The sequence below is a fragment of the Budorcas taxicolor genome, chromosome 10 (genome assembly GCF_023091745.1).
Source record: "Budorcas taxicolor isolate Tak-1 chromosome 10, Takin1.1, whole genome shotgun sequence".
NCBI classification, from domain to species: Eukaryota; Metazoa; Chordata; class Mammalia; order Artiodactyla; family Bovidae; genus Budorcas; species Budorcas taxicolor.
Window position 1 is genome coordinate 4,639,366 of NC_068919.1, and position 72,089 is coordinate 4,711,454.

At 41.5% G+C, this 72,089-nt stretch overlaps 1 protein-coding gene across 1 annotated transcript; it reads right to left on the reverse strand.

Moving 5' to 3' along the window:
* Positions 1-11,355: 11,355 nt before the first annotated feature.
* On the reverse strand, positions 11,356-51,408 carry LOC128054076 (TIR domain-containing adapter molecule 2-like). Its single transcript, XM_052646641.1, has 4 exons — positions 50,961-51,408; positions 46,090-46,335; positions 42,525-42,656; positions 11,356-12,216 (listed from the first exon to the last, which is right to left on the reverse strand). Exons 1-4 carry the CDS (start codon positions 51,153-51,155, stop codon positions 11,581-11,583), a joined length of 1,209 nt encoding a protein of 402 aa, XP_052502601.1. The 5' UTR covers positions 51,156-51,408; the 3' UTR covers positions 11,356-11,580.
* Positions 51,409-72,089: the final 20,681 nt, after the last annotated feature.

Sequence of the window (72,089 nt, forward strand, 5' to 3'; positions counted from 1 at the left end):
CCGCCCCTCCTGACCTTGAACGTGGAGTAGCTCCTCTCAGCCCTCCTGCGCCCGCACAGCCACTGCTCCTTGGACATGGGGTTGCTCCTCCCGGCTGCCGCCTGTCCTCGGGCATGGGGTAGCTCCTCCCGGCTGCTGCCCCTGACCTTGGACGTGGGGTAGCTCCTCTCGGCCGCCACCCCTGACCTTGGGCGAGGGGTGCTCCCCTTGGCCATGCCGCACCGTTCGTCGCCGCTGGCGCACTTAGGGCTTCATATATAATATATAGCAGTGTTAATTATATTTATATTATACATTAGGGCTTCCCTGATAGCTCAGACAGTGAAGAATCCACCTGCAATGCAGGAGACCTGAGTTGACCCCTGGATTGGGCAGATCTCCTGGAGAAGGGCAAGGCAACCCACTCCAGTATTCTTGCCTAGAGAATCCCATGGGCAGAGGAGCCTGGTGGGCTACAGCCATGGGGTCTCAAAGAGTCAGACATGACTGAGTGACTGTCACACTAACCATGTCACAGAACACTAACCAATGCCAGAACTTCCCCAATGGTTCAAATGGCACAATCAGGCCTCAAACTGCCCTCACTTTCATCTCCTTGGTGGAAGCGAGAAATGAAAAAGCTACTGCAGTGCACACTGAGACTGACCAATGAAAGAATGGCTGGGAAGCTTCCTGTTCTCTAGCTTAACATAAGACACAGTGAAACAAAGTAATGGAGTTCCCAGGGTCATTAACTGCTGGTTCTAATGTCACCTCCCCTTTAGAGCACAGCCTCTGAGTTCTCTCCCTTGGCTCCACTCTAGTGATTCGATGTCTGACAGCCATCAAGGCAGGGCTGGAGGAGGCAAGGAGATGAGGCCCACGAAGATGGAGTTCCTCTTTACACATGTCTTTTTTTAAGCTGAAAGCAATACATCTGTTCTTGTTTAAGTGGCAGATGGATTGTTCCTTACAAAGAAAAGTGAACCCATCTGGTCTGGAAGGGAAAAAACAGAGCAACAGTCAAGATCTGGATCTATGCACTTATTGAATAGCATAGCCATCAGCCATGAATAGTGGGCTAAGTCAGGATGAAAGTGCTTTCCTCCTCTCTGAAGCACTTTATCTGTATTTAACCCATTTATTAACTTTTACAACAAATATAAGATACAGTCTTTTAATTTCATGGCTGCAGTCACCATCTGCAGTGATTTTGGAGCTCAAAAAAATAAAAGTCTCTCACTGTTTCCCCATCTATTTGCCATGAAGTGATGGGACCAGATCTTACTTTTCTGAATGTTGAGCTTTAAGCAAACTTTTTCACTCTCCTCTTTCACTTTCATCAAGAGGCTCTTTAGTTCTTTACTTTCTGCCATAAAGTGAAAAAGTGAAAGTGAAGTCACTTAGTCGTGTTCAACTCTTTGCGACCCAGTGGACATCATGCTCCTCTGTCCATGGGATTTTCTAGGCAAGAGTACTGGAGTGGGTTGCCATTTTCTGCCATAAGGGTGGTGTCATCTTCATATCTGAGGTTATTGATATTTTTCCCGGAAATCTTGATTCCAGCTTGGGCTTCTTTCAGCCCAGCATTTCTCATGATGTACTCTGCATAGAAGTTAAATAAGCAGGGTGACAATATACAGCCTTGATGTACTCCTTTTCCTATTTGGAACCAGTCTGTTGTTCCATGTCCAGTTCTAACTGCTGCTTCCTGACCTGCATATAGGTTTCTCAAGAGGCAGGTCAGGTGGTCTGGTATTCCCATCTCTCTCAGAATTGTCCACAGTTTATTGTGATCCCCACAGTCAAAGGCTTTGGCATAGTCAATAAAGCAGAAATAGATGTTTTTCTGGAACTCTCTTGCTATTTCCATGATGTTGGCAATTTGATCTCTGGTTCCTCTGCCTTTTCTAAAACCAGCTTGAACATCTAGAAGTTCACAGTTCACATATTGCTGAAGCCTGGCTTGGAGAATTTTGAGCATTACTTTACTAGCTTGTGAGAAGAGTGCAATTGTGCGGTACTTTGAGCATTCTTTGGCATTGCCTTTCTTTGGGATTGGAATGAAAACTGACCTTTTCCAGTCCTGTGGCCACTGCTTAGTTTTTCAAATTTGCTGACGTATAGAGTGTAGCATTTTCACAGCATCATCTTTCAGGATTTGAAAGAGCTCAACTGGAATTCCATCACCTCTACTAGCTTTGTTCGTAGTGATGCTTCCTAAGGCCCACTTGACTTCACATTCCAGGATGTCTGGCTCTAGGTGAGTGATCACACCATCATGATTAACTGGGTCGAGAAGATCTTTTTTGTACAGTTTTTCTGTGTATTCTTGCCACCTCTTCTTAATATCTTCTACTTCTGTCAGTATCCAAAATCACTGCAGATGGTGATTGCAGTCATGAAATTAAAAGATGCTTACTCCTTGGAAGGAAAGTTATGACCAATCTAGACAGCATATTAAAAAGCAGAGACATTACTTTGTCAACAAAGGTCCGTCTAGTCAAGGCTATGGTTTTTCCAGTAGTCATGTAGGGATGTGAGAGTTGAACTATAAAGAAAGCTGAGTGCAGAAGAATTGATGCTTTTGAACTGTGATGTTGGAGAAGACTCTTGAGAGTCCCTTAGACTGCAAGGAGATCCAACCAGTCCATCCTAAAGGAGATCAGTCCTGGGTGTTCACTGAAAGACTGATGCTGAAGCTGAAACTCCAATACTTTGGCTACCTGATTCAAAGAGCTGACTCATTGGAAAAGACCCTGATGCTGGGAGAGACTGAGGGCAGGAGGAGAAGAGGACGACAGAGGATGAGATGGTTAGATAGCATCAATGGACATGAATTTGAGCAAACTCTGGGAGATAGTTAAGCAGAGAGGAGCCTGCTATAGTTCATGGTGTCACAGAGTCAGACACAACTTAGTAACTGAACACCACCAATTTGTCTCTATAGGCCACTATCTCATCAAAATGTACGGCATTCTATTTCATGGTATTAATAATTTTCTTGGGTCCAGAAGATCCGCTGGAGAAGGGATAGGCTACCCACTCCAGGATTCATGGATTTCCCTGGTGGCTCAGATGGTGAAGAATCTGCCTGGGATATGGGAGGCCTGGGTTTCATCCCTGGATTGGGAAGATCTCCTGGAGAATGGAACAGCTACCCATTCCAATATTCTGGCAGGGGGAATTCCATGGACTGTATAGTCCATAGGATCGCAAAGAGTATGACACGACTTCGCGATTTTCACTTTTACAGTATGATCTAAGCATTGCTTATTTAACTTATATGCAGAGTACATCATGAGAAATGCTAGACTGGAAGAAACACAAGCTGGAATCAAGATTGCCGGGAGAAATATCAATAACCTCAGATATGCAGATGACACCACCCTTATGGCAGAAAGTGAAGAGGAACTAAAAAGCCTCTTGATGAAAGTGAAAGAGGAGAGTGAAGTTAAAGCTCAACACTCAGAAAACGAAGATCATGGCATCTGGTCCCATCACTTCATGGGAAATAGATGGGGAAACAGTGGACAGTGTCAGACTTTATTTTTTTGGGCTCCAAAATCACTGCAGATGGTGACTGCAGCCATGAAATTAAAAGACGCTTACTCCTTGGAAGAAAAGGGATTTCTTTGGAAGGAATGATGCTAAAGCTGAAACTCCAGTACTTTGGCCACCTCATGTGAAGAGCTGACTCATTGGAAAATACTCTGATGCTGGGAGGGATTGGGGGCAGGAGGAGAAGGGGACGACAGAGGATGAGATGGCTGGATGGCATCACTGACTCGATGGATGTGGGTCTGGGTGAACTCCAGGAGTTGGTGATGGACAGGGAGGCCTGGCATACTGCGATTCATGGGGTTGCAAAGAGTCGGACACGACTGAGCGACTAAAGTTTACTGAACTGAACTGAAGCATTGCAAAAATAATTTGTTAGAACTAGGCCTTTATGAAACTCATATGTGAATGTCCTATATTTGTCTCCTTTAGTCAGTGTTTCATACATTGCTGAACAACCTTTTTGTTCTAAATACACAGACACACACACACACACATAACTACGTGTGTCAGAAAGCTTTGCGACAGTAATTTTCCTAAAACAAATGTGATTCCCACTTATAGGGTCCCTCTCTTTTCTCTTTTTGGAAATTTATTTTTTTATTGGCCACATAGCAAGGTTTGCAGGATCTTACTTCACTGACCAGAAATCAAAGCTGTGCCCCTTGCAGTGGAAGCACAGAGTCCTAAGCACTGGAGTGCCAGGGAAGTCCCTCTCATTTTCTTCTTCCCTCTAAATCAAAGCAGCGTTTCATTTAACATAGATAACATCTAGCACAAGCAAAGAAAGCAAATAAAATCAAAGCAAAACAAAAGTCTAAAGCAAACCTCAGGACAAAATTTCCGTCCCAAAGACTGGAAACATGAGCTAGACAGCAGCATAGTGGAGTTAGGACATGGATTCCCTGACTCCCAGTCAGGAGTTACTCATACCAGGCAAAGAAGACTAAAAATAGGGCCAGTTCACCATGTCACTTCTTATTTTTACTTAGAAACTGTCATGATTTTCTCTTTGTACTAAAGACCTCTCCAAAGATTCTCCACCTTGAGAAAACAGACAGATCCATTAAGAAGTCACATTATGGAGCCTAAAAATGACCAAGACTTGGAGCCAGACAGCGTGATAGTCTGAAAACTCCGTTAACTACCAGCCCTTGATCTTGGCTAATGACTTACGTCTCCAGCTTCAGTTTCCCAGAACTCTTATTGGACACAATAAGACCATTTAGAAACAGGGGACCACTGGAGATAATGAAGGAAGTGTCTGACACAGTAGGTGATAAAAAATGAAACCTACTAGTACCAGCATATGATTGATTCCACTGATTTCTCTTTTTTCATTCCTCAAATCTTTGCATGTGGAAGAAAATTCTAGCATTTAACATGACTGTAAGTATATGCTAACTTAAAAAATGACTATCAACTAATTCAAACACACACAAGACCATGGAAAATAAAATAACCATCATCCATGTGTATCCCCATTAAATTTAGTGTCATCTCATACTTCGTAACTATATAAATGGCATCAGACTGTCCATATTATTCTACAGTTTACTGTACCCTCCTCAACATTAGGGTTTGGGGAGGTGCCTATGTTGATATTCGTAGCTCTGTTATTTTAAATGTGCTATAGTATTCAACTGTATGAACCTCCCATCACATATTGCTGTGCTCTACTGAGGGACGTTTAGATTATTTCCAATATGTATACATTTTTTACTATTCAAAGAATATTACAACAGACATCTTTCTCACATGTGCATCTTTGGGTACCTGTGGGAACTTCTCTGGGGTACAAATATAGAAGAGGGATTGCTCGGTTCACACGATATGCACACTTACAACAACAGTATTGACTGCCAAATAGTATTCCAAGTCATCACAGAATTTTGTTATTGCCACTTATGGGGTTTTGTTTGTTCATTCTTTATTGAGCTTTATTTTATATAGCATAACATTTATCCATTTAAGGTGTACAATTCAGGTTTTTAGTATAGTTGCAAAATTGTACAACCATCACCCCAACATAACTCTAGATTCATGTGACAGTGTTTTTATTTATAAATATACTTAAAACAACTGTTAAGTTGGTAATGTGTCTCAGTCAACATAACTGGAAATCCCCTGGGAGAAGCTCGTTTGTAGAGATTTCCTTGTTTGAAACCTGTTTTTTGGAGGAGGTAACTGGAAGGCTGGAAGGAATATTTTCAATTAGATTACGAAACTGCTTAAAGGCAGGTTCTTGTTATTTGTTTAAAAAAAAAAAAGCATTCCTATTTATTCACCTCAGAGTAAAATGACTCAGAACTGACTCTTTTTGGAGAGACAGGAGGCATGATCTACCAAATAAAGGAGCTCTTTTCCTCCATAACTATTCTCACTCCTGCCAGAAAGGGAGGGAGGTGTGAACTAGGGCAGAAGATGGAGTAAACCATGAGGAAGCTGGGACACTGGCAAAGAGGAGGGGGACCGGTGTCTTTTATTTTTCTCCACAGGTTAACTTAGCTTTTCATCAAGTCATTTTTACACTCTTATTAATTAATGGCACTTCCAAGTATTGTTTACTCCAACTCATACTTAATGTGTTAATTGACAATGTGGGTTGCCAAGTACGACTTGGAATACAAATTTACATAAGAATACCGTTTTCATCTAGCCACTAAATGTTCTAAATCTGACACATTTCTTTTTCCTTGGAGTCTCCTGAGAAACATCAGTTCCATGGACAAAAACACTGGTTCTCCTGTATTCACTCCTTTTGGTCACTGCTTTAAAGATGTCGATATTCATTTTTACGGCTTTGCTTCTTCAGGTGCTTGGCAGCTCGCTGAACTTTCCTCCTCCCCTTCAGACCTTCCCACGAGTACAGAGGGCACAGTCGTGTTCAGTGACAGCCCATCAGAAGACAGACCAGGAGCCTAAGACTGTGATGAGGGGGAAAGGCCCAGACTCAAGGCTGACACCTAGGGCAGACATGCTAAAGCTCACCTCACTAGCCACACAGGCCTGGGGTTTAGAAAGGAGTGCACGGGATGAGAGGACCCAGGGAAGTTGTCTCTGTAACAAGCTCCCTCCATCCTTACACCAGGAGGCCTGAGGCCCTGGCAGGAGGTTTGGGCCCACACCAAGGCTCCACTAAGGCTTTAGGGATCTGCAGAAGCGAAGGACCCAGGACTGAAGTGGAAAACAGCCCTGACCTGCACTGGAAGATTAAGTCCAGCAAGCAACCCTGAACTCAGGGCAAAAATCCAGTCAGGACAGGAAGCTGAATAGCAGATGAGCACTCCTCTCAGGGGAAACAGTCTAAGCAGCTTCAAGCAGCCTGTATTCCCAGACTAGGCAAAATGATCCCACCAATCCTGAGCTCTAGAAGACAGCTGAGTTAAAGGGGTTACCCTGCCCCAATGCAAATATATGCAACACTTACGTACCTGTTCTGAGCCTGAGGAGCAACAAAACACAACTGAAGGCCTCCCCTCCAGGGCCATTCCCCTCAACTGGCTCCACAGTCTATGGTCCAACCTCCTTGTTCGTCATGGGCCCTGCCCCCAGCCTCCTCCACACCCACACCTGTAATCTACACACCGGCTGATTAGGGCAGGCTTCTCAAAGCTCAGAGCCTGGAAGGGAACAGAACTGTACACGGAAATAAAGCCCAGCATCTTGCTTCCTCTTTATTTAAAATCTATTCCTTACAAGTTGCAAGAGTTCTAAGAACAAGGTTGTGGGTAATTATATTTGCCCTCTGCCCCTTCCCATGTTACAGAGTAAATGTGTATAGGCCACAATAGTTCTAGTAGGACAGAAGTGGTATGGTAAGTCATATACTCCTCACTATTTGAGTACCTCACATGTATTTAATTTAACCCCCAAAATAACCCTACCAGGGAGGCATTACTGTCTTCATTTTTGGATGAGAACACCAAGACCCAGGAAGATCACAGTTTGTAGAGGACATAGGTCTGATTCAACCCCAAAGTTCACTGCAGCACTATTTACAATAACCAAGACATGGAAGCAACCTAGATGTCCACTGACAGATGAACAGATAAAGTTGTGGTACATTTATACAATGGAATATTAGCCATTAAAAAGAATGACAAGATACCATTTGTAGGAACACGAACGGGCCTAGATATTATCATACTAAATGAAGTAAGCCAGACAAAGATAAGTATCATATAATATTGCTTATCTGTGGAATCTAAGGGCTTCCCTGGTGGCTCAGCTGGTAAAGAATCTACCTGCAATGCGGGAGACCTGGGTTTGGTCCCTGGGTTGGGAAGATTCCCCTGGAGAAGGCAACGGCTACCCACTCCAATATTCTGGCCTGGAAAAATAAACACAAGTGAACTCATTTCCAAAACAAAGACTCACTAGACACAGAAAACAAACATGGTCTATTTTCAAATAGGAAAGTGGAATGGGAGAAGAGAACTAGGAGGTTGGGATAAACATATACACAGTATACATAAATCAGATAATCCACAGGGACCAATTATATATAGCACAGGGAACCATCTCAGTGTCTGTAAAAGGTATCTGTAAAGATGACAGTGTAAATACTCAAATATCGTAGAACTGAGAATAAAGACACACAGTAAACATTGATGGTTCAGTGGCTAAGAATCCACTTAGCAATGCAGGGGACACCGGTTCAATCCCTAGTCCAGGAAGATCCTGCATGCTGCAGGGCAGCTGAGCCCATGTACAGCTGCCGAGCCTGTCCTCTGGAGCCCACATGCAGCAAGTGCTGAGCCCACACAGAGCAGTCGCTGAAGCCCGTGTGTGCACTGCCCGTGCTCTGTAAGAAAGCCCTGCACTGAGAAGCCCCTACAGTGACTAGGCAGTAGCCCCTGCTCTCTGCAACTACAGAAAGCCTGTGTAGGACAATGAAGACCCAGCACAGCCAAAAATTATTTAAAAGATACACAGTAAACAAGCGAAACCCCAGGCAGTCTGACTCCACAGCAGAGTGGTGGCGGGAGAAGGTGATGGGCAGGGTCCACCTGGATGCAGGTGGAGAAAATTTTAAAATAATAGTAAAACCAATTAGAAGTCAGACAACTTTTTATTATTGCCATGTATAAACTATTTTCAACAATGCAATGAAGAAATATTTTTCCTCACTTGGGTGAAACCATTCCCACCATCTGATTCAGCTGGATGCTCCAATGTCTGTACCTGATAGGCAGCAACTCTTAAGGAAAACTCAGCTGGAACACTGAGGATGGCAGAGCAAAATGATGGAAAGACTCTGGTTTTTAAAAAAATTATTGCAGTAAAATGCATATATAACTTACCATTTTAAGCATACAATTCAGTGGCATTAAATACACTCGCAATGTTCAGCAACCATCACCACGATCCATTTCCAGAACTTCATCATTCCAAAGATAAAACTTTATACCCACAAAACCTGATTCCTGTTTTTTCCCCCTCCCCAGACCCTAGTCACCTCTATTTTTCTCTATGAATTTGCTACTCTAGGCACCTCATATAAGTGGAACCATACTTGTCCTTTTGTGTCTTTCTTCCTATAGCTCCGTGTTTTCAAGATTCCATATTATAGCATGCATCAGAATTTTATTCTTTTTAAGGTGGCATAATACTCCACTGTGTCTAACACTGGGTTTTTAATGACATCTTTGAGGCACATACCTTAGGGGACCTCTTGCTAAGTCAGACAGTAAGTTTACCCTATAGTGCCGGCCATATGGCATTGGCTTTTCTCTTACAGGTGAAAGAATCCTGACACACGAGACACAACTCGGGTTCTTCTGTGAAGCTCCAGGGTGAGCGATGAGGCCCACAGACACTCAAAATGGATATTCTCCTGCACGTGGCAAAATTTTACCGAATTTCCCTGTGTGTAAGTCTGAATCTACGTGTGTACATGTGTGTACACACTCACATGACAAAGGCCACGGCTTTACCTTTTTATCCTGTTCTTTTCATAACCCCTTACTACAATTGTTAATTGCAACATAACCAGTTAGTCAGTACTTAACATTTTTCTTCATCATAAAAAATTTATTTAACTCCAAATCAAGTGACGACATTGTCCTTGGTGATCTGTGGAGAAGTACAGATTGAGGCCTTTTTTTCAAAACACTTTTCTACAATCTTCACTGACACAGGAAATAATCAAGTTTAGTCAAGGTAAAGAATAAAAACATTTATTTAAAAAACACCATCCAGCGTCAATTGCTCCAACTTTGGCAGGCAGGCAGACAAGGGTGAGTGGTTAATGTTTTATTTGTATATGAAACTGGAGATGCAGGAAGCAGTATGGCAACAACAACAAAAAAATGCTTATCATTAGAACTGAAAAAGAAAAGTGAGTAGTCAGCTACTATGACAGAAGGGAACTTTTAAGTCACCACAATGAGAAGAATCTTATCTTTAATAAGTACTAGTAGCGGGGGAGGTCTGACTTACTTGCAAGATTATGAAACATGTTGGTTCATGACTGTGAAGAGGCGGACTGCAGAAGGCTGTGAGCAAACCCCAGTGTTAGCAAGGGGATATGGAGAAGTGGGGATAAAGAGAAAGAAAAATAGGGCAGAATGTTTCTGCAGCAAAGGTCTCTAGAAAAAAATTTTTTTTAATTAAAAAAATCTAACTAAGCATGCATTGTAATATTTTTCTGTGACTGTAAGAGCGTAATGAGTAGCATTAGAAGTCAATTACGCTGTAAACATATACAATATCCTTTCGTTGTGAGCATATACATGAAGCCTCCTGCATCTATTAAATCATAAATCACATTATAAAATTCTATCATTTGTTTGCTTGTTCCCTTTCCTGGTTCCTTGTTGTTCACATTCCGGGAGAGGACAGTGCCCTGTGCAGATTTATCAATCCAATCCTTTCTTTTCACAGATGAAGGAGGGTAGTAGCTTGCCCATGGTCACATTCCTCCTCAGTGAAAAAGACTGGAAAGAACCAGGTGCTCTGATACCCTCTCGGGCGCTTTTCTCACTACAGCATGACGGGACCCACTCTCTCCCATTCCTGGTCTGCACTTGATAGTTCTCCACCAATCTCTGCTGGGGCAGAAGGGCTGTGAAAAGAAAGGGACTGGTCTGCTTGGAGCCTCTGATTCGCTATCATTGTGGGACAAGAAACCATAAAATGCATTTCCCACTTCAAGTCTGAAAGTAATCTACCACACACACACACACACACTCAGGCTACTGAGAAATATTTCCTTGATAAAGTACTGTGCAAGACAGGAATTTTTAACTGCTTGCAAAGGAGAGGTTACTGATTTTAAAGGAGAACATCTGGCCAAGGATACATACACCTTTCAGAAGCTCTTCAAACAAAGTTCTGGTCATAGCCGATGACCAACGTAGAGAGCTGCTGGCTCCAGAGGTAATGTCCACACCAGGCACAGAGTCCTAACCACAGTACCAACAAATGTGGTGGGAACTGCCTGCAAATATGTGCACTGCAGCAGAAAGGGAAGGACATTTGACTGGATTCTTTTAAGGAGCCCCACCACTGCCGCATCTATTTTGGGTTTCACACTTATCAGCACTCCACATTCTCAACGTTCTAGCCTGGCTGTCCTCGTGTCTGGGTGGCAACACCGGGAGTGCTTCATTACAACATTCGTGAGAGGTACCTCGAAAGGCAGGCTGGTCAGATGTCTCGAGGTCGTTTTTTCCTGTGTGTCCTTTGAGAAGAAAATCAAAGGGTAATTAACTCCATTTTTTAAATGTCTGTAAGTTTTCGTTCAAGTTCAATATAAGAAGATGAATTTAAAATATCCTTTGTAGTAATCATGAACCAGGAAAACTGAGAGGAAACAGAGCTCTTGAAACTCTGAAGATTCCCAGTTTATGGAAACATCAACAAATACCACAGTTCTACAGACGGTCCTGCAGAAATTTATCTTTCTTGGGCTCCACAGGTTTCTGTAAGCGGAAGGTTCTCCTTCATTGAAACTTCTAGGAACTTGTTTTCGCAAGTGAAGATAAATCCTTTGTTTTACAAAACAAGAGTCTGTCGTGTGTTGTGTGTGCTGTCTCAGGCAACAGATTGCCTTTGTACCATATTTCTGGTCTCCTTCCATATAGCTTGCTGTATCCTGTACACAGACTCCTGAAAAATCCTTTCCACCTGGGTAGGAAAGCCACGACTTTCTTCCTCCAGGGCGTTGATGGTCCGTAGAGCAAAGGGAGTTCTCTCTCGGGGCAGGGGCTTGTTCAGGGGCCGCATAGGGATGACGGAGTTGTACTTGTGCTGCCTGTTAACGGAGTTCATGAGGGACGAATAGAACTGGAACTTACACCAGGTGTCCCTTAAGAAGTTTTCAGTCAACAGTAAGATAGTCCAGGCAGACCCGTTGACAGCATCATCCAAGTTCTGTAAATGCTGTCTGCCACATGGCATCTCGGCAAAGATGATTCCAGGCTTGATGCCAAAGTCGTTTTCCAGCAGGCTCTGGACTCGGAGGGCTTCAGCTGTGTCTTCTTCAGCGTGCAGTATCACAAATTTGAGGAACACCTCTTCTTCTGTGTCCTCTTCAGGGCTCTCCTCCACTCCCTCCTGCCCCCCTGCTGGCATCTCTGCAGTACTGCTGCACACAGCATCACCATGCGGGGAGATGTCTTCAGATTGCCTGGAATCTGACGTCTGATGGCTTTGACTAGTATCCACACTCTGGCTTTTACCCCAGGGCACAGAAAGATGGCAGGGATCCGTTTTAGACTTTCCGATACCCATTATAAAGATCCGAGTCAGAAGAGGAAAGCTTTATTTCTCTCTCAGCATTTCATTTCGTTCTAAAAGGAGAAATAACAAAGCAGAAGTACACTGTAAACTCAATCAAAACATTAAAAGTGGAAAATTTCATTCAACCTGAAAAACCTCAGAAAGATTCTAATATAAAGTTCTTGAAGAAAGAAGTGCCAAACAGATCATTGGGAAATGAAATCATTTGTCTTTTTTGAGCTTCACAAGGGCTACTACAGGTAGTCAAGGCTAAGTTGAAGAGGGCCCAGTTTAATACAACAGGAGACATTTGGAAATTTTAAATGGTACTATATTCACTCTATAAACTTCCATATTAAAATAAATTACTTTGATATTTAGTGAAAAGGTACCCTATCAACTCTAACCATATGGAGTATAAATCCAACTTCTTTATTCTAACAAATTATTGTGTAGACTAGAAAGAGCAAAACCTAAAGAAACAGAATATTCCAATATTAAATTCAAAATTTATTTTTGTATCAAACACAAATACGAAACAATACAAATATCGTAAAGATGGCCAGTTATGGGAAGAGAAAATAAGAGAATTTTCTTTCTAATGTACTTAAGGAGGGAAAGGTTTGCCACTGTCTCTGAATAGTGAAGGAACTGCTGGCTGCCACCTGTCATCGATTCTGTCTGTACACCAGGTCTGGATCCACAGTACACCACGCCAGCCACCAAGTGGCAGTCTAAGGCATGACAGCCCTCCAATGCTACATACATACGTCCCAAATAATAAACCTAAATGAATTCACTCTCTTCCTTGGTTAGGAGTTATTGCTTTGTTATTATATCATGAAAAAATTTTACTATGCAAAATTGCAGAAAGACGCTTCCCCTGCATTAAAAATAAGTTAAACTATTCAACCTATTTAAAGTGTCAGTTAAAATAATCTTTACTTACTCATTAAAATAGGTTTTTAAACAGACTTAACTTCATTATCTTATACACTAGTTGGTGCAGGTGAGGGCATGTGAAATAAGATGGCAGATTTTCCTAAGAAGTGTCAAAAACCTCTAGGGAAAATGGTGTGTCAACTTAGATTGCAAAATATTTGAAATAAATAAAAAATAAACAGGTGGTACTAATGGTAAAGAACTTGCCTGCCAATGCAGGAGACATGAGTTCAATCCCTGGGTCGGGAAGATCCTCTGGAGAAGAGAATGGCAACCCACTCACTCCAGTATTCTTGCGTGAAAAATCCCATGGACAGAGGAGCCTGGTGGGCTACAGTCCGTGGGGTCACAAAGAGTCAGACATGACTAAAGCGACTTAGCACACACGCAAACAACAAAAGGAAAAAATTACACTATGGATAAGAATTACAATTTTATGTCTCATTTTTCTTAAAGCTGGTTGGCAGAAAAGAGCAAAACACTCCAGAAATCTATGATGTGCTCTTCCACCCTCCAAGCACTGCTACCCACATCCACCTGAAGCAGACCAGCAAGAAGCAAATCAGTGACAATGTCTGAAAACTTCTTCTAATTTGGGGAGGGAGAAGGAAATGGCAACCCACTCCAGGACCCTTGCCTGGAAAATTCCATGGACGGAGGAGCCTGGTAGGCTACAGTCGATGGGGTTGCAAAGAGTTGGACACGGCTGAGCAACTTCACTTAAAGTAAGGAGGCAGCCAAGGGGCAAAGATGCAGGAAGTTTTTCTGTGCTGGAGATCTGCCTTTCCCATCACCACGTGATCCAGAGACGGGGAAGAGGTCCAGATTCATCACAGGGGTTCTCCAGGCTGGAAGGTGTCGGGGAGAGCCTGACCATGCTCACCCTGAGCTAATTAACTCCATCAACAAAAAGAACAGAAGGCAAGCAGGGAATGTGGAAAGGAACAGGGAAGGAAAGAAGGCTGGCGGAGAGAACCCTGCAAAGCCTTGTCAGCATCTTCCTCCCCATCACAGCCAGCCAGCACCAGGGTTCAGACATTTAGGTTTCTGCTTCTTCCCCTCAGCTTAGTGGGAGGACGGTGGAGGTGGCCGCTGGGGAAAGGCACATAGGATCGCTTACAGGAATAAAAATGTGTGTTTATACAGCTTTAATTAATTTTTTGGGAAAGGCACATTTTGAAAATATTTATATTGAAAAGTCTCACTGCCATCCTTATCTTCCCCATTCATCCTGTTATCCCCATGGCCTCCTACTAGTGACTACTTTTATTAGTGTCTCCTATATTCTTCCAATATTTCCTTATACATATATCTATATATATTTCTTTCCTTATTTAAAAAAGTATCATTGTATATACATACACACTGCCAGAGTAATAGATAGACAGGCAACTGCTTTTTCCCTTAATAATATAACTTCAGAGCCTTCCATATTACATACAGAGAAACTCCACATAATCTCCCAACATGTGAACGTATCCTAATTGTCCCGTTCTCGACTATGTGATTTGTTTCCAGTCTACAATTATGAAAATGCTGCAGTGAATAACTTTGTATAAGTGCCAGTTCATCTACATGCAAGGTCATCTGTAGAATAATGAGCCCCAATGGGATTTTTATATCAAGACAAATATATTTGTCACAGTGATAGATTTGGCCAAACTGCTCTCTGTAAGACTGAACAGTTTCTTGTTTTGTTTTGCTTTTAACTTGACAGAATGACAGGCCCACCTCCATTCCATGCCCCAGTAAAGATCTAAGACCAAAACGACCGATTACTATTGACCACAGCCCAATGGAGCTAATCACCAGGGCAGCAGAAACGTGGAAAGATACAACTTCAACTGAAGTTCTGTAGGGAAGAGCAACAGGGCCAGGATCAGGAGAGTCAGGCAAAAGCAGGTGCCAATGGAATCCCCCACATTTAACAGGAGTAAGACGAAAAGAACTGAATGGCATCTATGCATACTTGGCAAGTATGCAAAAATATTGCAGGAAGTAAGAAAGAATATAGAGAAGAATCATAGTAGGCAACAGACAAATACAAATTTCCATTCTCATGAAGATTACACGCTTTGGAATCAGGCTGCACGAACATAAATCCCAGCCCTACTATAAAAAAACAATTGCAAGACTTTGTACAAGTTACTGTCTGTGTATCTCTGTGCTTTGATCTCATTGTGCATTAAATGGTGATTAATTACAATACCTACCTTTAAGGTTTTCAGGAAGATCAAATGGCTTAGAAGAGTGCTCCATAAATTTTTAGCCGTTAATTTTGTTATTAAATACATAACAAAGAAGCTGAAGAACACTTTACAGTTTTACTTTAGTAACAGAACGCAGAACTAAGCTGTGTGCATACAGAGGGGTGAGTGGCTGCGGAAGAGGATGTCAGCAGAACTTCCCTTTGACTATTTCATTATTCTCAGGAAAAGAGGAAGCAAAACTCCTTCCTTAGGACTGCCCCAAACCTCAGCCTGCAGCATAAACAAAACTTAAATGATAGAGGATGGAACCTGCTGGGGTGAGGCTATGGTGTCCACAAGGTTATTATTTTTCTTTATGCTTGTGCATGCTAAATCGCTTTAGCCGTACCCGACTCTTTGCAGCCCGCCAGGCTCCTGTGTCCATGGGATTCTCCAGGCAAGAATACTGGAGTGGATTGCCATTCCATCCTCCAGGGGATCTTTCAGACCAAGGGACTGAACTGGGCTGTTGACTAGTTCCTATGTGCCCTCGTGCCCCCAGCAGAAGCCTTCTGTGGTTGGAGGAGGGTCAGGGCAACACCTAGGGGGTCCTATCCCACCACAGCCTCTCTTCCTGCAGAAACTTCCGAGGACGTTCCTTGGGGCGGTTACAGCCAGCCCTCTCTGCCCTGGCCCTAACTCAAAACTGAAACATCAGTGTGAATTTCTCATTCATACAAAGTTTACTTTCCTCACGTAAGCCTTGACACAGTTAATTGTATGTGTTAGCTGGGCAAACCTACAGTGCCTAGTTGTTTGGTCAAACATCAGTCCAGATGTCGCCCTGCAGGTATTTTTAGATGAGACTGCATTTAAAGCAGTAAACTTTAACTGTAAAAACACTGAGTCACTGTGCTGTCTAGCTGAATCTAAGACTGTAAATCAACTGTATCTTAAATTTAAAAAGTAAATGAATAAGGCAGTAGACTCTGAGTAAGGCAGATTACTCAGTGTGGGTGAGACTTAGCCAATAAATGAAGGCCTTAAGAACAATACTGAGGTTTCCCCAAGGAATTCTGCCTTGGGAAGGCAACAGAGAAATTCCACCTGAATTTCCAGCCTTCAGACGCAAGACTGCCAACTCCATCTGAGTTTCCAGCCCTGCCAGTCACAGGAGCCAATTTCTTAAAGTGAACCTCCCACCCTTCCTCCCTCTCTCCCTGTGAAACCGACTGGTCCTGTTTCACTGAAAAACCCAACTATAACCCTCCATAAAACTTTGTTGCCCTCAGAATAAAGAGTTACTGTTTGCTATTTAAAAACATTTTGACAACTTCGAAAGAGAGACTCCCAAACAACAGGAAGTGAAACAATGACCAGTAATAATTTGATAATTAAATACATATTCATCCACAATTTTCAACCTGTCCTTGTGTTTACCACTGAAAATGCTTATGTTTAAATCACTGCCTCTGAAATTTAATACATTTAACGAACATTTAGGCATCTAGTACTTGGCTCCTTCAGCCCTAGAGAAACTTTGAGTTGTTTTTCCTATCTGAATAGCACCATCTTGTGGCAAATACGTACAAAATTAGTTTCTTCGCTTAATTAACAGGCTTTGTCATTATTAATAAATGTAAATGTTGTTGAAAACCTACTCTGCACCAAGCCCTGATGTGTTTTAGGGATGTGGAGCCAGTATGCGAAGACAGGACTCACTGCACCGGTGCTCCCGTCAGGTAACAGCGGCTACCAGAGCACTCAGGATGGACACTGCAGCAGGGAGCACTCGCATCAGGAAGGCTGAGAAGGGACAGTTTCAGGCAGTGGGAGCAGCATTTGCAAAGACACTTGAGGCACCAGAGGGCACAGCGTGTTAGGATCGCTTTGCACTTGGTGTTTGGAAGCCTCAAGTCCATATGCAGGGATGGGAGGGGGACAGGATAGTGTTAGACATCAGGACAGACAGCAGGATTAGAGAGAGTAAGAAACCTAGAATATTCGGCTCAGGATTTTGAACTTGTTCCTGTGGGCAGAGAGCCCCTGGCAGGTGTTAAGTAGGGGAGTGACATGATCTGATTTGTTTTAGACAGGTTAAGATAGTTGGAGTAAGGAGATGAAGCCTGAGGGCTGTGAGGCTGTGGACAGGAAGAGTAATCAGGTGAGAGGCTGCTGCAATAACCTGGGTGAGAAAGCAGAGCCCTCAACCAAGTGACAGCGGAGGCAAAAATGTGCAGGAGAGAGGAAAGCTTAGCTTAGAGGGACAGGAGAAGTCGAACAGCTACAAATGGAGACGACATCATTAAGAGGAGGGAAACTTGGGATGCCTGGAAATAGAGGGAACCGGCTGGCATAAAGAAAGAGGATGAAGAAGTGTGTGGGGACTTCTTAGGGCTGAGCTGTCTCTTGGTCACTGGGCAGCCCTGTCTCTCTCCTACTCCCCCTTTCCCTGTGAGGATGGGAGCCACCAAATTCTTCAGGGCGCTAGGTCTCAGGGTAATGTCTGTGATGAACACTGCAGATGACATGGTGACTTATAGGACTCTGGGATTTAGCATCTTGGGAGAAAGTGAGCACACTTGGTTTTCAGGAGGCATGGCTGCATTATATCAGAAGAGAGCGCGCTGCTCTTCTGGTCCTTGTCTGGAGGTTTAGGAGTGGAAAGAAGGGAAGGTGTGGATGTTAAGTAGCCAAAGGGGCATTCTGTAGCAGGTACAGCAGATGGGCTCAACCAAATTTATGCCAACTTCCTTTTAGTGAACTTTCCTGTACTACAAGTACTAAAAGCTGTATTTCCCAGACTTCCTTAAAGCTAGGGTACTGGGTGTAACTTATGTTCTGTCAACATGTCTGAGTTAAATATGAAGGGAGGCAGAGCATGAAGCAGTATTTTGCAGAGCTGCTGTGATTCAGGAGCTGGCAGCATGCTGAGCTGCAGGAGGGTTCACGGTTTTGGCAAAAGTCCCTGCTCCACTAGACCAGTTCTGCTGGTGATGTTCTGAGGTGTTCCCAGAAACTCTACCTGGAGCCTAGCTCTTCAACTCGCCCAATGATAGTGTACATTTTGTAATATCCGCCACTATATACCTTTCTGCTTAAACCAGCTTGAATAGATTCTGTTTTCTGCAACTAAACTGTAATTGATACAGCATCCAAATCCAGGCCAGGGAACTACAGCAAGTCAGCAGCAAAACACAGCACTGCCATCTGTTTTTGTGTGTTTCACTGGAAGACAGCCACACCATTCATTCATGTACTGTCTACAGCAAATTTCACGCTAAAGAGGCAGAGGTGAGCAATTCCAGTGGGAGCCGGATGGCCCAGATGGCCCAGGATATTTATTGCCAGGACATGACAGAACAGACCTGTGCCGGTTAAGATGAGGAACATGCAGACTTTTACATCAGACCCACACCCTGAAAATACTTTAAAGTCCCCACTAGGGTGATCAATATGTTCAGGAATAGGATGGGTAGAATTTGAATCCACCTGATCTTTACTGCAATAACATTTACTGAAGGTCAGGTCAGTTCAGTTCAGTTGTTCAGTCGTGTCCAACTCTTTAAGACCCCATGAACTGCACCACACTAGGCCTCCCCATCCATCACCAACTCCCGGAGCTTACTCAAACTCATGTCCATTGAGTTGCTGATGCCATCCAATCATCTCATCCTCTGTTATGCCCTTCTCCTTCTGCCTTCAATCTTTTCTAGCATCAGGGTCTTTTCCAATGAGTCAGCTCTTCGCATCAGGTGGCCAAACTACTGGAGTTTCAACTTCAGCATCAGTCCTTCCAATGAATATTCAGGACTGATTTCCTTTAGGATGGACTGGTTGGATCTCCTTGTAGTCCAAGGGATTCTCAAGAGTTTTCTCCAACACCACAGTTCAAAAGTGTCATTTCTTTGGCGCTCAGCTTTCAACTCTCACATCCATACATGACTACTGGGAAAACCATAGCTTAAAACTGTGTGGCTGCTGAGTGGAGAATGAATCAGCCTGACCAGGAGTGGCCATGGAAGGCCAGTTAGGAAGGAGCAGTGTGGTGGGCTCGGGGAGAGATGCTGATCTAGAATGAAAATGCAATAAGGGGGGCAGCGGAACATTTTGAGATGTGTTTTGCAGGTTGACTTGGTGACAGCTTAGAAGTCAAAGTGTAGGAGTGGAGGGAACAGTGTCAGTGATTGCTGAGGTGACTGGGCAGATCGATGGTGCCGTTTTCCATGGTGGAGAAGTCTGGGGAAATAAGGTAGAAGCTATCTCCCAGACCAGCAAGGAAGGCAAGTTAAAAGTACAGTGCAGTGCGTATTATAAGAGATATGAGCAGGATATTATTGGCAGGTGGAGGAGACATGCTTAACTCAACCTGGGGATAAAACAAAATTTGTACAGTCGCTCAGTCACATCCGACCCTTTGCGACCCCATGGACTGTAGCACATCCGTATTCTGACTGGGTCAATAATTTATACAATAAGGATGTTTAAGAGTTGTGTTGGGCTGTCCCTCAACCTGAAAAATTGTTAATCTTATATTTGGAATTTTATGATTCATTTGTTCATTCAAAAGGTATTGTTCAATGCTGACTGTTACAAGGCTCTGGAGATACAGGGACAAGAAAGAACTGGTGTTACCCCAGTAGAGTTTACAGGCTAATGGGAAAGATGAGAACCTAAGCAGATACTCACACCATAGTAATTAACTGTCATGTGATGAATGCCATGAAGGGAAGATGCAGGGTGCCAGACTCCTGAAGATGCCTAACCTTTCTAATGCCAGAGCTGGAACCTAAAGTGGAAAATACAGGCCCTGGTTTACTTTGACTCTAGTAAGTATCAATGGGTAATAGTTGATACAATTAATCCTTTCATTTAGACTGGGCCTTCTCTATCCTTATGGATTCTATGGAACTCCCGCAAAAAATGAATAAATGACAACTGACCTTTCATGCAAAGATGGGCACCATAAAGGACAGAAATGGTATGGACCTAACAGAAGCAGAGGATATTAAGAAGAGGTGGCAAGAATACACAGAAGAACTGTACAAAAAAGATCTTCACGATCCAGATAATCATGATGGTGTGATCACCAACCTAGAGCCAAACATCCTGGAATGCGAAGTCAAGTGGACCTTAAGAAGCATCACTACGAACAAAGCTAGTGGAGGTGATGGAATTCCAGTTGAGCTCTTTCAAATCCTGGAAGATGATGCTGTGAAAGTGCTGCCATCAATATGCCAGCAAACTTGAAAAACTCAGCAGTAGCCACAGGACTGGAAAAGGTCAGTTTTCATTCCAATCCCAAAGAAAGGCAATGCCAAAGAATGCTCCAGCTACCGCACAGTTGCACTCATCTCACACTCTAGTAAGGTAATGCTCAAAATTCTCCAAGCCAGGCTTCAAGAGTATGTGAACCATGAACTTCGAGATGTTCAATCTGGATTTAAAAAAGGCAGAGGAACCAGACATAAGATTGCCAACATCTGCTGAATCATCAAAAAAGCAAGAGAGTTCCAGAAAAACATCTATTTCTGCTTTATTGACTACACCAAAGCCTTTGATTGTGTGGACCACAACAAACTCTGAAAAATTCTTAAAGAGATGGGAATACCAGAACACCTGACCTGCCTCTTGAGAAATATGTATGACTATTTTAAATATTTATTCAAACATCTGAAATCCAAATTCTGACATGAAAAAAAGTTTTTTCTATTCTTTTAAAAGAGAGGAAGGTAGGATATACACTACTGATAATATCACAGAACTAGTTGCTTGGATTAAAATAGGAAATAAACATTATAAATTAAATGATCTTTTATTCCCCAACAGCTCTTTGAGAAGATGAAAATATTGCTTTTTATTTCCATTCCCATATATTTTAAAGAGAGAACTGAATTTTGTTATGCAAACTTGATATTCTGTGGTACTGGCTTAGTCACTACACAACTTAAAAATGCATATAATAACCTCTGAACAAGCACCTTCATTTTTCTTCTTCCTGTTATGACGACCTGCTTCTGGAACCATTCAACAAGGCTCCAAGTCAGAGACTACTGCTTCCCACTGAAGAAAAGAAATTGGAAAAGAAAAAAATTGCATATTCTTTCCAGTAAATGGAGGATTTTCCTTTCATTTTCTATATTTCAAAATGAGAACTGGCCTTAAAGCACAAATCTTCTCCAAACCAGAAACAACATTTTATAAAAACGCAGACTGTAACAGCAAACTGTACATTTTGTCAAAATGAGACTTGGGAGAAAGACGCTTGTGCTCTTTTAATATTAGAGAGCTTTAGCAACCAGTAATGATTTAAAAGTGCCATCAGCTTCACGCGATATTAGAGTACTGTTTGGTATCTAACAGCCACTGACCCAGACAGTAAGGGTCGAGAGGACGCCATCAGGACTAAGGCAGTAATCCTTCAGAAAGCCGGAAAAGGGGAACGGGTAAAGTGAAGGTGTACAGCCTGCGACAGTCTAGTAGAGACCCCTGCAGGCAAGGAGAATGGAAGCAAAATCAAAGCCACTCCAGCCGAGTGAGCAGGGTGGGGAAGCCGGAGAGACGGCCAGGAAAGCAGTCAGGGGTGTGATGACACAGGCTCTGTAGCCACAGTCAGAATTTTGTTTTTATGATTCTGATGAGAAGCCACCAGAAGGTTCTGAAGAGAGGGGAAAGCTCTGACTAGATATTTCTAAAACTAGCTGCTGTTTGGAGAAACACTGAAGACAAGAGCAAGGGTTAGAGGCGGGAACATGTGATCAGTCGTCACAGTCTTCTGGGCAAAAGAGGATTGTGGTTTGTGTTAGAGAGCGCGTAACTTATGATAGGATTTGAGCTATCTTTCCAAGGCAGAGTCAACAGTTCGCTGGATGCTTGGATGTGGGGTCTGAGCTGAAAAGAGGAGTCAAATGACAATCCCTAGACTTTCAGCCTCACTGGAGGGCAGTAACATTTCCTGTGATAAGGAAGGCAAATGAGAGAACAGAAGAGAGGACTGGGTGGATGCCTGTCAGTAATTCTTTTGGAACATACTAAATTTAAATGCCCATCAGACTTCCAAGTGGACATGTTAAGCTAGATACTAGATGTTAATCTAGAGCTCAGGAGAGAAGTGAAGCTAGAAAGAAAAATCTGGAAGTCATCAGCTCATAGATGGTATTTATAGTCATGAAAAATGGCTTGGGATAAAAATTGCCTTGGGAGAAAGTAACCAAACACCGTAGCAGTCTAACTGTGGTGGCTGAGAAGAGGAGAAGCCTGGAGACATAGAAAGAGTGGCCAGGGATGCGGAAGGACATTCAGAAAGTGGTGACCTGACAGCCACATGAAAGAAAAAGTATCGAGGAGGGAGCAAATAACTGATTCATAGGAGGTGAAAACTCGCACAGATAACTGATTTATCAGGAGGTATTTGTTAAATGAATAAATTTTTAAAATATCACAGGGAGCAAATGACTCTACAGATGAGGTGCAAAAGATCCAATACACAGCTGGACATCTGAGGTATATTCATTTTGCTTCAGGAGGAGGAGGTAAGTCATTATTCTGTATCTGCTCATCTACTTTTTGATTTCAGTGAGTTGCTTAACTCCATCTGTAACCAACACATTACTTACGATGTTAAAATGGGCCATATTTTTAAGGATTTTTAAAGTTTACTGCCATGAAAAACGGGATAGGTCCTAACAAACAATACTGAAAACGAGCTCACCGCTGCCAGCCCTAATTCTTTTCATCCAAATTAGCCTTTGGACAAGGTCCCAGATAAGCAAACCAAAACCAAAACTTTGAGCACAGACTCAAGCGTGCCTGGGGGAGACTCCCACCAGGAGAACTTTTAAGCCTTCTGAGACGCTGGGCTCTTTGCTTAGGGTTCTGAGATTTCTTCAAAAAAAAAAAAAAAAAAAGGTTTTCTAGTTAAAATGAAGCTTCAAGAAAGGTAGAGTTTCCAGAGGGATTCTCCCCTCGGAGGAAGGCGACTCAGCCGAATAGACGGCCGGCTCCGCGAGGCGGCGGCCCGCCCAGCGCCCGACCCTCCCGGGCCCCGGCCCACCCGCGCGGACGCCGGACACTTGCCGGGAGGCGCGCTGCTCCGAGCCCCACGGCGACGTCTTCCTCGCCCGCCGAGCGCTCCGCGGCTTCCGGTGGGCGGGGGTCGAGACGGCCGGCCGGCGGCGCGGGCCCGCCCCACGCCCGCGGCACGAGCGCGGCGCGCGGAAGTCCGGGGGCCGGCCGTTGACGGGTCCAGCCCACCCGCGGGGAGGCCGAGGTGCGTCAGGCTGGAGGTCTTCGGGCGGCGGCGGGAAGGAGCCGGCCGGGACGGCGAAGGAGAGGAGCTCGCGCAGGGGAGTTCAGCCCGCACTCCTGCCTTGTTGTTATTGTTTTTTAAAGGCCCGCGAGAGCCGACTCGGAGGCTAGGAGGGAAGAAGGACTCCACTGTCTCTTCCCTGCAGACCTGCCCGCTGGGGTGGGAGCTGCAGCCGCGGCCTCTGCGCCTACCCAGCGCGCCCAGACACAGCCTGCAGCAAGCCCCGGGGCTCCCAACAGAAGCCTCTAGACTCTATAAAGGAAAGTAACAGCCAGTCTCACCCAAACTCCCTATGACCCTCCTCGAGGTACAGCGACTCTCCAGTTCCTCCAGGTTGGTCCCTTGACTTTTCCTTTCTCTTTGGGGTTCTCTCACTGACTGCTGCAGCAATCAACCACATCCCTGGTTAGGGACGGTGGCGCATCAGTAACCACCCCCAGCACCCAAACGCACACACGCACACATGCCCGGCCCAAAGCCACCTTGAGAAAGATTTCTTTCTCAGATTCTGTATCGCAGCCGAAACGCCACTGAATGTTTCAGTTCAGTTCAGTTCAGTCCAGTTCAGTTCAGTCGCCCGGTCATGTCCGACTCTGCGACCCCATGAATCGCAGCACGCCAGGCCTCCCTGTCCATCACCAGATTCCAGAGTTCACTCAGACTCGCGTCCATCGAGTCGGTGATGCCATCCAGCCATCTCATCCTCTGTCGTCCCCTTCTCCTCCTGCCCCCCAATCCCTCCCAGCATCAGAGTCTTCTCCAATGAGTCAACTCTTCGCATGAGGTGGCCAAAGTACTGGAGTTTCAGCTTTAGCATCATTCCTTCCAAAGAAATCCCAGGGCTGATCTCCTTCAGAATGGACTGGTCGGATCTCCTTGCAGTCCAAGGGATTCTCAAGAGTCTTCTCTAACACCACAGCTCAAAAGCATCAATTCTTCAGTGCTCAGCTTTCTTCACAGTCCAACTCTCACATCCATACATGACCACTGGAGAAACCATAGCCTTGACTAGACAGACCTTTGTTGGCAAAATAATGTCTCTGCTTTTCAATATACTATCTAGGTTGGTCATAACTTTCCTTCCAAGGAGTAAGCATCTTTTAATTTCATGGCTGCAGTCACCATGTGCAGTGATTTTGGAGCCCAAGAAAATAAAGTCTGACACTGTTTCCACTGTTTCCCCATCTATTTCCCATGAAGTAATGGGACCAGATGCCATGATCTTCGTTTTCTGAATGTTGAGCTTTAAGCCAACTTTTTCACTCTCCTCTTTCACTTTCATCAAGAGGCTTTTTAGTTCCTCTTCACTTTCTGCCATAAGGGTCGTGTTATCTGCATATCTGAGGTTATTGGTATTTCTCCTGGCAATCTTGATTCCAGCTTATGCATCTTCCAGCCCAGCGTTTCTCATGATGTACTCTGCTTATAAGTTAAATAAGCAGGGTAGGAAGAACAAAAAAACAACCAAGTAATTTAAGACGATGGAAAGCCAGATATGTAATCCTACCATCTCTCTCTCAGGCTTCCAATCCTAATCATACCCAAAGACCCCAATTCAGAAATCACATATACCACCACCACCCCACCTCCCCTACCCTGTACGCGGACCCTTTTCAGGCAGCCCTACTCACTGCTGAAGGAGAACTCCATTACAAAACCTCAGAGAAGACAATGAATAGTAAACTGGAATCGAAGGCCCACTCATGCGAAGAGTTGACTCAATAGAAAAGACTCTGATGCTGGGAGGGATTGGGGCAGGAGGAGAAAGGGACGACAGAGGATGAGATGGCTGGATGGCATCACCAACTTGATGGACATGAGTTTGAGTGAACTCCGGGAGTTGGTGATGGACAGGGAGGCCTGGCATGCTGCAATTCATGGGGTTGCAGAGTCGGACACGACTGAGGAACTGAACTGAGCTGAGCTGAACCTGGATCTCCAGGGCTTCCCTGGTGGCTCAGCTGGTAAAGAACCCGCCTGCAATTCAGAAGACCCAGGTTCCATCCCTGGGTTAGAAAGATCCCCTGGAGAAGGGAATCCCCTGGAGGAGGGAACCCACCCCAGTATTCTTGCCTGAAGATTCCCATGGACAGAGGAGCACCTGGATCTCAGAGGCTTACTACATACAGGTAGAGCTAGGTTATTTTCTCTCGCTCTCCCCCCTACCTAACATCAGGATGGACCATCGAAAGTGGCACTGGCAGACTATTTACTTGGTGAAATGCCCTATTAAGCCTGTGTCAACACAATTCATTATCCACCGACAGCTGGGTTTTCCTCCACCGTTTCACCCTTTCAGGTAAACAGTCGCCTCCCTGTTCCTAACCCTGATTTCGGTGTTGACCATCTGGTGATATCCATGTGTAGGGTCTTCTCTTGTGTTGTTGGAAGAGGGTGTTTGCTATGACCAGTGCATTTTCTTGGCAAAACTCTATTAGCCTTTGCCCTGCTTCATTCCATATTCCAAGGCCAAATTTGCCTGTTACTTCAGGTGTTTCTTGACTTCCTACTTTTGCATTCCAGTCCCTATAATGAAAAGGACATCTTTTTTGGGTGTTACTTCTAAAAGGTCTTGTAGGTCTTCATAGAACCGTTCAACTTCAGCTTCTTCAGCGTTACTGGTTGGGGCATAGACTTGGATTACTGTGATATTGAATGGTTTGCCTTGGAGACGAACAGAGATCATTCCGTCGTTCTTGAGATTGCATCCAAGTACTGCATTTTGGACTCTCTTGTTGACCATGATGGCTACTCCGTTTCTTCTAAGGGATTCCTGCCCGCAGTAGTAGATATAATGGCCATCTGAGTTAAATTCACCCATTCCAGTCCATTTTAGTTCGCTGATTCCAAGAATGTCGATGGTCACTCTTGCCATCTCCTGTTTGACCACTTCCAATTTGCCTTGATTCATGGACCTAACATTCCAGGTTCCTATGCAATATTGCTCTTTATAGCATTGGACCTTGCTTCTATCACCAGTCACACCCACAACTGGGTGTTTTCACTTTGGCTCCATCCCTCCATTCTTTCTGGAGTTATTTCTCCAATGATCTCTAGTAGCATATTGGGCACCTACTGACCTGGGGAGTTCCTCTTTCAGTATCCTATCATTTTGCCTTTTCATACTGTTTACAGGGTTCTCAAGGCAAGAATACTGAAGGGGTTTGCCATTCCCTTCTTCAGTGGACCACATTCTGTCAGACCTCTCCGCCATGACCCGCCCATCTTGGGTGGCCCCACAGGCATGGCTTAGTTTCACTGAGTTAAGACAAGGCTGTGGTTCTAGTGTGATTAGATTGACTAGTTTTCTGTGATTATGGTTTCAGTGTGTCTGCCCTCTGATGCCCTCTTCCAACACCTACCATCTTACTTGGGTTTCTCTTACCTTGGATGTAGGGGTATCTCTTCACGGCTGCTCCAGGAAAGCGCAGCCGCTGCTCCTTACCTTGGACGAGGGTTTTCTCCTCACAGCCGCCCCTCCTGACCTTGAACATGGAATAGCTCCTCTAGGCCCTCCTGCGCCACCACTCCTTGGACATGGGGTTGCTCCTCCTAGCCACCGCCCCGACCTCGGACGTGGGGTAGCTCCTCTGAGCTGCTCCTGCACTGTCGCAGCCTGGCACTCTCGGCCGCTGCCCCTGACCTCAGAAGCAGGGTAGCTGAAACTCCAGTACTTTGGCCACCTCATGCAAAGAGCTGACTCATTGGGAAAGACTCTGATGCTGGGAGGGATTGGGGGCAGGAGAAGGAGACGACAGAGGATGAGATGGCTGGATGGCATCACTGACTCAATGGATGTGAGTCTGAGTAAACTCCGGGAGTTGGTGATAGACAGGGAGGCCTGGCGTGCTGCGATTGATGGGGTCGCAGAGTCGGACACAACTGAGCAACTGAACTGAAGTGTTCCTAACCCTGGTACTTTTGTTGCCTTCATTTTCTCTGGCAATCTCCCTTTGGCAACTGACAAACTTGACCACTGTCTCCTCCATATACTCAATTTCCTTGATATTAACAACCCAGGGAGGCTTCATGCTCATCCAACTTGTAAAACATTTACTTCCTCAGTCACCACCCACATTACAAATGTAAATGAACCTGAAGTGACTCATGTCAAGGACAAATTGAATAGTCTCATTTTAGGTTTTAAGTTGCTCCAAATTTTGCATTGTTCTTCATAAATATTCACATGCTGTACTAAAATTTCAAATTGGTCACAAGTTTAAGTTTTCTTCTCAAATTATCCAGTACAGGTTTCAGGAAAACGCACCTATCACTTATGCCACAAGTATGAATTATTTAGTGTCTTCTATGTGCTAGGCACTAGGGATACAATGTGAACAAGACAGACATTGCCCAGTGCTCATGGAGCTTTTGCAGTCTAGAGCAGGAGACAGACAAGGGGCGCTGTTTACAATTCAGATCTACTCACTGAAAAGAATGGATGAATGAATGGAAGAAAGCAGAGTAAAGTGGGGAATGCTAATTAAGTCAGTAAAGGGATGGCTTCTCTGACATGTAGGATGTTTTTCCTGTGGCTTCACACCCCTGAGACCCTTGTCATTCCTTGCTGGTGTTTTCAGGATGTTGATCCACTGTCCTCTTTCACTTACTCTGCCATTTCCCTGGATCTCTTACGTATGTCCAGCAGACTCACCTCAGTCAGTAAGGGCATAAATGATTTGTACAAGATTAATGAACTTGACCTCATTGACATATACAGATTATGGCACTTGATGTGATTTCAGAATATTCTTTTCAGATACATACAGTACATTAACAAAATCAGATCATATTTTTGGCCACTGAGAAAGTCTCCACAAAGCAAAATCAAAACAAATCAAAAGATTGGAAAAAAATGAGTATCTACACTAACCACTAATCTGGAAAACAAAAGCAAAAAGAAAAACAAGAAAATCTCCCGTATGTTTGGAAGTTAAAAGGCAGACTTCAAAATATACCATGGATCAAAACATCACAACATGACTCATCAAGTATTTTGACTTGAATATGACTAAAAATACTAAATATCAAAACTTGCAGGATGCAGATAAAATATGAGAGGAATTTCTGTTCCTAAACACGTCAGAAAACAGCAGGGAGTCACTTATCTGCACAACCACATCAGGCAATCGGGGAGCAAGCTGTTTGTTCTCTTCCCGCCATCTTGGGCCCTGTGGGGGCCTGCTGGGAACAGGACTTTTAAAACGACAAATACGTCTGGCAGGCTGTGGTCCAAGGCCATCTTTGCTGGCTATAAGCAGGGTCTACGAAACCAGAGGGAACACACAACTGTCTTGAAAATTGAAAGTGTATATGCTCGAAATCAACTAAATTCTATCTAGGCAAGAGATGTGCTTAAGTGTACAAAGCAAAGAACACACACAGTGATGCCTGGAGGAAAACCTAATAAAACCAGAGTAATCTGGGAAAAGATAACTCACGCTCATGGAAACAGAGGCATGGCTCCTGCCAAATTCCAAAGCAACCTTCTTACAAAGGCCATTGGACACAGAATCCATGTGATGCGGTTCTCTTCAAGGATTTAAACTTATTGAAAAGTAAATCAATAAAAGTGTGGTTTAAAAAAAAAAATCAGGGAAGAAAAAAACCCAGGGAATGAAGTCCAAATAAAAAGACAGAAAAAAACAAAAATAAGGCCAGAAAGTAAAGAAACAGGAAAAAATAACAGGACCAACAAGAGCAAAATGTGGTTCTTTGAAAAAGATTAATAATAAACCAATGGTAAAACTAAGTAGGAAAAAAATAAACAGAAGATAGAGAGAACAGTATTAGAAATAAAAAGGAAATATCACCACAGGTCCTAAGACATTTAAAATGTGAAAGATATTAACAGCTTTGTTCCTATCAACTAGGTGAAATAAACTGGGGGAGGCAGTTGTCCATGCATCTCTTGTGCTCCTCTCTGTCTTAATGAGTACGTGCAAGATCCTGGCTACCATTTACCTGAGCCATTTCTCAGGGCAGCATGTACAGTGGGCAAGCATGAGATATGAGGCAGTCGCCCTCCACAGAGGACAAGCACGCTTACTGCTTGCTGTGAGAGTGGCGGATTCCTTCAGCTCAGTGTTCCTCAGGTGTGACACAGACCATTGCATACACGCTGAAACTAGTGCTGCTTGCTGTGTCACGCACGATAACACCTTTTTTCTGATCCAGGAGTTGTGTCTTCTGCCAGAATCCATCAAACAGTAACAGGCATTGTATGTGGGTAAAATCAAATCCCAGACCTGACAAAATGGATAGTAGGCACTTCCAGTGATTCCGAAGATACCATCAAATTCTCTCCGCTCAAAACAAATGTAAACTGGACAAAACAGTCAAAAACTATCACTCGAGGGCTCCGGAAATTGACCAAATGCAAACAAGTTGATAATCATTTATTCACTGAAAAATCCTGCTGAATTCTGGGTTGGAATCTGTGGCATTCTTGCCAGGAACTAACTGTTCTCATCTCCCGACCCTCGTACACGCCTCAGCTTTGTTGGGGCAACAGCGCTACCACTGTGAGGCCAACAAGGCCAGGAGCCCAGATACTGCTCTCAGTCAAGTCCACACCTGGTGTGCTGTCATAAAAACTGCAAACTTGGGAGGACTAAATGGGGAGAGCTCACAGCTGGTAGCCTGAAGTTGTGGCTCATGTGAGGTGTACAGACCAGTGGACTAGCCAAAAATCTACAGGGAGATTCTGGAGATGAGAGAACCCACTGAGGGTCAAGGTCAGCTCATCACTTACCTTTGCATGACTGGAAGGTTACATGAACACAGGGAGAAACACGCCTGCCCCCTGCAGATATCTGCGTTTGAACCCTGGTTCTAGCACAAACTGTGTGACCTTTGGCAAGTCAGTTTAATCATTCTGTGTGTCAGTTTCTTAATCTGTGAAGTGGGAAAGAGCAGTGTTGAGAGAACACATAAATTATATTGAATGCAGGACACAGTGCAGCAGGCATATAGTGTTACTCAAGAGTTTACTGTTTGGTTCAGTTCAGTTCAGTCGCTCGGTCGTGTCCGACTCTTCACCATCCCATGGACTGCAGCACGCCAGGCCTCCCTGTCTATCACCAACTCCCGGAGTTAACTCAGATTCGCGTCCATTGAGTCGGTGATGCCATCCAACCGTCTCAACCTCTGTCGTCTCCTTCTCTGGCCTTCAATCTTTCCCAGCATCAGGCTCTTTTCTAGTGAGTCAGCTCTTCGCATCAGGTGGCCCAAGTACTGGAGTTTCAGCTTCAGCATCAGTCCTTCCAAAGAATTTTCAGGACTGATTTCCTTTAGGATGGGCTGGTTGGATCTCCTTGCAGTTCAAGGGGCTCTCAAGAGTCTTCGCCAACACCACAGTTCAAAAGCATCAATTTTTCGGTGCTCAGCTTTCTTTATAGTCCAACACTCACATCCATACATGACCACTGGAAAAACCATAGCCTTGACTAGACAGACCTTTGTTGGCAAGGTAATGTCTCTGCTTTTTAACATGCTGTCTAGGTCATAACTTTTCTTCCAAGAAGCAAGCGTCTTTTAATTTCATGGCTGTAGTCACCATCTGCAGTGATTTTGGAGCCCAAGAAAATAAAGTCTGTCACTGTTTCACCATCTACTTGCCGTGAAGTGATGGGACCAGATGCCATGATCTTAGTTTTCTGAATGTTGAGTTTTAAGCCAACCTTTTCACTCTCCTCTTTCACGTTCATCAAGAGGCTCTTTAGTTCTTCACTTTCTGCCGTAAGGGTGGTGTCATCTGCATATCTGAGGTTAATGATATTTCTCCTGGCAATCTTGATTCCAGCTTGTACTTCATCCAGTCCAGCGTTTCTCATGATGTATTCTGCATATAAGTTAAAGAAGCAGGGTGCCAATATACAGCCTTGACATACTCCTTTCCCTATCTGGAACCAGTCTGTTGTTCCATGTCTGGTTCTAACTGTTGCTTCCTGACCTGCATACAGATTTCTCAAGAGGCAGGTCAGGTGGTCTGGTATTCCCATCTCTTGAACAATTTTACAGTTTGCTGTGATCCACATAGTCAAAGGCTTTGGCATAGTCAATAAAGCAGAAGTAGATGTTTTTCTGGCACTCTCTTGCTTTTTTGATGATCCAGCAGATGTTGGCAATTTGACTTCTGGTTCCTCTACCTTTTTTAAATCCAGCTTGAACATCTGGAAGTTCATGGTTCACGTACTCTTGAAGCCTGGCTTGGAAAATTTTGAGCATTACTTTACTAGCATGTGAGATGAGTGCAATTGTGTGGTAGTTTGAACATTCTTTGGCATTGCCTTTGGGATTGGAATGAAAACTGACCTTTTCTAGTCCTGTGGCCACTGCTGAGTTTTCCAAATTTGCTGGCATATTGAGTGCAGCACTTTCACTTTGCTTGTTTGTTTACTGTTACTACTTCTCAAAGTGTTTTAAAAACACGTGTGTCAGCATTTTGGGGAGGTGTCCAAGATTCAGTCCAGGTGTACTGAATTAAAGTCATGGGAAAGAACCTGAGAAAGATGTTTTTTTACAAGTTGACAAAGTGATTCTTATACCACCAATATTTGAGAAATATTGTTTTTAGGTAAGATTTATATTATAGTTTTATGCTTGGGGTCTTTGTCCATGTGCCTTGTAGGTACAAACTATCATATTTACTTCAGTATCCTCACTACTGAGCACACAGTAGGTAGTCAAACATCTACTAAATTAAGAGAAAGCTTTATTTAAAGTCAGTCAGCATCCAGCTCTGCAGTTCCCACCATGCAGAATAAATTACAAATTAGGCTTGGAATTTAAACCTTTGCACTAATATAAAAAAGCTAAAATTACTCTTATAGAGCAGTGATTCTTTAATAAAACTTTGTGAATCATGAACTCCCAAAAATGTGATAAACACTATAAACTTTCGTCAGAAGACTAAAGATATGTTAAAACTTGCAAATAATTTTAAGGGATTCACTCAGGTTAAAAAAAATCTCATGTAAAAACTGACTTATAAAAACTCTGTTTCTTAAAACACTAGGTTCTTATTTATCACTGAATCCCTGTTACTAGAAAAAAGGATAGATAGAGCATACTTGGCACTAAATAAATATTTGCTTAATGAATAAATGAGTCACTGGCCAAAGGATGTTACCATCTGGAACTCCTTGAGTCACCCAAGGGTGACGTGCAATAGAGAATGAAAGCACAGAGACTGTATATCTTGTTCATGACTGAGTTGTAACCTCAAACTTCTACAAGTGGGAAATGAAAAAAAAAAACAGGTCATTTGGACCAGTGTTTCCACTTAAGCTGAAACATGAGCAAACACATTAAATACCTTAAGACATAGATAGAATTCGCCCTGTCAAATTCAGGAAGTTTGTACCCTCACTCCAGGGTAGCGCCCTTGGGCTCCAGTCTAGAGCAATAGGTGTCTCACCACTTTTGGTGGATACCTAACCCAACCTTTGTCTTTCCAACTCTTGTTGATGAAAATACAACTCTGCTTCTCAACTTATTTCTCTAGACTGGTACCCACCCCATGGCAAAAGAGGCTTTACTATTAATATTTCCTGAACTCAAACTAGAAAACAAGAAAATCATAAAAAGCTGCAATCAATGAAACAGACATTAAATATATACCAAGGAAGACAATGGATTTGTGACAACTGGTAGACAGGATAAAGAAGTCAGTCAAACAGAGAAAGGCAAATACTGTATTTCACTTATATGTGGAATCCAAAAAACAAATGAACAAACGAAACAGAAATAGGCATAGATACAGGTAATAAACAGGTGGTTGTCAGAGGGAAGAGGGATGGAGGGATGAATGAAACAGGTAAGAGAAATTATGGGGTACACAATTCCATACAAAATAAATGAGTCTCTGGGATGAAGTGTACAGTGTGGGGAATACACTCAATAATAACAGAACATGTTTGTATGGTGAGAGCGGGCAGCTAGACTCATCATGACCATTTTGCAATGTACAGAAATACTGGATCACTATGCTATGCGCCAGGATTGGTCACAGTGCTGCAGGACAGCAACCAAACCACCTCATAGAAAGAGGTCAGATCTGTGGTCACCAGAGGCAGAGATGTCGTTCTCGGGGGCAAGGGGGGACTGAATGAAGGTGGGCAAAAGGCATAAACTACCAGTTATAAGATAAATAAGCACTAAGGATGTAAAGTACATTATCAATATAATTAACATTGCTGTATATTATACATGAAAGTTGCTAAGAGAATTGTTAAGAACTCATTAAGAATTCTCATCATAAAAATTTTTTTAAAAATTTTATTATATATCTATATGAGATGATGGGTGTTCACTGAAATTACTGTGGTAATCATTTCACGATATATGTAAGTCAAATTCTGCTGTACACCTTAAATTTATATGGTGCTGCATGTCAATTATATTCCAATAAAAATGGAAAAAAATACCAGCTCTTTGGATTAATAAAAAAAATAAAAGTAATAAACCTCTGGTAAGACTGGTCAAGTAAAAAAGAAAGAAGTACAAATATCTTATGTAATACACGGTGGTATAAATTTGTATACTACATATAGCAGTATTAGGAATGAAAAGCAGGACATCAGTAGAGATCTGGCATAAAATTAAAAAAGGAAGGAATAATATTGTGCTAATAAATTTGAAAATGTAGATGAAATGGACTTTCAGGAATATTCCATTTATCAGTATTACATATTAATAGAAACAGTCTTACTAATTAAAAAAAAAATGAAGTCAGCATCCCACAAAAACCACACCAGACTCCAACCAAGCAAACTTCACCTTAGATTTGTAGTAAAACATTTCAGGAAGAGTAATGTAAATCTTACAGAAGCTCCTCCAGAAACTAGGAAAAGAAAGCCACTCTCTAACTCACTGTATATGGATATGTAACCTTGATAAACAAACCAAATCCAGTTATCAAAAACATCACATCATGACCAGACTTGTTCTACTTCAGAAGAAGGTTGGTTTAATAATAGGAAAGCAATTCTCTGACCACATAAAAAGAGTAAAGAGAATAAAGGTGGCAAACAATCATCTTCCTCAATAAATTCAGAAAAAAGTTTTTGATAAAATTCAACAGCATTTAGATCATAAAAAATTCTTTGCAAACTAAGAATAGAAGGGAAGTTTCCTAATTTAGTAAAAATACCATAAACTGTCTATGGATACCTTGAAAGCATGCTTATAGAACAGAAACAAAACAAGAATGTCTGAAATGGCTTCTATTCAACATTGTAGTGGAGGTCTCTGCAAATGTAATTAGACAAGGAAAACAAAGAAAAGAAAGGTGTGAGAAATAGGAAGAAAATCTGTCCTCACTTGCAGATGATACAACTATATATAGGAAAGTCCAAAAGAATATACAAATTACGAGAACTGGCAAAAGAATTTAGCAAAGTGCTGAACAGAAGAATCAATCTGAAAGTTGTGTTTCCACATATCAACAACAAATGAAAAATAAGCAATTTAAGGATTATAATAGCATGAAAAAATATAAAGAAAACAAGATTAACTTAACAAAAGTATATGGAACTCATATATGAAGATGCTTACAAATCTTTATCAAAAGGTCTAAAGACCATAACAATACAAAGAGGTTCATTCGATGGAAAATGCACTGTTAAAAAGAGGAAACTGTTCATACACTAAATACAATTTTTAATCAAAATTCTAACATTTATTTTATTTTGAAAATTTTATTTTGAAATTTGTGCAACTCTGAACTTTGTTTAAAAGTGTAAAGCACAGATTACAGCCAATATCGTAAAGAACAAGGTAGAAACATTTGTTTTACCAATATCAAGAACTGTTAAAGCTTAATAATTAAGAAAGGATGTTACTGGTATATGAACAAGATGTTAATGGAATAAAACAGAGCCCAGAAATAGACTCAGATAAATATGGGCACTTAACAGATCAAAGATTTGGCATGGCAAATCAACAGATGAGTTTTTAAGGGGTGGGGGAACGAACCTGTTCACCTACGTTATCCCAAACAAAAAACTCAATCCAAGTAGAAGACAAAACTATCATATTTTAGAACATAGTAGAGAAGATATTCATGACCTCAGGATAGAGAAGTATTTCTTTAACAACATATTAAAACACCAACAAGCCCAGAGGGATGGTACAGGGAGGGAGGTGGGAGGGGGGTTCAGGATGGGGAACACGTGTACACCCGTGGCGGATTCATGTTGATGTATGGCAAAACCAATACAATATTATAAAGTAATTAGCCTCCAATTAAAATAAATAAATTTAAATTAAAAAAAAACACCAACAAGATGGGAAAAGACTGATGTATTTCACTAGAAGCAGAAAGATAAACACGAACTGTGAGAAGATATTTGAAATAGTTATAACCAGAAGATTAATCTCCTGAATATATAAAGGAATCCTGTTAATCAAGACATTCAGTTTTTTTAAATGGGCAAAATATCTGAACAAGGACTTCACAAAAGAGGAAATCCATGTGGTAGACAAACCTGTGAGGAAAACAATACCTTCACAGAAATATGAAGCAACAATGAGGTTTGACAGCAGTTTCTTTAAAAATATACACATATATCTAGAAAAATAACTGAAAAACATCAAAATGGATAACAGACTTCTGGGTGGGCTTTATTCTTCGAATCATTATTTCTCAAATTCTTTCTTTGGCTGCATCGGGTCTTAGTTGCAGCACGTGGGATCTAGTTTCCTGACCAGGGATTGAAGCCGGGCCCCCTGCGTTTGGAGCACGGAGTCTCAGCCACTGGACCGCCAGGGAAGCTCCTCTCAAATTCTTAAGTGTTGCTTTTACAACATTACAAACCCAGGAGACTCTAAAGTTTTAAAAGTCTAACAGCACAAACGTGGAACTTTCCACTGTTACTGGTGAAAGCACTAATTGATACTATGGCTTTAAAAAGTTAGATGTCACCTAGTGAAGAAGAAGACACACACACTAAGCAAACATTCCACTCCTAGATGTATCCTCTAGAAAGTCACTTAGTCGTGTCCAACTCTGTGACCCCATGGACTGTACAGTCCATGGAATTCTCCAGGCCAGAATACTGGAGTGGGTATTCTCCGGGGGATCTTCCCAACCCAGGGATCAAACTGGGGTCTCCCGCATTGCAGGTGCGTTCTTTACCAACTGAGCTATCAGGGAAGCCCTGGTATTCTCAAGGGATGATACATATGTGCAAACAGGACATAACATACAACAATGTTCATAGTGGCTTTAGAATAGCAAAAATCTAGGAACAATTCAAATGCCATCGTGTAAGAAAAGATCATAACTTTAGTATATTTATAAGGTGGACTACTACACAGTAATGACACTATAGCTATATGCTTTAACATGGATGACTTTGCTAAACAAAGTCACAAAGGAATATATGTAACATCTAATTTATTAAATAGAATTTAATATTCCATTAAACTTCATTTATTCATGTTTACTTCTGCCTGATTTTTTTAGGCATTTTTCAGGAATGTAGACATCAGTACTATTTGGAGTATGGTCCAGTGACCACACTGAACTGTTGCTGATGAGGAGAGAAGCACGTGAGTAACCATGACAGAAAGCAAGCATTCAGGCAGGCTGACAGCAATTTGATATTAACAAAATATTCAAACACATGATTTTGTATTTACTAATAAAAACTGAGTTTGTGATTACTTGGAAAATTTTTTAAAAGTTCAAGAAGAACTAGCATATATAACTAGTAAAAAGAAAAAATATTTTCATTACAAGTGAAACACTGGTTATCGCTAATGAAGAAATAGTCACGAAAGGATATACAGAGCCTTTTATGGTGTTGGCAATACTACATTTCTTAATCTGAGCATGGGTTATTCAGTATGTGCTTTATAATTTTATTTCTCTTTAAGCTGTACATGTTTAATACCCTGTTTACAATTTTTTAAAGTATTAAAGATCTGTTATAGACAATACCAATTCTTTAAAAATATATACATCAATCTGTAGAAAAACTGAAATACATCAAAGTGGATGGTGGATTACTGGTCACTTTTACTCTCTGAACCACAGTTTCTCAAATGAAAGACATCAAAGTGGATGGTGGATTACTGGTCAATTTTACTCTGTGAACCACAATTTCTCAAATGAAATACATCAAAGTCGATGGTAGATTCCTGGTCAGTCTTACTCTATGACCCACAATTTCTGAAATCCCTGTGTTCCCTTCTCTTTTTAAGGTAGCAGTGAGTGAGGGAGTGAGTCAAAGTTGCTCAGTCACGTCCAACTCTTTGCGGCCCCATGGCCGTTACAGACCACGGAATTCTCCAGGCCAGAACACTGGAGTGGGGAGCCTTCCCCTTCTCCAGGGCATCTTCCCAACCCAGGGACTGAGCCCAGGCCTCCCGCACTGCAGGCGGACTCTTTACCAGCTGAGCCACCGGGCGGGAGCAGTCACTCGTAACTACAGCACCAAAAGCAGATTAGGCCAGACCCTGTGTCACTTCTAGACTCCAGCAGACACCCTACTAATGCTAGCTTGTGGGTGAAGTGGAGAAATGTAGACTGAAGAACAGCACATGCTGTGGTTTAGGGATAACGTCCCTGTATTTTCCTCCAGAATTTGGAAGACAACCAAGATGGAGAAGTTATTCAGGAGATCACCTTTACTAGTAACAACAAACTTTTTGATCTATACCAATAAACAGACATCCCTGATTTAGAGATTAATTCAACTGCTGGCCCAGCTAGACAACCATGCTCCCTCCCGACTCTGGAAGAGGACAACGCAAAATGCCGTGGGAAGTCTTTTGATCTATTTATTTTCTTGCTCCTTTAGCACCCCGTAGGTATCTTAGAAACCTCAAGTTCTTCCTGCTTCACGACTTGCTAACATTAGTTCCTTATATAGCTATCTCATCTCCCCCAACCGTTATGTTCCTGGAAGTCAGATTATCTTACTCATTTTTGAAACTCCTAGCAGATTATGATGTACACGATGGACTTCTGTATTTGTTACATATTATTTAAGAGCTGTATGAGCTTAGGTTACAGTAAGAACTTTAAGAACTAAAGAAAGATCAAGAGATTAAATTGGACCAATGACAAAAACACAGCTATTATTAAGCACTTGTATATGATAGACATGGAGCCTAAGTGTTTTATAATAAATATCTCATTATATTCTCATTGTAGTAGAAATAACCTTAGTAACAAATGAAGAAAAAGAAATATATGGAGTTAACAAGATCATTTGTGTGAGATCACCCAACCATGATCTGATCTTGTCTATAACTCCAAAACCAAAGCACTGAACCACTACTGAGGTATATTGCTAAGCCTTCAGAGATCTACTCTTCAGTGGTATTTGTAGGTACTACGGCATAGTGGTTGAGAAAGAGGGGTCTGGAACCACAGTGCCATGGCTCATGTATTTTGCTAATTACTGATATACAGGCAGGTTTCTTAACCTCCATTTCCTCATTTGTAAAATGGGAATAATATCCTTACTTCAGAGGATTATTGCAAAGATGCAATGGGTCAACACAAGTAAAAGACTGATGTTAACCTATTACTGTTATTTATCTGCTACTTTTGCAGACTTGTGCCTAGGAGCCAGAGTGTCCCCCATGACATTATAAAGGGGGAACAACACTGAGAAAACTTGATATTATACAACCAAATGTTACCTTACCTAAAAACTAAGAAGCACTTTAGGGAACTGAAGGCTAAACTTCCTTTCCCCCCAACTTTCAGTAAGAAAACCTAAAAGAAGGTTAAAAAGTGAGGTGATTAGAGGTTGCATTCCTCTTCTTTAACTTACTTTGTTGGTCAGTCTATGTTCCAATGAAATATGAAATATCACTCTCTTGCTACAAAACTGCACTCCAAGGTCTAAGTTGCTAAGGAGCTTTAAAAAGACTTAAATCTTGACAGAAATAAGTGAAGTCAGTTTGTTTTTTTTTTTTATTCTACAAGAATTGATTGGTACAATCCTGCAGAACCAACATGTGTCATTTAGACAAATTTCTTTTCTTTTCAAAAGTAAATGAAAACGCCCTCTAAATAATTTATATATCAATTTGTTTAATTTTTGAAAACAATAGCCAATAGGGTCTGCTTTGTCCTGTTTAACCATAAATGTTACAAATTTACAAACTGAAGCAAAACTGGATAGTAGAGATTTAAAGGAACTCTTTAAAAGAACTTAGAGCAATTTTAATTGCTTTTCAGTCCACTGTGTTTTCAAAGTTGGTTACCATCAAGCCAGGATGAAAGCTGTGAACCCCAGACCATCTGCTTCTTTAATAAAAAGAATGTTTAGATTATTAGCAAAGTAGTATCTTTAAATGTTATCTTCACACAGTTGGAATTTTAGTATAAATTTGCATATCAAGTCCCTTTCCATTATTTATTCTACTTTAAAAATACATACAGCTAATGATGTTTAAATAAGTATTCTGAGCTGTGTATCCATATAGAAACATCTGAGAAATTCAAACTGCAGCAACAAGTTATGAACGGATTAAAGAAAAAAGATGAGCTATAAATTATACAGGAGAAGGAAAAGTTCTACTTAATATTCATATCCAGGTAGATATGTATTTTCTAATTTTTATATACATACCTAGTTGAATATAGACAAGCCATCAAACTGTAACCAGTTACAGACTAGACTAAGTCAGTACTATTTTCTACAACAGGTAACAGTGGTGATTTAAAACTTTTTAATATACCTCAATAGTTTTATCACAAGTTATTTGTGGTAACAGTCTTTAAATATCATTAAGTTTAGATAGGTACAGATTAAATAACTATTATCTATGCCAAATTTGGCACTTTGATGATACCCAACTCTGCTTAATTATGGTGTAACTATCTGAACACAAGAGCAGGCAGGCAACCTGAAAAGGACATTCAACATACGCTCAGGCTTATCACTTTAACAGTACTGTTTAAAATCTGCAAATCTAAATACAGAGGGACACTTAAAAAGCTGCAGGACAAGAACCCCAACAGAGAAATCTGTAAAACCTTACACTTCAGTTCTTAATCCATTGATAAATATTGTTGAAGGAGTAGCTATTTGGTCTTCAAACATTTTAGAATTAAAGGGTTGAAAGTATGTTCATCCTTTGCTACACTGTAGCATTTTAAATTAGCAAGCCGGACAACCTGAATTCATCTTGCTCTTACATGCAGAAGTGTATGTGCATTGTAAGACAACTTAGAATTAGGAGCTAACTTTTAGTAGGTGGCGGTTAAGTGACTAAAATTGCTGTCCAATTCTGTAGTACCACATACCAAAGTCCTAAAAATATGCCAGTCATGTTCAGCACTCATCACTTTTGGGTGGGGGAGAGAAACATGGCAAAAAGCAGTCGTAATTTTTTTTTTTTTTTTAAACAGCATAAGAGCTTTAAACACAACTTTGCATCATCTTGTATTCTATCCTAGAATACCTGGAACAAAATCTTATTTCAGTCAGCTCAACTTATGCAAGTTATAAAATACAAACACAGACTAAATCCTATAGTGTACAGAAAATGCACTATTTAATACTCATTAAATGCAGTACAATCAATGAAGATTATCAAATAAGAAACACACACACAGCATTCTAAATTTTTAAATCATCTTAGGGCTGCTAAATCAGAGATTGTAGAAATTACATGTGCAAGACAAAAAACAAACAAAAAAACCCCAAAAAACAGAGAAGAAAAAGAAAGAAAAAACCAAAGAAACTAACTTCTCAGTGCATCACACCCACCAGAATAAAATGTATGGCACTGTTACAACTTTTATATGAACAACTGTCAATTAAAGCTAGGAGTGACTCTCGACATTAAAGCCACATTAGAGCAAGAATCAGCCAATGCAACGTTTAATGAAACAGATCACCTTTTTTCTTTGTAAAAGCACTGAAAATGTAATGTGTGCTGATAACTCACTACAAGTTTTCTCATGCCATCTGCTCCCCATTGTAGTGTCTTAAGTTATTCTGTGATTATTCTACCTGTTGACAGTCTGATTTCTAAGGTCTCTGTAAACTCTGTTACTGAAACATACTAGTTCCTGTGTGGTGAGAATGTCTCTGTGAAAAAAAATAACATATCTGGTCATAGATCGTAGAATAAACCCAAACAACAAAAATGACATTTTCCAAGCTACTGAGAAATAAATTAAACCATGATGTGTCAATTTAAAATTATATCAATATTAACTAACATTTCTATGGTAGATTTTTTTTCCTCATAAAATTAAACAATGCAGAATAGGGCTTGGGCTACAGCTAATCACATTTGGTTTTCTTAAAAACAAAACTTTATTTACTATAAACAACTAAAAGGTAATTTTCTTCCTCCACAACACGTCGACATTAAAGTGAAGGCTTTGTTTAAAATATCCACTGCTTACAAGAAAAGTAGTTTTAAAAGGATAAGAGGAATCAAAATTACCAAAGTTTAGTGTGTGAAGAGTAGATAGAAACAACCCAGAAAAGTATAGATCATTGTGTTGAATATTTATGAATAGCCCAAAATAAGTCCCAAAGTTTTTCTACCTTTACAAATAAAAAAAGGTGTCCTTTCCACAGCTTGGGGATATGCATTATACATCCCCCCTGCCCCCCAACAAGTGTATGAGTAAGGTTCTAAAAATGTTGCCATATTAAGTTCTTCGGTACCTAAAATTAATTGGAGGACAGCAATATTACAGCGGCAATGGTGCATCAATTCTCAAATTACGATCCAACACGAGTTGTTGTGGTTCTTTTATCGGAGAAAAAGCTTTTCAAGAGAAATACCTGCCCTATGCTAACCACCAGGAGAATGAGGGCTTCTCCTACTGACCAGTAGGCCACTCTTGTATTTAGATCCTCAGCTCTGCTTCGGCCTTGAGCTTCTCTCAATCGGAAGTGAGTCTGATAGTCAATGACAGATTTCAGAGCTTCATGAATTGAAACACAGGCAGATTCCATCTAAAGACAAAGAGTTTCAGTTAGTAGGTTTCATACTTTCTGTGCAACCCATCTAGCATATCCATCGTTTCTTTCACTGTGATCGCCAAGTCCTCATGTGACTAACATTCCACTGAACTGGCCCTCGTTCACTCACTCATGTCAGTGGTCCTGGCAGAGCAGCCCTTTCACTCACTCCCACTAGGATGACTGGCAGCTGCTCGCCCCAAACTGGAGCGTGGCAGCTGCGGCATCTGTGAGGTGGCGGGTGGAACGTGAAGCGAACAGCAGAAGAAACACAAAGCAGTGAAGGCTGGTGGCAACAGAATTTTAAGGCCAGGTTCTCCAAGAGGAAGAATTAGGAGGAAGAGAATGACAGGTCAGTAAATTTGACCAATAGTATGCATATGAGTCAAAGTCCAAGTATATTCAAAAATGAGCAAAATATGGCATAAAAGCAGACTGTCAGCCAAAGTTATTTCAAGTATCTTAAAAACAGCTGAAAACTTCAAAGTGGGAAGCTTTTCCCCAACACTGACCACTTTGCTAGGTAAGTTTCTCCCTCATTCCAGTCAACAAAAACAATATATATGTTCTCAATGGGACCTAAGTCTTATTTTCACTGTGAGTCGGTGGGCCTTCATCTGATGACATCTTACCTTTTTCTACATTACACTATTTGCTTGAGAAGGGTTAAGAGTCTAATTTTTCTGGTTGTTGCATACAAACAACTAGTTTAATATTTTTCTACTGCTGAAAATTTGACCCTGGTATAGTGAGATACAGGTTTTATTATACTTATTTTACATCACAAACCACATATTAGGAGTTTTTAAAAAATGAGTTTGTTGTAATTTTAATAAGACATTAGAAAATAATTTAAGCACTTAATAAAGTTCTACCAAAAAGTAGAAAAGGAATAGTTACAAAAATATTTCAGAGAAAGTTTCTTTAAAAAGTATGAGAAATTAGGAGGTCTACAAATTGAATTTACCGATTAGAATACTCAAACTTTTCTGCTTCTTGGTTTGTTTGTTTTTTTGTTCCTAAGAATGGAAGATCACCATGTACTAAAATGAATGATTTCTAGGTTTTAGTAAGAGGTAGACAGGTGCTTCTAGCATTTCTTTGCTTTCCATGTAGTCTCAAAATGATGAACAGTCTAAGAATTCTTCCTCTGAAAAGTATGTATAAAAACAAGGATTTGACACAAGTTCAGAGTGTTCAAGGGATTCTTGAAGCGACACAAGTTCAGAGTGTTCAAGGGATTCTTGAAGCATGACAAAAGGGCACAGGTTAAGAATTACTGAACTAGAGAAAATCACAGAAATTAAAGAACTACTTATGTGGATTCATACAATTTTTGAGGTAGTGTTAGTTTTTTATTTTTCATTCTACCTTCAAAATGGAAATGTTCTCATGTCTTAAAAAGTATAGAGATTAGTATGATGAACCCCATGTCAGTAATTAAACACGGCTAATCTTACTTCACCCATTTTCCTCCCCATTCCAATTAAAGTATATCTCACATATTTTACCATTTCAGCTATACTTCTACATCTCATATTTATTTCTGAAAGGTAACAATTTAAAAAACATAATCCCAGTGGCCCTGTAACACAGAGTAAAAATAACTCCTTCAAAGTTATCAGGTATAAAGCCAGTGGAAAGCCCTGACCATCTAGTGGCCAAGGCTTGGTGCTCAGAGCCTTGGCCAGGGTTCGATCCCTGGGAGGGAGCTAAGATCTGCAAGTCACATGGCACAGCCCAGAGGAAAAAGGCAGACAGTGTTCAGATTTCCCCAAACACCTCAGCAAAGTCATTTCCAAATCAGAAGGCAAACAAGGTCAGTATAACATTTAGCTGATATGTCTTTCAAGTCTTCTTTAATCTTTAGGTTCTCTTCCTGTTTTTTTACCCCCTTCCCATCTACTTGTTGAAAATTCATCTGGGTCCTCTTTCCATCAGTATTTCCCACTTCCTGGATTTTGTTGATTATTCCTCCTGGTGTTCCTCTAGCCTCTGTATTTCCTATAAATTACGGTTGGAGCCACGGACTTCATGGGATTCAGTTATTAATATTCTGAATGGGAATATCACACAGGCAATGTAATGGAATTACTGCATTTTATCAGAAGACATGCTAACAATCTAGTTATCTCTGCATTTGCGAATGATGGTTAGATTTAGGGGATATCAGATCTGTTATAAAATTCCCCACCAGCCTTTACATATGAACACCATTGACTTTAGTCATTCTATTTATTAATGGTGAAAAAATGGTGATTTAGCAAAACACTACCATTTATTTGGCCATTTCTCAGCTGGTAATTTTTTTAAACTCTACTGCATTAACATCTGCTTTATAGGAGACTTTTTAAAAATGGAAATAAGAAGAGCTTAAAAATATGATACAAATAAAGGACGTTAAGTGATCCTAAAAGCATTTATCTACTTAGGTTTTTAAAGCAAGCTATTGTATTATACAAATTAAAACTGATGAAGTTGAGTTATAAACAATGGCCCCCCAAAAACCCTTTTTACAAAGTGCTGTTCACACATGATGCTAACATAAAAAGAACATTACTAAAAATATGAACATCTGAACACATCTTGTTAATGTTTATAATAGGTTTATGAATTAAGGCTCTAACACACTCTTAAAAAGTGCCTCTATCACTATGTGATCTTGGTCAAGACACTACCTGGAACCTGGAAATATGGAAATTCAATTTAAGGTTTTAATAGGAAAGTGGTAAATAATTCTTTTGAAAACCAAACTGAGTATCTTTTAGACATACTCTAAGCTCATACTGTATTTAAATTAGAAATAAAATAGCCCTTCTCATCACCTGAGCAGTATTTGTTCAGACTCAAAATTTCTCTTACTATCTTTCTCTCATTAAGCTCTTCTTCAAAATAAAACCCAATTTAGCTACCTTAACTATTTTTGATTTTTGTTAGATGACTTACTAGTAATCTCTACTATTTAACCTTCAGTTACAGCAAAAGTTATTGTAACAGCAGTCTGCGAACACTAAATAATTGTATAAAAGTGTGTGTATGCAAATATATACATATGTATATATTAATTATGGCATCACTTTGCTTCCACTTATGTCAACCTGCTAAGTTACAGTAGCAACATTCCTCCATGAATTATAGAGGATGCTTCAGAATGTTGGAGCACTGTTTAGGCTTTTAACATTCCTTTGTCAAGGATGTTTCTACCAAAGTGATCCTCCTATTTTAATGTCTATTTTCTTTTCATAAAATACTTTAACACTGGTCTTCACTAAAAAAGTCTGAAGTTCTCTGTGAAATGCCTAATATACTGTAAGAGTTAAGATAGGTCTTAAAGATTGTGTTAAAGTCACAAGATTTGGTGTTTCATCAATGAGTTAATGCATGTTAAATTATGCCATTTCCCCCCTTTAAACATGACTCTTATTACCTGGGTAAGAGCACTGACTCGGTTCTCACTAGGAAACAAAGGTGGGTCTTCTCCAACTTGAAAATCAAAATATACAGTTTTATGTGTGAAAGTAGAGAATTCATTGCTAAAGCAAAATTTGTATGTCCCGTTTTTGGAGGCTGTGAAGGTGTAACTATCATACTGTTTCTTCATCTCCTTGTAGAGCACATTACCATCAGGATCTTCTAGCCGACAATCTACATCGTAGTGACCACCAGTAATAACCTGCAAAAGAGAAAAAAACAAACAAAAAGTGAAGACATCACTGCAAGGAACAAGTCTGAGAAATTAATCAGGTTTCCTGTTAAAATAGCTGTAAGGTTTTTAAAACAATCACAGGCAATTTTATGTTTCTTGATTTCTACCAGTGAATGGGTCCTGGGAGGCAGATTTCAGTTCAACTAAAGCTTTACAGAAACTGAACACGTTTCCTCATGATGGGGAGAGGGAACGAACCAACACGCCAAGACGGTTCCTCCATCACTTAATTCTCCCACAACCCTCCAAGAGGGCATTTCCCCCTCATTTTACAAACTAAGAACCTGAGTTAAAATAAATAATCTACCCAAGATTATGCACCTCATAAGAGGCTGATGCCAAATGTATACTCTTAACCCTAAGCTAACTGCCACATAGTACTTACTTTCCTTCCACAAATTTCCTCACCTGGTCTCTCATTAGCAGGATCCAAGCACTCACAGACCGTTCAGTGAAGCAGTAAGGTCAGTCAGTCTTTAGCCCAACACCCCATGCCACTATACTTATAGAATTGAAACTCATTTTACTGCCAGATTACAAGCTGTGTTTCTTAAGTTTCTTTACAGGTCAGTTATATGGAATTTGATGCATACTTTGTTTTGAATTACATTTTGAAGAGAAATGACTTGTGGGTTGTTCTAAGAGTATATCATTATTATAAACTTGTTTCCAAGAGAAGCATAAATGATTAAACTACATTGCTTAAACACATATGATTAAAGGAAAACCAAAACAGAGCAGTGCAAAAGCAGATAAATCTTTTGTTCATCTGCAAAGTCTGTATTTACAGGAAAGCATATGAAAGGAAAGCAGAGGTAGGTGAAATGCTTCTGAAGAGGACTATGGAACTATTTTCAAGGGGTTATGCTTATTCAGCATAAGCATATCTGAGCCGTCACAATCTGAGCCATCTGAATTACACAAATGAAGAGAGGAAGAGGTTTTTCCTGAGGTACCTGGACAAGTGTAAGAGAGGAAAAAAGCAAAGGAGTAAAGAGGAGAAAAAACTGAGAAGAGGGAGAGGAGACAGGAGAAGAATCACAGGGTGCCTGATCCACCTGCTGCTGCTGCTGCTGCTACTAAGTCACTTCAGTCGTGTCCGACTCTGTGCGACCCCATACCTGAGGAGGACGCAACGAAGAGACACTGGGTAGAGGATTTCCAACCACCATTAGATGTATTGGTATTTTCAAGCTTGAACCTTCTGGTCTAGCATAATATTGACATTCTAGATTTGTAGAACAGAGAGATCAAACTTTGGACTTCAAAGAAGATTGGTTACTTACATGACCTTTGTCACTAAAGAGATATGAATAACTGAACTATGTTACAAGATCATTTTGATAATTAAATGAAATATAACTGGGCATTTAGGAAATTGTAAAACAGGCAAATATTAACATATAGATATAACATCTGACACAAAAATGATGTCATATCAATTGGGTATTCCCCTTTTCACCAAAAGTGAACAACCTTTCTTCTAGGTGAAATACTGCATTTTACAGACCCAAATATTCATACTTAACACCATAGTACTTTAAAGAATCAAAACATACATCCAAACAAAAAACAGAACCCAAATTGATCATCCTGCCAGTTTTCTTCTACCAAACTTTAAAACAAATAATCTTACTTCAGATAAAGGTTGTTGTTGTTTAGTGGCTAAGTCATGTCCAACTCTTTGTGACCCCATGGACTGTAGCCCGCCAGGCTCCTCTGTCCGCGGGATTTCCCAGGTAAGAATACTGGAGTGGGTTGCCATGTCCTTCTCCAGGGGATTTTCCCAACCCAGGGATTGAACCCACGTCGCTTGCATCTCCTGCACTGGCAGGCGGATTCTTTACCACTGAGCCATCAGGGGCTAACAATCTGTCTGATCACGTAAGAAGAAACTGGAGATCATTTTGAATGATGTGTCCCTACCTGCCCAGTTAGTCACAGAATCTCGATATTACTGCTTCTCTCAAATTCACTCCATCTCTTCTGTTCCCGATCCACAGTCCAGACAGGATTACTGCCACAATTTCCTAAAAGGTCTTCCCAGAACCCAGTCTCTCCTCTGTCTAATCCAGGGTTTCTTAACCTCGGTTGGATTATTTGGGGTGAACAGTCTTTGCTGCATTGCCCTGTGCCCTGAAGCACATTTAGCAGCATCTCCACTAGATGACAGTAACACCTCCCTCCCCAAGCGTCCTAAGACCTTTTGATAACTCCTGTGTCCTACAGAAAAACCCAAACCTGTCATCAACAGCACACTACTCCCTAGCACTTCCTCAAGGAAGTCTCAGCACCTTTTATACCCTTTCTCACTGTGTTCCAAAAACACCAGAATGCCAGAATTCTCTGAACACGTCTCTGCACTAACAGTGACAGGTAACACAGGGTCTGTTTACTAAAGAATCACAGGACCCAAAATGATTATGCTTACAAATCTACAATTGATTACAGGAAGAGATTACAGTGTCAAACATCATAGCCAAAAGCTGTCTCATGGCAAGAGGACACAAGAAGTCAGGTCCGGGCTCCCCTGTCCTCACGCTCTGAGGAATGAGGCCAGGGCAAACCCACTTGGATCAGGAACCACCCAGGTGTACAGGAAACACCGTGGAACTGGTGAGCCCAAAACAGGAGTCTGGACTGGGTTTCTTGTATTTCACTGTTCACACAGGCATATTTCTGCCATGTAACCATTCTCAGTAGCAGACTCTCGGGGGACTCACACTGAGCATGTACAAATCATCAGTCTCACTGTTGTCAAGGAACAATGCAGACAAACTGGTATAAATCACCCCTAAAGTCCTCAGATCCACAATTACAAAGCAACACTGCTACTCAGTATATTTCAGTGCCGACGCAGGCTAATTTTCAGGCTTGCTGGAATTAAAGTCTCACAAATGTAACATATCTGCTGAGGAAGTCCTTTTCCCCTCTGCCACTTGTACAGCAACTATTATTTATCCCTCCAGACTCAGCTCACACAGCAGATCCTCCGCTAAATTTCCCCTGATGATTCTCCATCTTCAGCCAGCACAATACTTGGGGTGTACTTTCATTACTGCACTTAACATTACATGACTATGTGAATGTCAGGTCCCTGAGGTCAAGGTCAGCCTCATTTATCTTTCAGAGGTAGTACAATGGTTAAGAACTTAACCTAGAACTGCATACTAATTCTGCTACTGCTACAGTTTGTGACCTTGGGTATCACTAGTAAATGAGTAATAAAAACTATACCCATCTCATATTGGGTTGTCCAGGGAATTAAATCACACACCTGAAATGCTTGGTATACTGTCTGCCACACAACAGATGCTGATTTTTTAGCCTATAATAGTACTCTCACCACCAAGCACAGCATCTGCATACAGAAGTCAAGAAATATTTAAGTTCAAAAAAATTAGCTTTTCACTGACACTTTATATTGCAATTCTTGCCATCATCTTTTCTGTCCTCATGAAGTTAAGCAAACTAAAGAGTCATCCTTGGCCTCCCTCACTCACTGTAGCCAAATTATCAGCAACTTCTGTGGATTTTACATAAAGGGTATCTTCTGTCCTTTCACCTTTCACTTTCCTTCTCCCTGCTGCTACCACCTTAGCCTCACTCAGCCTGAATCGCTACAACAGCCTCCTAATCAGTCTTTTACTGATACATGTACTTGGCAGCTCTCCACAATACTTTCTCTACCTGCTCAAGTTAATATCCCTACAGCTACCCAGAAAACTTAGAACTTGTCATCGCACTGCTTACAACCCTACCACAGCTTCTCATACTCTCAGGAAAAACTAAAATCCTTAACTCGACCAGCTGGGCACTACATAGTCTGGCCCCTGTTGACCTCCCTTCTTCTGGCTCCTTATTCCCAGCTGTAGTATTTCTTCAAATTTCTAGTCGTAATTACCACAATTCTTCAAATTCCTAGTCACTGTTTCCATAATGACCCTGCAAAGTCCATTCCCCCTTTCTCCTCACCAAAGCATTTATAACTTATCCTTTAAAAAAAAGAAAGAAACAGAGTAAAGAATGTTCTAGCCAAGTTAAGAAACTACATCTGTTAAATAACCACTTTTATATAATCCCAAGATGAAAAAGTGCCTTTCACTTATCACAGCAATTCCTTCTACAAAACCTCTGGCAGAGGGTCATCTGGTCTGGAATAGAGCTCTTCCAACGACCGGGACATTAACCAATAAGTCCTTAACATCCATGGAAAAACTGAAAAGCAATGGAGTCAGATATTGGCAGCACTTGAAATACGATGAAGGTGGAGGTGTGGTTTAGAGAGTGGCGAACTGACGTAAGGCACTATAGAACAGGAGTAATTTTTTTTTTAACTCTTAAGGAAGAAAGTTCAAAATGAAGGACATTAGAGAATGGATGGAAAAGTCACACACACAGGAAGCATTTCTGGAATTCATGTATCTTAATATCTGTTCTTAACTATCTAATGCGCAAGGTTTCAGGAAGGAAAGCCAAATGGCCTGCATCGGCTACCCAGGTGTGATTCCTGAAAACAGACAAAGAATGAAAAAACGGCCTCGACCCTGGCACCGCGAGCTGGGGCCGGCAACTGCCTGAGTCCTTAGTACCTGGAACTCGAGGGTGCACTTGGTGCCCTGCGTGATGTCCTCGTAGAAACACTGCTTGGCATTGTCGGGCAGCTCGAAGGTGATCTCGGAGGCGCCGCCGGGGCCCGGCACCAGGAACAGCAGCAGCACGAGCAGCCTGCAGCCCCAACGGCCCGCGGCGGCCGCCCAGCGCGGCGCGGACCCCAGGCGGGGCATCCCGAGGCGGCGGCCTCAACGGAGCTGGGGAGACGCGGGGTCAGGTCTGCACGAGCTCGCCGCGGCGCGGCAGGCCTCGACCCGGGCGGCGCCACCAAGACGCACCGCCGCGTGGCTCCGAGCCCCGGAGAGAGTCGAAATGCGGAGCGAACCCCTGGGTACGGCGGAAAGTACTGAGGCACCCGGGCCCAGAGGCCAGAGCGACCCGAGGAGCGGAAACAAGGCAGGCAGAGAACAGGCGGAAAAGGCCTGCGACGGCCGGAAGCGGGGACTAGGGATCGGGGCAGACGAGGCGGGGCCTGAGGCGCCGGCTCCCGCGACCCGGATGTGCTCGCCCCGGCCGCGGGGGGAGGCGTTGAAATGCGTACGTGGAAGCTCGCGAGGCGTCAGCTCTGCCCCGGCCAACTCCAGGCTGAGAGGCGGGGCTGGCGTGGCGTGCGTGGCGGGGCGGGCCCGGGGAGGGGGCGTGGCCGGCGGTAGGCGTGACTCGCGGGGGAGTGCTTCTGCAACCGCTGAGCGCCCGGGGAGCCGGGGAGCCAGGCGGGCGTGAGGAAGCCGTCTCCTGGCCGTCAGGGGCTTATCCCCGGAAGGAGAGCGCTCTGCTATTTCCGGAGAGTTTTCCTCTAAATAATAACAAATTTGAGGAGAAGCAGCTTTGCTGGGAGCGCGAATTCTATGACCACAAGACTGCAGGAGTTCTAATCCCTACTCTGTTACTTATTAGCTGCTTGACCTTAAACTCTGCTTAAGCTCTCTCTTTTAGTCTTTGTAAAATGAGGATAATAATAGTACTTAACCCAGATGGTTACTATTTGAAAAATGCTGTATAAGAGTCTTGTCATATAATAAGAAACATATAATAAGCTCATGGGTAGGAACCAGGCAGGGAAGAAGGGCTTATGGAAAGGGGGATGGAGAGGTGTAGGATCTTTAATGGCCTTGGGTGCCCAAAGCCTCTGCAGGGGAAAAGGAGCCCCTAGGAAATGAGATTTGGGGGAGACTGTACCTGTCTGAGAACAAGTGAAAGGGGGCAGGACCCTATAGGGCCTTCCCAGGATAGACAACCCCTTCCCTCAACTCCCAATGTCCTCAGCCTGCCCTTAGTCTGTAGAGATTCTTTGGTCAAAAATAAATCTAATCAGAGAAGTGAAAGAAAAAAAATGCAGGAACAAAGGAAAACAGACAAAACAAAATAACAAAGTTTAGTTATTAAACAATGTCAAGGACGTTTAGTTCTTTCTCAAGGGCTATAGATAAGGTTCTGAGCCATAGCCTTTGAGCTGTCTTGTAGAAAATGAAACCCCCACCGGGTAGAAAAAATCAACTACATGAAGACCAGACTGTACCCATGACATAAGCTACCACAATTCTGAGAACTGGCACCAAAGGAATAGGAGCAAACTGACTCTGGAGATGAAGACTTACTGTACTTAAAACAATGGAGATGACACTGAGCAGACCACTGCATGACTAATTTCAAGAAGACTGTCAAAGTTGACTGTGCTGTTTCTGCATGTATAGCCCCCTCCCTCCACCTATACACCCTTGAGATCCCCCTTTAAAAGGTCTTGCCCACTGATTGTCAGTGGGGCTTTGGCCTTTGGACACAAGTCTGCCTCACTGATGGTTGCCAGCCCCCAAAACAAAGCAAACTTTCCTTTCCAACCACTCTTGCTCTTGAATTTCACCTTTCTAGTGCCAAGCAGCTGGACCTTGCTTTCAGTAACACTAGGCCACCTCAGGCAAAGAGTTGATTCATTGGAAAAGACTGATGCTGGGAGGGATTAGGGGCAGGAGAAGAAGGAGATGACCCAGGATGTGATGGCTGGATGGCATCATGGACTCGATGGACGTGGGTCTGAGTGAACTCTGGAAGATGGTGATGGACAGGGAGGCCTGGCGTGCTGTGATTCATGGGGTCGCAAAGAGTCGGACACGACTGAGCGACTGAACTGAACTGAACTGAACTGAGGGCAGAAAAAGAAGTAGTATTTGTATCTGTGAGTGGAAAGAAGACTGAGTTTCAAAGTAGAAAACTTGGATTCTATTTTCTTACTCTTGACTTTTGGCAAGTAACATTGCTCTTCTAAACCTCCATTTCTTCATGCATCAAGTGGCAATACAGAGAATGAATGAAAAAGATTAAGACCTTAATGAATATAGCACACACCACCAGAAAGGCAGATAGACCAATTTTTAGAAATACAACGATACCAGATGTTGGTGAGCAAGTAGAACAACAAGATCCCTTGTACATCTCTGGTGGATATGAAAGTTGACACAACCACTTTGGGAAACAGTGTGGCATCATCTAATAAAGTGGAAGATAGATAGATGACCTAGAAGTTCACTAGTCACCATAGAAGTTCCATTTTGCAAATACTTTATATACTTCAGAGCAGTGATTCTCCAAGTGTGCTCCAAAGATGTTTGGGAGCCTTTGAAACCCCTTCAGAGGGTCTGAGATTATCTAAGAGACGTTCGATTTTCATCATACATCTCAACCAAAACAACATATAACATATTGAATGTAAAAGCAGATGAGTACCCAGCTTCTTCTATAAATCTATATATTAAAGAGATTCACACAAATGTAAAGCAATATGACCCTTATCACTAAATTTTTATTTGGACAATATTTCTATTTTTCATTTCAAAATGTGTTATCTGTGTTAACATATGTAGTAGGTGAAACTGTATCCCCAAAAACATATGTCCAAATCCTAACTCCCAGGCCCTTGTGAATTCAAGCTCACTAGGAAATAAGGTTTCTGAGATGTAATTAACTTAAAAATCTCGAGATGCAATCATCCTGGACTTAGGGTGGACCCTAAATCCAGTGACTGGTGTCCTTATAAGAGAAAGAAGAAGGAGAGCTCAGACACACAGGGAGAATGTCGTATGAAGACAAAGAGGCTGTAGTGATGTATCTGCTAGCCAAGGATTGCCAAGGGTTGTCCACAGCCACCAGCAGCTAGGAGACAGGCCTGGAACAAATTCTCCCTCAGAGCCTCCGGAAGAAACAATCCCTGTGTGAGTGCTCAGTCGTATCCAACTCTTTGGGACCCCATGGACTGTAGCCTGCCAGGTTCCTCTCTCCATGAGGTTCTCCAGGCAAGAATACTGGGGTGGTTTGCTGTGCTTTCCTCCAGGGGATCTTCCCAACACAGGGATCGGACCTGCGCCTCCTGCAGCTCCTGCCTTGCAGGCAGACTCTGCCGTGAGCCACGGGGGAAGCCGTGTTGAAGCACACCTAACGTACAAATTATGTCAGTGTCAGGTGCTCACCATCACGCTCTGACAGTCAGATACATTGCAAATGACCACCACGCTGCAGGGACCGTTTGTCACCACGCAAAATTGTTACAGTGTCACTGACCGTATTCCCTATGTTGTATATTATATTCCCATGACTCATTAATTTTATAACTGGAAGTTTGTATCTCTTAATCCCCTTCACCTATTTCATCCAGTCCCCACCTGCCTCCCTTCTGGCAGCCACTCTGTTTTGTTTGTTCATTTGTTTTGTTTTTAGATTCCACATATAAGTGAGATTGAGGCAGGAGGTAGACAGCCCCTCCTAGAGTAGATACTCCAAGATGAGAATCGCAGGACAATCGAGGAAGGAGGCTGAGCCCTGCCCAGATAGAAGACAAGAGACCACATATTTCTCATTGTGCAACTCAGGAGAACTCCCCAACTAGGCGCATGCTCAGAAGGCTTCTTGGAGGTCCAGAAGGGAGTGATGCTAATTATCCGAAGGCCCCTTCGGTAGAATCCACCTTGGCTGAGGGATGCATGTGCACACACGGAAGGATCCTGAAATATACCAAATATAGACTCTGAACCAGACGAATCAAAATAACTGGCCAAAGGAAACAGAAGAAATGCTCCTTAAAAGTAATTCAAATTACCATGAGGACATGACTCTGAGACTCTGAATCCATTCATGTTTCCATCTATTTTTCTTTTTTCTTCCTAACAAATACTTGTTTCACTATTTTCCATCTCTGTGGGCATACTTTTCCTGCAAAGCCAAAGAGCCAGGGCCTTGTCATTGACCTCTGGTCTAGTGGCTAGGATTTGATGCTCTCATCACTGTGACCCGACCTCAACCTCTGACCAGAAACTGAAGCCCCGTTCAAGCCTCTCCAGGGTGAGCCACCCAAGATCAAGATCATATAGTATTTGTCTCTCTATGACCTATTTCATTTATATTACACTTTCTAACATACATGTTGCTGCAAGCGGCACAAAGTCCTTCTCTTTCATTGCTGAGTAATAGTCCATTGTGCATATATTGTTTTATTATTATTATTATTTTGGTAAAGGGACAATTCCTAGTTTATTTTCTTTTTAAAAAAATATAAATTTATTTATTTTAATTGGAGGCTAATTACTTTATAATATTGTATTGGTTTTGCCATATGTCAACATGAATCTGCCACAGGTGTACATGTGTCCCCCATCCTGAACACCCCTCCCACCTCCCTCCCCTTACCATCCCTCTGGGTCATCCCAGTGCACCAGCCCCGAGCATCCTGTATCATGCATCGAACATGGACTGGCGATTCATTTCACATATGATATTATACACGTTTAATCATCTCACCCTCGCCCTCTCCCACAGAGTCCACAAGACTGTTCTATACATCTGTGTCTCTTTTGCTGTCTTGCATACAGGGTTATCATTACCATCATTCTAAATTCCATATATATGTGTTAGTATACTTTATTGGTGTTTTTCTTTCTGGCTTCCTTCACTCTGTATAATAGGCTCCGGTTTCATCCACCTCATTAGAACTGATTCAAATGTATTCTGTTCAATGGCTGAGTAATACTCCATTGTGTATATGTACCACAGCTTTCTTATCCATTCATCTGCTGATGGACATTTAGGTTGCTTCCATGTCCTGGCTATCATAAACAGTGCTGCGATGAACATTGGGGTACACGTGTCTCTTTCAATTCTGGTTTCCTCGGTGTGTATGCCCAGCAGTGGGATTGCTGGGTCATATGGCAGTTCTATTTCCAGGTTTTTAAAGAATCTCCACACTGTTCTCCATAGTGGCTGAACTAGTTTGCATTTCCACCAACAGTGTAAGAGGGTTCCCTTTTCTCCATACCCTCTCCAGCATTTATTGCTTGTAGACTTTTGGATAGCAGCCATTCTGACTGGTGTTGAATGGTACCTCATTGTGGTTTTTGATTTGCATTTCTCTGATAATGAGTGATGTTGGGCATCTTTTCATGTGTTTGTTAGCCATCCGTATGTCTTCTTTGGAGAAATGTCTATTTAGTTCTTTGGCCCATTTTTTGATTGGGTCATTTATTTTTCTGGAATTGAGCTGCAGGAGTCGCTTGTATATTTTTGAGATTAGTTGTTTGTCAGTTGCTTCATTTGCTATTATTTTCTCCCATTCCAAAGGCTGTGTTTTCACTTTCCTTATTGTTTCCTTTGTTGTACAGAAGCTTTTAATTTTAATTAAGTCCCATTTGTTTATTTTTGCTTTTATTTCCAGTATTCTGGGAGGTGGGTCATAGAGGATCCTGCTGTGACATATGTCAGACAGTGTTTTGCCTATGTTCTCTAAGAGTTTTATAGTTTCTGGTCTTACGTTTAGATCTTTAATCCATTTTGAGTTTATTTTTGTGTATGGTGTTAGAAAGTGTTCTAGTTTCATTCTTTTACAAGTGGTTGACCAGTTTTCCCAGCATCACTTGTTAAAGAGATTGTCTTTAATTCATTGTGTATTCTTGCCTCCTTTGTCAAAGATAAGGTGTCCATAGGTGCGTGGATTTATCTCTGGGCATTCTATTTTGTTCCATTGATCTATATTTCTGTCTTTGTGCCAGTATCATACTGTCTTGATGACTGTGGCTTTGTAGTAGAGCCTGAAGTCAGGCAGGTTGATTTCTCCAGATTCTTTTTTCTCGAGACTGTTTTGGCTATTTGAGGTTTTTTGTATTTCCATACAAATTGTGAAATTATTTGTTCTAGCTCTGTGAAAAATACCCCTGGTATCTTGATAGGGATTGCATTGAATCTATAGATTGCTTTGGGTAGTATACTCATTTTCACTATATTGATTCTTCTGATCCACAAACAGTATATTTCTTCATCTATTAGTGTCCTCTTTGATTTCTTTCACCAGTGTTTTATAGTTTTCTATATATAGGTCTTTAGTTTCTTTAGGTAGATACAGTCCTAAGTATTTTATTCTTTTCATTGCAATGGTGAATGGAATTGTTTCCTTAATTTCTCCTTCTATTTTCTCATTATTAGTATATAGGAATGCAAGGGATTTCTATGTGTTGATTTTATATCCTGAAACTTTACTATATTCATTAAATAGCTCTAGTAATTTTCTGGTGGAGTCTTTAGGGTTTTCTTTGTAGAGGATCATGTCATCTGCAAACAGTGAGAGTTTTACTTCTTGTTTTCCAATTTGGATTCCTTTATTTCTTTTTCTGCTTTGATTGCTGTGGCCAAAACTTCCAAAACCATGTTGAATAGTAGTGGTGAAAGTGGGCACCCTTGTATTGTTCCTGACTTTAGGGAAAATGCTTTCAATTTTTCACCATTGAGGATAATGTTTGCTGTGGGTTTGTCATATATAGCTTTTATTTTGTTGAGGTATGTTTCTTCTATTCCTGCTTTCTGGAGAGCTTGTATCATAAATGGATGTTGAATTTTGTCACAGGCTTTCTCTGCATCTATTGAGATAATCATATGGCTTTTATTTTTCAATTTGTTAATGTAGTATATTTCATTGATTGATTTGTGGATATTGAAGAATCCTTGCATCCCTGGGATAAACCCCACTTGGTCATGGTGTATGATCTTTTTAATGGGTTGTTGGATTCTGATTGCTAGAATTTTGTTAAGGATTTTTGCATCTATGTTCATTAGTGATATTGGCCTGTAGTTTTATTTTTGTGTGTGTGGCCTCTTTGTCAGGTTTTGGTATTAGGGTGATGGTGGCCTCATAGAATGAGTTTGGAAATTTACCTTCTCTGCAATTTTCTGGAAGAGTTTGAGTAGGATAGGTGTTAGCTCTTCTCTAAATTTTTGGTAGAATTCAGCTGTGACGCCGTCTGGACCTGGGCTTTTGTTTGCTGGAAGATTTCTGATTACAGTTTCAATTTCTGTGCTTGTGATGTGTCTGTCAAGATTTTCTATTTCTTCCTAGTTCAGTTTTGGAAAGTAGTACTTTCCTAAGAATTTGTCCATTTCTTCCAAGTTGTCCATTTTATTGGCATATAATTGCTGATAGTAGTCTCTTATGATCCTTTGTATTTCTGTGTTGTCTGTTGTGATCTCTCCATTTTCATTTCTAATTTTGCTGATTTGATTTTTCTCCCTTTGTTTCTTGATGAACCTGGCTAATGGTTTGTCAATTTTATTTATCCTCTCAAAGAACCAGCTTTTGGCTTTGTTGATTTTTGCTATGGTCTCTTTTGTTTGTTTTGCATTTATTTCTGCCCTAATTTTTAAGATTTCTTTCCTCCTACTAACCCTGGGGTTCTTCATTTTTTCCTTTTCTAGTTGCTTTAGGTGTAGAGTTAGGTTATTTATTTGACTTTTTTTCTTGTTTCTTGAGGTATGCCTGTATTGCTATGAACCTTCCCCTTAGCACTGCTTTTATAGTGTCCCACAGGTTTTGGGTTGTTGTGTTTTCATTTTCATTCATTTCTATGCATATTTTGATTTCTTCTGTGATTTGTTGGTTATTCAGAAGCACGTTGTTCAGCCTCCATATGTTGGAATTTTTAATAGTTTTTCTCCTGTAATTGAGATCTAATCTTACTGCATTGTGGTCAGAAAAGATGCTTGGAATGATTTCAATTTTTTTGAATTTACCAAGGCTAGATTTATGGCCCAGGATGTGATCTATCCTGGAGAATATTCCATGAGCACTTGAGAAAAAGGTGAAATTCATTGTTTTGGGGTGAAATGTCCTATAGATATCAATTAGGTCTAACTGGTCTATTGTATCATTTAAAGTTTGTGTTTCCTTGTTAATTTTCTGTTTAGTTGCTCTATCCATAGATGTGAGTGGGGTATTAAAGTCTCCCACTATTATTGTGTTTTTGTTAATTTCCCCTTTCATACATTTGTCTTACATATTGCAGTGCTCCTGTGTTGGGTGCATATATATTTATAATTGTTATATCTTCTTCTTGGATTGATCTTTTGATCATTATGTAGTGTCCTTCTTTGTCTCTTTTCACAGCCTTTGTTTTAAAGTGTATTTTATCTGATATGAGTATTGCTACTCCTGCTTTTTTTTTTTTTTTTTTTGGTCTCTATTTGCATGGAATATCTTTTTCCAGCCCTTCACTTTCAGTCGTATGTGTCCCTCGTTTTGAGGTGGGTCTCTTGTAGACAACATATATAGGGGTCTTGTTTTTGTATCCATTCAGCCAGTCTTTGTCTTTTGATTGGGGCATTCAACCCAGTTACGTTTAAGGTAATTATTGATAAGTATGATCCTGTTGCCATTTACTTTATGGTTTTGGGTTCGAGTTTATACACCCTTTTAGTGTTTCCTGTCTAGAGAAGATCCTTTAGCATTTGTTGGAAACCTGGTTTGGTGGTGCTGAATTCTCTCAGCTTTTGCTTGTGTGTTAAGCTTTTGATTTCTCTCTCATATTTGAATGCGATCCTTGCTGGGTAAAGTAATCTGGGCTGTAGGTTATTTTCTTTCATCACTTTAAATATGTCCTGCCATTCCCTCCTGGCCTGAAGAGTTTCTATTGAAAGATCAGCTGTTATCCTTATGGGAATCCCATTGTGTGTTATTTGTTGTTTTTCCCTTGCTGCTTTTAATATTTGTTCTTTGTGTTTGATCTTTGTTAATTTGATTAATATGTGTCTTGGGGTGTTTCGCCTTGAGTTTATCCTGTTTGGGACTCTCTGGGTTTCTTGGACTTGGGTGATAATTTCCTTCCCCATTTTAGGGACGTTTTCAACTATTATCTCCTCAAGTATTTTCTCATGGTCTTTCCTTTTGTCTTCTTCTTCTTCTGGGACTCCTATGATTCAAATGTGGGGGCATTTAACATTGTCCCAGAGGGCTCTGAGATTATTCTCAGTTCTTTTAATTCATTTTTCCCCCCTCTGATTCATTTATTTCTACTATTCTACCTTCTACCTCACTAATCCTATCTTCTGCCTCTGTTGTTCTACTATTTGTTCCCTCCAGAGTGTTTTTTTATATCATTTATTGCATTATTCATTATATATTGACTCTTTTTTTATTTCTTCTAGGTCCTTGTTAAACCTTTCTTGCATCTTCTCAATCCTTGTCTCTGGGCTATTTATCTGTGATTCCATTTTGTTTTCAAGATTTTGGATCATTTTCACTATCATTATTTGGAATTCTTTATCAGGTAGATTCCCTATCTCTTTCTCTTTTGTTTGGTTTGGTGGGTATTTATTCTGTTCCTTTACCTGCTGGGTTTTCCTATGTCTCTTCATCTTGTTTATATTGCTTTGTTTGGGGTGGCCTTTCTGAATTCTGGCAGTTTGTGGAGTTCTCTTTATTGTGGAGTTTCCTCGCTGTGGGTGGGGTTGTATGGGTGCCTTATCAATGTTTCCTGGTTAAGGAAGCTTGTGTTGGTGTTCTGGTGGGTGGGGCTGGACTTCTTCTATCTGGAGTGCAATGAAGTGTCCAGTAATGAGTTATGAGATATCAATGGGTTTGGAGTGACTTTGGGCAGCCTCTATATTGAAGCTCAGGGCTATGTTCCTCTGCTGCTAGAGAATTTGTGTGGTATGTCTTGCTCTGGAACTTGTTGGCCGTTGGGTGGTGTTTGGTTTCAGTGTAGGTATGGAGGTGTTTGATGAGCTCTTGTCAATGAATGTTCCCTGGAGTCAGGAGTTCTCTGATGTTCTCAGGATTTGGACTTAAGCCTCCTGCTTCTGGTTTTCAGTCTTATTTTTACTGTAGCTGCAAGACTTCTCCATCTATATAGCACCACCGAAAAAACATCTAGGTTAAAGATGAAACGTTTCTCCACAGTGAGGGACACCCAGAGAGGTTGACAGAGTTACATGGGGAAGAGAAGAGGGAGGAGGGAGATAGAGGTGACAAAGATGAGATGAGGTGGAATCAAAAGAGGAGAGAGCAAGCTAGCCAGTAATCACTTCCTTATGTGTGCTCCACAGTCTGGACCGCTCAGAGATGTTCACGGAGTTATACAGGGAAGGGAAGAGAAGAGAAGAGGGAGGAAGGAGACAGAGGTGGCCAGGAGGATAAAGGTGGGAATCAAAAGGAGAGAGACAGAGATCAGAGCAGAAAAAGAAATAAAATGAATCCAAATTGGAAAAGACAAAGTAAAACTCTCACTGTTTGCAGATGACATGATCCTCTACATAGAAAACCCTAAAGACTCCACCAGATAATTACTAGAGATAATCAATGAATATAGTAAAGTTTCAGGATATAAAATCAACACATAGAAATCCCTTGCATTTCTATACACTAATAATGAGAAAATAGAAAGAGAAATTAAGGGAACAATTCCATTCACCATTGCAATGAAAAGAATAAAATACTTAGGAATGAATCTACCTAAAGAAACTAAAGACCTATATATAGAAAACTATAAAACACTGGTGAAAGAAATCAGAGGACACTAATAGATGGAGAAATATACCATGTTCACAGATCAGAAGAATCAATATAGTGAAAATGAGTATACTACCCAAAGCAATCTATAGATTCAGTGCAATTCCTATCAAGATACCAGGGGTATTTTTCACAGAGCTAGAACAAATAATTTCACAATTTGTATGGAAATACAAAAAAAAACTCAAATAGCCAAAGCAATCTTGAGAAAGAAGAATGGAACTGGAGGAATCAGCCTGCCTGACTTCAGGCTCTACTACAAAGCCACAGTCATCAAGACAGTATGGTACTAGCACAAAGACAGAAATATAGATCAATGGAACAAAATAAAAGCCCAGAGATAAATCCACACACCTATGGACACCTTATCTTTGACAAAGGAGGCAAGAATATACAATGGATTAAAGACAATCTCTTTAACAAGTGGTGCTGGGAAAACTGGTCAACCACTTGTAAAAGAATGAAACTAGAAACACTAACACTATGCACAAAAATAAACTCAAAATGGATTAAAGATCTAAATGTAAGACCAGAAACTATAACTCCTAGAAGAGAACATAGGCAAAACACTCTCCAACATAAATCACAGCAGGATCCTCTATGACCCACCTCCCAGAATACTGGAAATAAAAGCAAAAATAAACAAATGGGACTTAATTAAAATTAAAAGCTTCTGTACAACAAAGGAAACTATAAGCAAGGTGAAAAGACAGCATTTGGAATGGGAGAAAATAATAGCAAATGAAGCAACTGACAAACAACTAATCTCAAAAATATACAAGCGACTCCTGCAGCTCAATTCCAGAAAAATAAATGACCCAATCAAAAAATGGGCCAAAGAACTAAATAGACATTTCTCCAAAGAAGACATACAGATGGCTAACAAACACATGAAAAGATGCTCAACATCACTCACTATCAGAGAAATGCAAATCAAAAACCACAATGAGGTACCATTTCACGCCAGTCAGAATGGCTGCAATCCAAAAGTCTACAAGCAATAAATGCTGGAGAGGGTGTGGAGGAAAGGGAACCCTCTTACACTGTTGGTGGAAATGCAAACTAGTTCAGCCACTATGGAGAACAGTGTGGAGATTCTTTAAAAATCTGGAAACAGAACTGCCATATGACCCAGCAATCCCACTGCTGGGCATACACACCGAGGAAACCAGAATTGAAAGAGACACGTGTACCCCAATGTTCATCGCAGCACTGTTTATGATAGCCAGGACATGGAAGCAACCTAAATGTCCATCAGCAAACGAATGGATAAGAAAGCTGTGGTACATATACACAATGGAGTATTACTCAGCCATTGAACAGAATACATTTGAATCAGTTCTAATGAGGTGGATGAAACTGGAGCCTATTATACAGAGTGAAGGAAGCCAGAAAGAAAAACACCAATACAGTATACTAACTCATATATTTGGAGAAGGAAATGGCAACCCACTCCAGTGTTCTTGCCTGGAGAATCCCAGGGATGGGGGAGCCTGGTGGGCTGCCGTCTATGGGGTCGCACAGAGTCGGAAACGACTGAGGCGACTTAGCAGCAGCAGCAATGCATATATATGGAATTTAGAAAGATGGTAACAATAACCCTGTATGCAAGATAGCAAAAGAGACACAGATGTATAGAAGAGTCTTTTGGACTCTGTGGGAGAGGGAGAGGGTGGGATGATTTGGGAGAATGGCATTGAAACATGTATAATATCATATAAGAAACGAATTGACAGTCTAGGTTCGATGCAGGATACAGGATGCTTGGGGCTGGTGCACTGGGATGACCCAGAGGGATGGTATGGGGAGGGAGGTGGGACGGGGTTTCAGGATTGGGAACACGTGTACAGTCGTGGTGGATTCATGTTGATGTATGGCAAAACCAATACAATACTGTAAAGTAAAAAAAACAAACAAAACAAGAGAGACAGATCCAGCCAGTAATCAGTTCTCTAAGTGTTCTCCACAGTTCAGAACACACAAAGAGTTTCACAGAGTTGGGTAGAGAAGAGAAGAGGGAGGGAGGAGATAGAGGTGACCTGGTGGAGAAAAAGGAGAGTCCAAAGGGGGAGAGAGCAGTCAAGCCAGTAATCTCGCTCCCAAGTAAAAATGAGTACTGAAGATTGGGTTCTTAAATGTACAAAATTGATAACAAATACAAAAAAGCAAAGATTAAAAATCTAGAGTAGAGGTTGGAGTTTCAAAAATACAATATTAAAGAAAGAGAGAGAAAAAAGTCACAAAAATTATAATATATATATATATATATGAAGTCTGCTTTAAAAAATAGGGTCTCTCTTTTTTTTGCAAAGTAATAGTAGGTTATAAAAATGAAAATTAAAGGAGTAAGAGAGGACTTAAAAAAATTAAAGGATGATAGTAAAAATATATCTAGGACTTTGGTGTTGTGGGCAGTGTGAGGTCAGTTCATTTTTGGATAGTTCCTTGGTCCGGCTTATATTTCTCAAGATCTATAGGCCCCTTCCTATGTAGTCGGTGCTAACTACAGGGTTTTAATCTATTGCACCTGTCACTTCCAAGGAGGGTCCCTCTGCTTTAGCTTCTTCTGTTTGCTGGTCTCTTCAGTGTCTAATTTCCACCCTGACACAAGGGGGCGGTGGTGGACACTTTTTTAGGCTCACTTGTTCAGTTGCTCTGTGGGGAGGGCGGCATGTTGCAAACAAATAACACTGGCGTGTGTTCACAGTGTCTCGGCCACACTGGGCCTGCCCCAGCTCATGGTGCTTGTGCCCTCCCTGCCCACACTGCTCAGGCTCTAGGTTGCTCTGCCAGGAACCGTCCGAGGCCGGCCCTGGGCTGCATGCACCTCCCAGGTCTAAGCTGCTCAGGTTCAGGCACTCGGGTAGTCCTCAGAGGCGCAGACTTGGTTGGGGCTGCGTTTTGTGCCCTTCCCAGGTCCGAGCAACTCAGGTATCAGGTGTTTGGCGAGCGCGGTCGCTGGGACTTATTGCCTCGCCCGTCCCTGCCGCTGGGTTTTCTGGGTGTACAACCGGCGCACCTTCTCAGGGGGATGTTGACCGTCCAGAATCCTAAGAAGCCTTGGTTAGTAACGAAGCCTGCTTGCAGTTTGGTAGATAATGCCTCTCTCGGGTGGCGATTGCCCCCTTCTGGCTCAGGCTGCCTGTCACTGGAGGGGGATGGTCTGTAGCCGGCTAGTTCTGTTCAGTCCTTTGTTCTGTGATAGGGCCTGCGGATGTCTTAGGTTAGGGCTTTTTGCGTGGTAACTATCCTACAGTCTGGTTTGCTAGTCCAAGTAAGTTCCCTCAGATTGCCCTCAGGGCATTCAGGCCCCGTCCTTACCCTAAGCAATGCAGCCCGCACCTCCCTGCCCAGCCCCCGCTTGCTAGCAGCGGGTGCAGGCGGACGAAGGCAGATGCAGGCGTCTGCGCTGCTTCTCCACTGCACAGAGTTACCATTGGGCACGTAATCTGTGGGTTTTAATTATTTATTTATTTTTCCTCCTGCTTATGTTGCCCTTTGTGGTTCCAAGGCTGGCCACACACTCAGCAGTGAGAGTGTTTCCTGGTGTTTGGAAACTTCTCTCTTTTTAAAGACTCCCTTCCCGGGACAGAGCTCCATCCCTACCTCCTTTGTCTCTCTTTTTATCTTTTATATTTTTCTTACCTCCTTTCGAAGACAATGGGCTGCTTTTCTGGGTGTCTGATGTCCTCTGCCAGCATTCAGAAGATGTTTTGTGGAATTTTCTCAGTGTTCAAATGTTCTTTAGATGAATTTGTTGGGAAGAAAGTGGTCTCCCCATCCTATTCCTCTGCCATCTTAGGACAGCCCCCTGTTTTATTATTGTTAAGATAAATTATGAAGTAAATATTTTGTGTCTCAGATCTCTAAAATTTAAATTTGTAATTAAATAATTTTTATTCATTTATTCTTAAGATTCTGGAATCAAAAGATTGAGAACCACTTATGCATAGGTATACAAGGATACATGTGAAAGAATACCTAAAGCCAAAGTCTCATAATAATTCCAAACTGGAAATAGCCGAAATATCCATAAATTTGAGTACAGTCTAAGATAAGACATTACAGAGAAATACAAATGAACAGATTACAGTTACACAAGACAACATGGGGGAATCTTACAAGCATGATGAAATAGAAACTAGGCAAAAAAGAAATCCCTATCAAATTACCAATAGTATTTTTCACTGAACCAGAACAAGTAATTTGACGGTGTGTGTGGAAACTCAAAAGACCCCGAAGAGCCAAAGAATCTTGAGAAAAAAGAATGGAGCTGGAGGAATCAACCTTCCTGACTTCAGACTATACTACCAAGCTACAGTCATCAAGACAGTATACTCTAGTATTTTAAATGGGAAAGATAATCATGGATTCCATATCCACACAAAAAATCTAACCAAGTTTCTTAAATATCACTAAGTATACTCTTCAACATATATAACATTTTATTAAGTATATCTACATGATAAGCACTTTAAATACTAGTCATCCTATCACTTATATGTAGAATCTAAAATATGACAGAAATAAATTTATCTACAAAACAGAAACAGACTCACCGACATAGAGAAGAGACTTGTGGTTGCTGAGGGGGAGGGATGGATTGGGAATTTGGGACTAGTATATGCAAACTGTTACATACAGAAAGGATAAACAACAAGGTGCTACTGTATAGCCCAGGGAACTACATTCAATATCCTGTAATAAACCATAAAGGGAAAGAATATGAAAAAGAATGTATATATGTATAACTGATCCTCAGGTCATGGGGAGTCACCTGGCAAGAATACTGGAGTGGGTAGCCTATCCCTTCTCCAGGGGATCTTCCTGACCCAGGGATTGAACTGGGGTCTCCTGCTTTGCAGGCAGAATATTTACCAGCTGAGCTAACCAGGAAGCCCATTCAATATTCTGTAACAAACCATAATGGAAAAGAATATGAAAAAGAATGTATATGTGTATAATGGAATCACTTTGCTGTACAGCAGAAATTAACACAACATTGTTAATCAACTGTACTTCAATAGAAAAAACTAAAAAAAAAAATACTAATCATCCCATTTTTCAACATGTTATAGGCTTAGCAATGGTATGCTTGAATGCACCTCTCAAAGATACTATATAGTATGAGATTTGAGCTATGTTTCCTTCTACACTGTAGTGAACATTCCCTGTAATATGAACAAACAAGGATGAGCTATGTTAAAGATACATACTAAAATTTAGGAAACCAAAATGTTATAAAATGAGGCAATGTAAAAAACAGTTTGTTTCCAATTGCCCCCGTAAGATTCGGTGGTAGGAGGGAAGAGGGACTGTGGTCTTGGTAGTGGTTTGATGACGAGTGAAATCTGAGCAAGAGTGACCTAGTGAAGGAGTGAAGTGATGCAGTGCGTGCCACAGGTGGTCCAGGTCTAAACTCAAGGAACAGGTAGACAATCTTATCCACTTGGCAGTAGAGACACAGTGTTTGAGAATCCTCACCACAAGTAAAAGCACAAAATCAAAACATTCAATAAAACAACTCCTCAAAATGGATAGCAATATAACATATTGCAGTTCACCTCACACACTAGCAGAGTAATGCTCAAAATTCTCTAAGCCAGCCTTCAAGAGTACATGAACCATGAACTTCCAGATGTTCAAGCTGGTTTTAGAAAAGGCAGAGGAACCAGAGATCAAATTGCCAACATCCACTGGATCATCAAAAAAGCAAGAGAGTTCCAGAAAAGCATCTACTTCTGCTTTATTGACTACACCAAAGCTTTTGACTGTGTGGATCACAACAAACTGTGGAAAATTATTTAAGAGATGGGAATACCAGACCATCTTACCTGCCTCCTGAGAAATCTGTATGCAGGTTAGGAAGCAACAGTTAGACCTGGACATGGAAAAACAGACTGGTTCCAAATCGGGAAAGGAGTACATCAAGGCTATATACTGTCACCCTGCTTATTTAATTTATATGCAGAGTACATTATGCAAAATGCTAGGCTGGATGAAGCACAAGCTGGAATCAAGATCGCTGGGAGAAATATTAATAACCTCAGATATGCAGATGACATCACCCTTATGGCAGAAAGCGAAGAGCCTCTTGATGAAAGTGAAAGAGGAGAGTGAAAAAGTTGGCTTAAAACTCAACATTCAGAAAACTAAAATCATGGCATCTGGTCCCATCATTTCATGGCAAATAGATGCGGAAACAATGGAAACAGTGAGAGACTTTATTTTCTTGGGCTCCAAAATCATGGCAGACGGTGACTGCAGCCATGAAATTAAAAGACACTTGCTCCTTGGAAGAAAAGCTATGACCAACCCAGACTGTATTAAAAAGCAGGCATATTACCTTTGCCAACAAAGTCTAGTCAAAGCTATGGTTTTTCCAGTAGTCATGTATGGATGTGAGAGTTGGACCATAAAGAAAGCTGAATGCTGAAGAATTGATGCTTTTGAACTGTGGTGTTGGAGAAGACTCTTGAGAGTCCCTTGGACTGCAAGGAGATCCAACCAGTCCATCCTAAAGGAGATCAGTCCTGGGTATTCATTGGGAGGACTGATGCTGAGGCTGAAACTTTAATACTTTGGCCACCTGATGCAAAGAACCAACTCACTGGAAAGACCCTGATGCTGGGAAAGAGTGAAGGCAGGAGGAGAAGGGGACGACAGGGGATGAGATGGCTGGATGGCATCACTGACGCGATGGACATGAGTTTGCGTAGGCTCCAGGAGTTGGTGGTGGACAGGGAAGCCTGGTGTGCTATATAGTCCACGGAGCCCCAAAGAGTCGGACACGAGTGAGTGACGGAACTGAACTGAATGTTGCAGTTATGTGGCTCCCAATGATAAGATTGCTATGCTATCATCACAGCTATTTATTTCACCAATCATTTCCTGTGCATGACCTAAAATATCTATTAAACCTCTAGCATTGTGTACTCTTCTTCCTCTTCTTCTGAGCCTTACATTGAGCAAAAGTTTCCTTTAAGTTCTTCAGCATTGTCCCTATGTAACTACAGCCATACACACATAAGATTAGAGTTATATAAATGCATGTATCAATACTCAGCAATATACATATTTGTCAGCATCTGTGATTTTTTTGCTTTAATTTAATCACTTCTGCAAAATGTTGATAGCAGCTAATTGGTAAGGTTGATAGATAATTTTATTTAATGTCAGTGCACTTGGACTTCTATAATACAATACCACGGACCAGGCAGCTTGTAAATATTGGAAATTTGTTACAGTGTTAGAGGCTGGGAAGTCCAAGATCAAGGTGCCAGCCTGTCCACCTAGAGGAGAGCTCTTCCTGGCTCACAGCCAGTGTCTCCTCACCGTGTCCTCACAAGAGGGAAGGAGCTGTGGAGCTCTCTGCAGATTCCTGTGGTAGCTCTCCAAAGGGGTAGAGCACTAAACCCATTCATGAGGGCTTCACCCTCATGACCTAAGCACTTCCCACCTTCTAGAATCATCACTTTCCAAGGGTTCAGTTCAGTTCAGGTCAGTTGCTCAGTCGTGTCCGACTCTTTGTGACCCCATGAATCGCAGCACGCCAGGCCTCCTTGTCCATCACCAACTCCCGGAGTTCACTCAGACTCACGTCCATCGAGTCGGTGATGCCATCCAGCCATCTCATCCTCTGTCGTCCCCTTCTCCTCCTGCCCCCAATCCCTCCCAGCATCAGAGTCTTTTCCAATGAGTCAACTCTTCGCATGAGGTGGCCAAAGTACTGGAGTTTCAGCTTTAGCATCATCCCTTCCAAAGTAATCCCAGGGATGATATCCTTCAGAATGGACTGGTTGGATCTCCTTGCAGTCCAAGGGACTCTCAAGAGTCTTCTCCAACACCACAGTTCAAAAGCATCAATTCTTTGGCACTCAGCTTTCTTTATAGTCCAACTCTCACATCCATACATGACCACTGGAAAAACCATAGCTTTGACTAGATGAACCTTTGTTGGCAAAGTAATGTCTCTGCTTTTGAATATGCTCTCTAGGTTGGTCATAACTTTCCTTCCAAGGAGTAAGCGTCTTTTAATTTCATGACTGCAGTCACCATCTGCAGTGATTTTGGAGCCCAAGAAAATAAAGTCTGACACTGTTTCCACTGTTTCCCCATCTATTTCCCATGATGTGATGGGACCAGATGCCATCATCTTATTTTTCTGAATGTTGAGCTTTAAGCCAACTTTTTCACTCTCCTCTTTCACTTTCATCAAGAGGCTTTTTAGTTCCTCTTCACTTTCTGCCATAAGGGTGGTGTCATCTGCATATCTGAGGTTATTGATATTTCTCCTGGCAATCTTGATTCCAGCTTGTGTTTCTTCCAGCCCAGCATTTCTCATGATGTACTCTGCATATAAGTTAAATTAGCAGGGTGACAATATACGGCCTTGATGTACTCCTTTTCCTATTTGGAACTAGTCTGTTGTTCCATGTCCAGTTCTGACTATTGCTTCCTGACCTGCATATAGGTTTCTCAAGAAGCAGGTCAGGTGGTCTGGTATTCCCATCTCTTGAAGAATTTTCCACAGTTTATTGTGATCCACACAGTCAAAGGATTTGGCATAGTCAATAAAACAGAATTAGGTGTTTTTCTGGAACTCTCTTGCTTTTTCAATGACCCAGCGGATGTTGGAAATTTGATCTCTGGTTCCTCTGCCTTGTTTAAAACCAGCTTGAACATCTGCAAGTTCACGGTTCACACATTGCTGAAGCCTGACCTGGAGCATTTTGAGCATTACTCTACTAGCGTGTGAGATGAGTGCAATGGTGCAGTAGTTGAGCATTCTTTGGCATTGCCTTTCTTTGAGATTGGAATGAAAACTGACCTTTTCCAGTCCTGTGGCTACTGCTGAGTTTTCCAAATTTGCTGGCATATTGAGTGCAGCACTTTCACAGCATCATCATTCAGGATTTGAAATAGTTCACCTGGAATTCCATCACCTCCACTAGCTTTGTTCGTAGTGATGCTTTCTAAGGTCCACTTGACTTCCCATTCCAGGATGTCTGGCTCTAGGTGAGTGATCACACCATCATGATTATCTTGGTCATGAAGATCTTTTTTGTACAGTTCTTCTGTGTATTCTTGCCACCTCTTCTTAATATCTTCTGCTTCTGTTAGGTCCATACCATTTCTGTCCTTTATCGAGCCCATCTTTGCATGAAATGTTCCCTTGGTATCTCTAGTTTTCTTGAAGAGATCTCAAGTCTTTCCCATTCTGTTGTTTTCCTCTATTTCTTTGCATTGATCGCTGAGGAAGGCTTTCTTATCTCTCCTTGCTATTCTTTGGAACTTTGCATTCAGATGCTCATATCTTTCCTTTTCTCCTTTGCTTTTCACTTCTCTTCTTTTCACAGCTATTTGTAAGGCCTCCTCAGACAGCCATTTTGCTTTTTTGCCTTTCTTTTCCATGGGTATGGTCTTGATCCCTGTCTCCTGTACAGTGTCACGAACCCAGGATTAGGATGTCAAAATAAGAATTTTGGGAGGGGGAGGGGACACAAACATTTGAGTTATAGCCCTTAATAATATGAAGATGACATCGCCAAGGTACAACCCATGTCAGCAAGGAGATCAAGGATTCAGCTTCTCTGAAAATGGTCTGAGCTAGGGCCACAGTGTTCTGTGTCCTCTGTGTCCAGAAGTGTACATAATATACATACTGTATTATATCTGGCAAGTGCATGTAGATTTACTACAGTGAGTTTTGATTTAGAGTGAATTTGGAGTAAAATTGTTTGAAATCTTCAGAAGGCAAGAATTCAGAAAGCAAGGGACACCTATATTTTTGCCCAACCCCTACAGATTGCTTCCTAGTAAAGATTTGGCTGGGGCTTCCCTGGTGGCTCAGAAGGTAAAGAATCTGCCCACAACGCAGGAGAACTGCCTGGGGTTCAGTTCCTGGGTCGTAAAGATCCCCTGGAGGAGGGCATGGCAGCCTACTCCAGTATTCTTGCCTGGAAAATTCCATGGACAGACAATCTTGGTGGGCTACAGTCCATGGGGTCACAAAGAGCTGGACACAAGTGAGTGACTAACACTTTCACTTTCAAAGACTTAGCTGGTATCTCTGATATTTAAGAGAAAGTCAAATGGGCACAGCAATTCATTATTCTTCACAGTTCCTTAATCCAGTTGAAGAGACAGGCATAGAGATAAGCAAAAAGGGTACATGTTTAGACTCTTGTGAATACCCACATCTGTGAGCACTTATTAAGGCATCTTAAGTTTTCCACACGAGGCAATGCATTTGAAATTTATAAACTGATGTAACGTCTTTAGACTCTTGCTGAGA

What these genes read in the sequence shown, in the direction of transcription:
- LOC128054076 (XM_052646641.1), bottom strand. Translation starts at nt 51,155, where the DNA reads ATGCCCCGCCTGGGGTCCGCGCCGCGCTGGGCGGCCGCCGCGGGCCGT. An exon ending in GAGTCAGTGCTCTTACCCAG is followed by an intron (nt 42,657 to 46,089) that starts GTAATAAGAGTC and finishes CTTTGTCTTTAG; the next exon opens with ATGGAATCTGCCTGTGTTTC. An exon ending in CAAGAGTGGCCTACTGGTCA is followed by an intron (nt 12,217 to 42,524) that starts GTAGGAGAAGCC and finishes GGTAAAAGCCAG; the next exon opens with AGTGTGGATACTAGTCAAAG.